The sequence below is a fragment of the Ailuropoda melanoleuca genome, chromosome 9, assembly GCF_002007445.2.
Source record: "Ailuropoda melanoleuca isolate Jingjing chromosome 9, ASM200744v2, whole genome shotgun sequence".
Classification (NCBI taxonomy): domain Eukaryota; kingdom Metazoa; phylum Chordata; class Mammalia; order Carnivora; family Ursidae; genus Ailuropoda; species Ailuropoda melanoleuca.
Window position 1 is genome coordinate 31,939,868 of NC_048226.1, and position 72,089 is coordinate 32,011,956.

Below are 72,089 nucleotides of genomic sequence, written 5' to 3' on the forward strand. Positions count from 1 at the left end.
ACCATGTGAATGGATACAATGGATCTTGGCCTTCAAGGAGAATATAGTCTCTTGGAGGGGACAGACAAGTGATCAGACAAAATTCATGGTTCCTGTCTTAAAATACGAAAATATATTGTTGGTAGCACAGAATACAGAGCAAGTTCTCTGAGGAGACTTAAGGAAGACTTCATAAACAGTGCTATTTAATCTGGCTTCTAGGTTAAAAAATAAGAAAAGTACTAGACATAACTGAAGTAAAAGGATATGTCTTTCGCCTTTGGATCCCCAATAACTAGGAGGTATTTGTTAAATTGAATGTTGAATGGAGAGAGTTTGGAGACTCGAATGGTAGGCTGGGGGTGGGGGTTCGGGGGTGGCTATTAAGTGGGAAATAAGCCTGGAATGGAATAGCCAGTGAAGAAGGGAGCTTTTCAAAAGGCAGGACTCAGCGCCACTCAAAATGCAGGCTGCAGACCATGCCCGTGGTGTGTGTGTGGCGAGGGGCAGCGGAAGCACAGGACCGTGGGCTCGGCTGCTCACCCACAGATCAGAATCTCTGCAGGTGGGGCTCTTGAATGGGGCTGTGCCCTAAGCTTCAGCATGTTTCAGTTCTACAGCCCCTGAACTAAGCTGAGAAGACAAGATTGAGAATGCAGAGTGAAATGAAAAGGAGGTTTAATTAGGCCTAATGGAAAGATACCTGAGGTGCTCATGTAAAAATTCCTTCAGCAAATATTTACTGAGCAAGCATTATGTCTTGGGCACTATTCCAGGTGAATAAAGAACAAAAAGGCTCTAATCTCAAAAAGAGTGCCTTCCAAGGGGGCATTGCATAAAACAGGCATGTAGAGAGTAAAATCAGCTTATGGGCAGGGGTTCTGTGAAGGACCATGGAGATGACAAAGCCAGCATGTGAAGTATGGGGGAGAAGAGTCACACAAGAAAGAGCAAGAACAGCAGCCTGAGGTCAAGAAGAGCTCAGTCTACTGAAGGGGCAACGTGGAAGTCAGTGTAGCTCAAACCTAGAAAGTACGCAGCAAAAAGAAGTGAGATACGCCTGGAGAAGTAGGGAGGAGATGAAGTCATCAGAGTTTTGGGTGACTGACCATCCTGGTCTGTGGGGTTAAGGGGTGTCCTGGGACACAGGATTTCCCTCAAACCAAGAGAGTTCCAGGCAAACCAGGACAGGGCCTAGGGACTTTCAGGAGAGGCTACTGTAAGATGTTTGCATTACAAGAGCAATGGGCTTAAATTAAAGGGTTCTAAGTAGGTCCAGCATAGGCTATGATTTACATTTCCAAGGACCTCTCAGAGTTTTGGGTAGATGGACTGGGGAGGGGGAAGCCAGAGAGGACAGTCTTCCTGGATTTGCACTCGATTGTTATGGGACTTGGTGGTAGTAACAGAGATGAAGAGAGGTGAACAGGTTCAACGTGCATGTTGAAAGTAGAAAGAAAAAGTTGCAGTTCACTTACAGGGGTGAATGAAGGACAAGGGAAGAATCCAGAACGTCTATGGTGCTGGAGTGGGGAGCCCTCAGGAAGCCACAGGGTTAAAGGGAAGATACACCATCCAGGGGGTGTCTCCGATAGGCAGCTGCGTTTATGGGTCTCAGCTCAGAAGCTGGTCTGGGCTGGTCTGATGAAATGTAACAGAGTTGAATTCACTGGAGTTACCTGCTGGCAATCCTCCAGCACCCTCTGGTTGCACATCACCTCTGACCCTTGTTGCTGTGAGAGCTCCGGTGAACTGTAGCCACGTGTTCACCCACATGACAGGCCGAGGCTGACACAGCACCTTGCCCAGCCCCACACACTTCAGGCAGGTCAGCTGGCAGGGTGACTCCGACCCTGAGTTAATGGACAAAGCACTGAGGAAGGACGCCATCACAGCCATTCAGCGACCAGCATGTGCTTTAAAAACCCTCCTTCGTGTTCCACCTTCCAGGCTGGAAGGAGAGGAAGGGGATGCAACAAGAATTCCTGCCTTCCTGCAAAATGTAGCCTTTTCAGCGTGACGTGAGGCCACAGCCGAATGACAGAACATGGACCCTGCATCCATGTGTGTTTTATGGACCCTCAATGCATCACTCTTCTGCCCGATTTTCCATCTAAGAACACAGAGGAGTAAGATTTGGTCAGTTTGCATAGACACAAAAGAGAAGTGTGTCCAAAACTGTATGCCTTCAAAGGCCAGCCTCGTGATACCCAATAAAAAAATAAAAATAAACCCTATCCTCTTCTGGAACAGCTGACATCGTTGATAGCAGTTCAAACAATCTAAATGTTTCCAAGATGATTCTTGCAGGTGAAGTGGTTTTTCTGTTTAAAGTCATTCTTTAAGATTGCCTTCTGCTTTTGCTCCTTAGACACGGCAGTCTTCCAAATCGGTCTTCTTTCCTCAAAGGCTTCTTGTCTCCTTTTCCACCACCTCCTGAATTGAGATATCCTGCTGAATTTTGCTAGAAGCATCCTGATATCCTGTGCTGGACTGAAATGAATCCGTGCCCCACTCCTGCAGCCCATCTCTGCCCTCCTAACCCCCCATCACAGGACAGGTAGGACCGGACACAGTCACAAAGAGACACCAGCTGCTCCCCCTAAACACAGAGTTTACCACAAACACGATTCTTCAAGTACTACTCCTCACATAGAAAGTTATACCTGGGGAGCTCAACCAGCCCAGAGGGTTATGACTAGTGAGATAATTTCTGTTGTTTTCAATTCTGACTTCAAGATTTTGAAATTCAGACCCAGACTGGAAACAGGGCTTTTTTTGCTCGTTGGTGTAGAAAGAGTGATACTTTGCTTCCCCTGTGTGGTAGAGCTTGATATTTCACTCTCTAGAAAGCAGTCTGAGTGCCAAGACAAAAGGAGGAAGCAGGCGCTGTCAGGAGCTTTATTTATTTTTATTTTAAATTACCCCTATCACGATTTCCTTTTTTGAACAAAAGAAGCCAAGAGCGATTTCATAATATCCTTAGAGGAATTTCCTTCTTGCTTTTCTTCTCGATTTTGAAAGTCAGCCAGTAGCCCTCTATAATTGTAAAGATGGAGAATGTTATTTAAGGTATCTTTTTAGCTCATGCGACAGTCGGGGGTGGGGGAAGCCAATAAGTTCATACAGCTCTCCAGATCCTCTACTTTGTAAAATAATAACAATAATAATATCTATATAAATAAAGCCAGGTTCATATTCATCAGAAAATGACATATATGGCATGCAGAAAATCGAAGTTGAGATGCCCTGGGAATTGGGACAGTACCACGCGCTTCGGGAATTTCTCTCTGGAGCCCCTGGAGCTGCGGGCCGGCAGCAAGGTCTCTTGGGTGATGTAACCTAAGATACAGGCTCTGTAGCAGGAGCAATACTTACTGTGGGGGATCCAGGGAGAACCACACAGAGATACACCATTTTCTTGAGCCTCACGTCTCTTGGGTGTGCTTCCTGTATGGATAGTACAGTGGTCCCCTGGGAGCATTTTGGAAATGCGGCCTCTCCACCCACCCCAGACCCCACGGATCCAGAGTCTGCACTTTCGAGAGATTCCCAGGTGATTCACATGGACTTTAATGGGTGAGAACCACTGGGCTAGAACAACTAGAACAACCAAGACCCACCAACTGGGAAAGAGGGTGGTGGGAGAAAACATCCATGGATAGAATGTGAGCCCCAGACTAAAAAGGGACCTTTGGGTAGGCATCAGTCTCCCAGGGCCATCAGTCTCCCAGGGCCAGTGTGGAAACTTCCAGGGGGACTAGAAGCAGGAATTTGTTTATTTAGTGGTGATGATGACTTCTGAACTATCCCACCCAACTCAATGCAGTAGAGGTCATCATTAAGAACAGGTGTGGTCCTGATAAGGATGATGGTGGAATTAACAGTGATAAATACCTAGTGAGCGTTCAGCATTGCAGAGCTCTGTGCTGACGGCTTAACGTGTATTGTTCAGTGGGAGACTTGCAACAACGTTTGAGGTAGTGAAACCGGGGTACATACTGGTACTGTGCCCAGATCAAGGAACTATGAAGTACACCAAGTAGGATTTGAACCCAAACTCTTAGTTTAACATGGAGTAAGCCAAATTTGTGCCAGAACATACATTAAGCTAAAGAAAGAAGCAACTCTTAAACTTCAGTGCATGTATGAAAAATCCTTGGTTGTGTGTTCAAATGCAGATTCCTAGGCCCCGAGGCTAAACCATGGAATCAGGAAGTGTACCGCAGGCCCATGAATCGACGACTTCAAGCATCTCTAGGTGATGCTGAGGCGAGTGATACAAAGACAAAATTCAACAAAACACTGCTCCGGTGACAATGGAGAATGTTGGCTGCAATCCCTTTTATAGACTAACTTTACATGTAAGATATTATTTTCACACAAAGGTATCTTCTACAAGATATTTGAAAATCTGTCTTAGCTAAGCATTCAAAGTCCTTCACAATCCACCTCCCAGACCCAGCTTCTGCCACGCTCAGTCTAAGCCGTGGCATTCTGCAGCCTGTCCCTTGTCTTTACTGAGAGGCTGGGGAAAGGGCAGACATTTGTGAGTTTCAGAATACCCCATGTGAGATTCTTTGCTGCAGCCTCCTACTAAAAGATTCCTGAGTATCTGCTCGACTCTCTTTCCTGGAGAGGAAAGCTCACTACTATTTTTCTAATATTCGATTTCTCATTTTAGATTAAATATTCATCTAATATGCTCATACTACTTACATAAAAAAAATACACCAAGGTCTACAAATTTAATAAATTGAGTATCTCAAACATTTAAACACTAATTGAAGCTTAAACTTTTCAAAAGCCAAATATGTCAGATGCTTTGAAATACTTTTAATTCCTTAAAAAACAAACAAAAACCTCATAAAGGATTAACATCATGGAAAACTTTTTCTGGCACTAGAAATGATACTCCCATGGTTTTAGACTCCTTCTACATAACCTCTATCTCATTTTTACCCTTATCCTAGTTCTTTCTAGGTTATTATTATGAGGTTCATTGCCTCCCCACCACAATTCCTAATATCTCATAATGTTGACCTTATTTGGAAATAAGGTCTTTGCAGATGTAATTAGTCATGATGACGTGATCTTAGAGCAGGGTGGCCCCTAATCCAACATGGCTGGTGTCCTTATAGAAGCAAGAAATTCGGGCACACACAAGGAGAACACCATGTGAAGAAGAAGGTGGAGATCAGAAGAGTGATGTTCTACAAGCTAAGGAAGGCCAAAGATGGCCGGCAAACACCAGACACTAGGGGAGAGCTAAGGAACAGACTTCCCTTCACACCTCTCAGGAGGGACCAACCCTGCGGACACATTGATTTTGGACTTCTGGCTTTCAGGACTGTGAGACAATGCACTTCTGTTGTTGAAGACACCCAGTCTGTGGAACTTTGTCATGGCAATCTAAAGCAAACTAATGCCGTTGTAATTTTATTCCCTGTAACCAGAAGAGTCAGGGCAAAGACTCCAACTATTCAGGGCTGTGCGTTCAGGTTGGCATAAAACAACTGAGTTCATGGAACTGAACAAAATATTTATTTCTAAGGATAAGGAATACCTCCCTGGAATTTTTACAATCTCAGAAATTCCTAACACAGGAGTCGAGAATATTAAATGAACAAATTTATAACCAAGTTTTTATTATTATTTTTTACTTTTTAAAAGATTTTATTTATTTATTTGACACACAGAGAGAAAGAAAGAGAGAGAACAAGCAGGGGGAGCGGCAGGCAGATGGAGAGGGAGAAGCAGGCTCCCCGCTGAGCAGGGAGCCCGATGTGGGACTTGATCCCAGGCCCCTGGGATCATGACCTGAGCTGAAGGCAGCCACTTAACTGACTGAGCCACCCAGGCACCCCATAACCAAGTTTTTAAAAAATGCCTTTTTATTTGCCCATTATAATAAAGAATTCTTAGGATGTAAGTCATTTTTAAAAAATCACTTCTCAATGTTAGTGCTTTGAAAGCACAGAATCTTTGAATGTCTTAACCCCTAAAGGAGGGTTTTCTGGTTCCCTCTTAACTCTTGTGGTTGGCTCTTATCAGAAATATCATCTCTATTTCTACAGTGCTTCACCATGGACTCAAGTTCTCCCAAAGGAGGGCTGATGTTGACTCCAGGGCATTCCTGTCCTCGTCTGTTACCCATTTCACAGGACTCTTTCATGCTTACTCTTTGCCTGTTAGATTAAGAATTATTAGATTTGACAAATCTGGAGTATTTCATTTTTTTTTACAACCTCCATATTTCCTAAGACTTCATCTGAATTCATCCACCATATTGAAAGCCCACAAGAGAACTTGGGACCTCACATTCTCCTTTTGCCAGAATGAGGCCAACCCTTCATGCCAACACTAGGGATAAGCACGAAAGACAGGGACTCTGGCCTCTGGGCACCCAGTACTCAGCACACTCAAACCTGCAGTGTTCACAGTTTCCCACTTGCATTCTGCCTTGTCCATTGATCTCTACCAGGTTTCTATATACCAGCAGGGGACACAACCACTCAGACCATGGTAGTAATGACTTTTTACCACAACTCCTGGAAATCTACAGAAGAAGAAGGATCAGAGATCTTGAAAGGGATGTAAATTCTGAGCATAAACACAGGGGTGCAGGCCAAACTGTGTATCTTTTGCCTCTCCCCAGGCCGATCCCTCACAGAAGAACAAGGTACTGAGGAATTGGCCTGTACAGCCTTAAGCAATGGAGGACACAGCCTGCTGTGGCAGAGCTGAGGTGTTGTTGAGACTTGGGCCTCCAATTAAGAAAGAACAAGTGAGAAATCTGAGGGGCCAACAGTTGTCAGCTGCTCTTCACAGATGGGCACTGGCTGATGAGTGAAGTTCCTTCACCTCATCCCCACAGATAAATCCTAGATTAGATTTTAGTAGCCACTTTTTCCTCTGTCCAACTTTCTTCCTTTTCTTTCTTTTTTTTTTAAAGATTTTATTTTATTTATGTGACAGAGACAGCCAGCGAGAGAGGGAACACAAGCAGGGGGAGTGGGAGAGGAAGAAGCAGGCTCCTAGCGGAGGAGCCTGATGCGGGGCTCGATCCCAGAACGCTGGGATCACGTCCTGAGCTGAAGGCAGATGCTTAATGACTGCGCCACCCAGGTGCCCCCAACTTTCTTCCTTTTCTTAACAGACCCTGGCTTGTCCCTTGGACAGATGGTTTAGGACGGGCAAGGGCATGTGTCCCAACCAAACCCACCACCATCCGTTCCAGGATTTTCCTATAAAGTTAGTATAGAAGACTGTTGTATGCATGTGGGGACTGCTGGAATAATGTGGATCTGGGCTCACTGACAGCCACGTTCCCCAATTTGTGGAGCAAGACACTCTATAGGAGTGGATGGGCACAACACACTAGCAGATAGAGAGATGAGGGAGAAAAATGACCATATCATCGAAACGGTCCATCTTATCATCCCTGACTTCGTCTTTCTCAGACTTGAGCCAATAATTCGTTTTCTGCTTAGGTTAATTTGAGTTAGTTTTTGTTTCTGGAGAGCAAGAGAGTCCTGCCAAATAAATACAGCATGGAGCAGAACCCTTCAAATCAGACAACCAGAAAAAAACTCAGGGGGCTGAGCTGGGAGAGTGTGCATCCTTTAGGGCTTGCATAACTATTCTCAGATTGTTCTGTATTTTGTCTCATTTCATCTCACAGCACCCCTGTGGGTGGTACTGCTGTTATGCTCCTTCACATCTGATTGCCTTGCTCAAGACCCTTAGAGCTAAGGAGAGACAGAAGGGCGTTCAAATGGAGGCGCCACTGCACCAGACAGAGTCCCAGCAGTGACCTTTCCTACTCAACCCTCTCGTCTCTGGAGGTTCCCAACTCCTTTTTTTTTTTTTTTTAAAGATTTTATTTATTTATTCGACAGAGATAGAGACAGCCAGCGAGAGGGAACACAGCAGGGGGAGTGGGAGAGGAAGAAGCAGGCTCATAGCAGAGAAGCCTGATGTTGGGGCTCGATCCCATAACGCTGGGATCACGCCCTGAGCCGAAGGCAGACGCTTAACCGCTGTGCCACCCAGGTGCCCCGGAGGTTCCCAACTCCTGTCTCTCACGCTGCTTGATAACTCAACTGTCATAGGAAACATGGGTCACAAGTTTAGCAGATCTACCCAGTCACTTTCCAGGGGTCCAGGGCTGAGGGTGACCTATCACTACTGGAAATTCAGCTCTTACTGTTAGTTGCAGTATCATTTTGTTGTCTGACATACTTTACAATTTTAAATGTTTCCTTTTGTTGAGATATTTAATTCGCTGAGGTTTCCAGGACCTTTGGCTTGCAGTCCAAAACAACCGCTTGACACACGGAGGAATGTTTTATCACTTCTCCAGAGAATAAAAAGTGTATTCGAGAAAGATCGTTTCCTCCCGCCCCATGACACTCTGCTGCTTACCTACTAACAGCTGCTTTAGGCAAATTACATCCACTTTTAAAAGTATTTTCCATGACAATGTTCTCTTTGAAAAATTAGGTCTGGTCTTCTGCCAACTGGAGATTTGATGTAACCAAAGATCTTAATCCAGCTAGAGAACTAAATTCACTGAAAACAGAAAGAAAAACTTTCACAAATGTGCTGTTTGCATTCCTACTGTGAAATAAGATCTGACCCAGTACTTATCTGGGAAGAACTCCCGCCAGAGCTGTGGAAATCTTGTTTCATGATCAGAAATCTTGTTTGGGAAAGAAACCACTCTGCTCTCTGTCCAACAAGATGGACTCCTTCGTTTCCTGATGTTCTCATGTTAATCCCCAAAGCACGATTGGCTGGTAAACAGCACTAGCTGGGAAGAAGGGATAGAAGTTCTAGAGAGTAAATGGAGACCATGTGAGGTGCTGGACTCCATCAGTGAATTCAATGTGAATCATGTTTTTTTGTTGTTTTTTTTTCCCCCTCCATGGTCTGAGCTCCAAACTGAGCAAGACAAGTTAAAATTCTCAGAAATTGCAAAAAATAAAAAACCATATATAATCTCTGAAATATCAGGTGGTACTTGGCACTCACAGGGTCACCCCTCTTCTGGGAAAAGTTGAATCTATGTTGAAGTACTTTGGGAACTCTGAAATGATATTCTTAATAAGAGCCTCACAAAGGGGCACCTGGGTGGCTCAGTTGGTTAAGTGTCTGCCTTCAACTCAGGTCATGATCTCAGGGTCCTGGGATCCAGCCCTGCTTCGGGCTTCTTGCTCAGTGGGGTGTCTGCTTCTCCCTCTCCCTCTACCCCTGCACCTGCTTGTGTGCTCTCTCTCTCTCAAATAAATAAAATCTAAAAAAAAAAAAAAAACCTGAAAGAGTTAAAAGGGAGAAAGAAAATAATCCTTGAAGTTATTAAAGAAAACATTTAAAAATGTTTCTGTGCTAATCTCAGATTTCAAGATACACTACAAAGCTATAATAATCAAAACAGTATGGTGCTGTCACAAAAACAGAAACAAAATCAATGGAACAGTATAGAGAGTCCAGAAAGAAACCCACACTATATGGTCAATTAATCTACGACAAAGGAGGCAAGAACATACAATGGGGAAAAAGCAGTCTCTTCAACAAAAGGTGCTGGGTAAACTATAGACAGCCACATGCAAAAGAATGAAACTGGACTACTTTCTTACACCACACATAAAAACAAACTCAGAATGGACAAAAGACCTAAATGTGAGACCTGAAATCGTACAACTCCTAGAAGAAAACATAGGCAGTAATATCTCAGACATTGGCTTTAATAACATTTTTCTATGTATGTCTCCTCAGGTAAGGGATACAAAAGCAAAAATGATCTATTGGGACTTCATCCAACTAAAAAGCTTTCGCACGAAGAAAGAAACCAACAAAACAAAAAGGCAACCTGCTGAATGGAAGAAGATATTTGCAAATGGCATATGCAATAAGGGGTTAATATCTAAAATATATAAAGAAATTATACAACTCAATGCTTAAAAAACAAATAATCTGATTAAAAATGGCCAGAAGACATGCACAGACATTTCTCCAAAGAGGACATCCACTTGGCCAACAGACACATGAAAAGATGCTCAACATCACTTCTCATGAGGGAAACGCAAATCAAAACTACAATGAGATATCACCTTACACATGTCAGAATGGAAAATTCAAAAACCCAAGAAATAAGTGTTGGTGAGGATGTGGAGAAAAAAGAATCCTCTTGAACTGTTAGTAGGAATGCAAATTGGGGTAGCCATTATGGAAAACAGTATGGAGCTTTCTCAAAAAGTTAAAAGTAGAACTACCCTATGATCCCGTAATTGCACTATGGGTATTTACCCCCAAAACTCAAAAACACTAATTCAAAGGGATACATGCACCCCTTTGTTTATAGCAGCATTATTTACAATGGCCAAATTACGCAAGCAGCCCAAGTGTCCACCGGCAGATGAATGAATAAAGAAGAGCTATATATTTACAATGGAATATTACTCAGCTATAAAAAAGAATGAAATCTTGCCATTTGCAATGACATGGATGGAGCTAAGGAGTATAATTCTAAGCGAAATAGGTCAGAGAAAGACAAATACCATGTGATTTCACTCATATGTGGAATTTAAGAAAAGACAAATGAACAAAGAAAAGACACAAACTAAGAAACAGACTTTTAACTATAGAGAACAAACAGATGGTTACCAGAGGGGAGGTGGGTGGGAGATGGGTGAAATAGGTGATGGCAATTAAGGAGGGCACTTGTGATGAGCACTGGGTGATGTATGGAAGTGTTGAATCACTACACTGCACACCTGAAACTGATATAATACTGTATGTTAACTCTACTGGAATTTAAAATTAAAAAAGGATCCTTCCAGCTCTAATGTTCAGTGTTTCTTAAAAAAAAAAATGGGCACAGAAACTGAAAAAACATTGTTACAAAGAAGACATACAGATGGCCAACAGACACATGAAAAGCTGCTCAACATCACTAATGATCAGGGAAATGCACATCAAAACAATGAGATATCACTTTATACCTGTCAGAATGGCTACTATCAAAAGGACAAGAAGTAACAAGCTGTTTGTGAAGCTATGGAGAAAAAGGAACCCTCATGCACTGTTGGTGGGAATGCAAATTGGTGCACCAATTGTGGAAAAAGCAAGAAGAGTCCTCAGAAATTTAAAAATAGAAATACCACGGGGGTGCCTGTGTGGCTCAGTTGGTTAAGCATCTGCCTTCAGTTCAGGTCATGATCTCAGGGTTCTGGGCTTGAGCCCTGCATGGGGCTCTCTGTTCAGTGGGGAATCTGCTTCTCCCTCTCCCTCTGCCTCTTCTTCCCTCTGCTTGTGCTCTTTCTCTCTCTCAAATAAATGAAAACTTAATTTTTTAAAAAAATTAGAAATACACATAAGCCAGTAATTTCACTACTGGGTATTTACCCAAAGAAAAAGAACACACTAATTCGAAAAGGTATATGAAGCCCTGTGTTACTGCAGGATTATTTACAATAGGCAAGATGGAAGTAATGCAAGTGTGCATTGATAGATGAAGGGATAAAGAAGATGTGGTGTATATATACCATGGAATATTACTCAGCCGTAAAAAAGAATGAGATCTTGCCATTTGTGACAACATGGATGGGTCTAGAGGGTATTATGCTAAGTCAGACAGTGAAAGACAAATACCATATGATTTTACTTATAGGTGATATAAAAAAAACAAATGAACAAACAAAAAGCAGAAACAGACCCATCCCAAAGGTAGAGCATAGAGAATGTAGTCACTGGTATGATAATAGCACATGGTGACAGTAGACTGTAGCTACCCTTGTGGAGAGCATAACACAATACATAGGGTTGTAGAATCAGGGTTGGACACCTGAAACTAATGTAATATTGTGTCAACTATACTTCAAAGTAAAGTTTCTGTGCTTTCAAAATACTCCGATTTTAGAAACAATTTTTTTTTTAAAGATTTATTTATGGGGCGCCTGGGTGGCATAGCGGTTGAGCGTCTGCCTTCGGCTCAGGGCGTGATCCCGGCATTGTGGGATCGAGCCCCGCATCAGGCTCCTCTGCTATGAGCCTGCTTCTTCCTCTCCCACTCCCCCTGCTTGTGTTCCCTCCCTCTCTCGCTGGCTGTCTCTATCTCTGTCAAATAAATAAATAAAATCTTTAAAAAAAAAGAAATAATATACATCTGCTGATGCAGCAGTCAAGGATATGAAATGATCAAATTCACAATGTGGGGCTGATGATGTCTTTTTATCATGTGTAAGACTTGAGGAAAAGCAAAGCCTTGAGCTCTTTCTCACCATATTACTAGCTTTCTATAAATTTGTCCTTGTCTTTGCTTCTTTTGCTCTTTTTCTATCCTCCCTCCATCTTAAACAAATCTAATAAAGAATGAAAGATGTAATTTTGTAATGACTGTTTGCCTTGTACACTCCTTCTCAGATGCCTTTTCTGTACATGGTGAGAGAATCTCAGAAAATTTGTTCAAAAGCAGATGCATTTTCAGAGAGAAAGCAGAATAGTTCCAGGCGCTGAGGTGAAGCGGGTATGGAGAGGGACTCAATGGGTAGAGTTTGTGTCTGGGTTCTTCAAAAGCATGGTGGTAACGGCTGTACAACATTGTGAATGTATTTAATGCCACTGAATTGTGCACTTACACATGGTTAAAATGGCGAATTCATGTATGTGTATGTTACCCTAGTTCAAAAAAGAAAGAAAAAGAGTGGGGGAAAAGCAGATGCAGCACACCATCTCTTTCCGACATGACCAATTTATTCAGAAAATTCAAATTTTAGTTTGGCAAAGTATATCCAGGGGCAGAGAGTTTGGGATAGTTATTTCATTGGAAGCAATCACATTTTCTAGAGCTAAATGTCCAGGGGTAGGATCTAAAGGAAAGAAAACAAAACTTTTAAAAATAATTTAGTGTGCATGGGGTGATAATTATAAATATTTGCAGAGTCAATAAAACAATCAGCTTACACAACCGAGGCATGAAAAACGCTTATGCTAATAGTACTCCTTTATTCAATTTAGTTCAACATACATTAAGCACCTAATTTATTCAAGACACTGGGCTAGCTGCTGGGGTTGAGGTGGAAATACAAAAATCACCAAGACACAATCCCTGTCCTTAAGAAGTTTACAACAGCACATATAAAAATGAGTGCTGGAGGTGAGGTACAAAATAACTGCTCTAAAAACATGGAGGAGAGTTTACTTCTCAGTGGAGGTTAAAGTCAGGACCCCCTTAAATTTGGTGCTATGAGTAAGGGAGGCAGGATATAGCATGCCCAGAGAGAAGTCTGGTGTCTAAACATGGCTTGGCAACAGGAAATGGACTATCTCCTCTACAGCTTTTAATGTGTGAATGGGGCAGGAGTATTCAAAGGTATTTATTTTTATTTGAATTCCTCTCATCAATGTTAGCCCATTACAAGAAAGAGATCAACAGGAAGTGAGGTCTATTAAAAAAACAAAGTTTGAAGAGGCAGGGACATGAACCGGAAACACCATTTCATAGTTTAGTGTAAACTCAACCCCGTGTCTATATACATCTAGTAGCTTAAGTAACATCATCAAGTGGGGGAAAATCCATCGGGAGCACCACAGTTCATCATGGCAGAACACGGTCTCTCTTGTTATGTTTAAGACTAGTTTTGGCTCCTGACAGTGGAGGATGTAATGCTACAGGGAAACTGGAAGTCGTATTTTTACACATGAATTAAAGTCCTTAAATGTTAACTCCTCAACCCAGCATAAATGATCAAGAGAGCTTAGAAGAGATAATTTGGGGAGAGAGATTAAGTCTTTCTAGGCTAACTGATCTAATGATGACTTGGCATGCTGTATTTCCTATTTAAAAAAATACAGGATGAGCAAGTCTTTCCTGAATAATAACTTACTATGTGTAGAACATTTCTCAAGAGGAATTTTAACGGAACAATACTACTAATTAAACATCACAGTTTCTGCTTTTGTAATTTACACAAATTACCTTAATTATAATACTTTAGGGAACACTTACAAACATGTAACGTTGCTTTAATATTATTCATCAGCCTTAACTTCTAAAAGTTTGGCTTATATTATTTTATCTAAAAAAAAAAAGCTACTTATAAATCTTGTTCTCCCACAGAATTAATTCACCATCCAACTTTAAAAATAACTTTTAAAAACAGAAACCAACAGTAAATTGGAATGCTAATACCTGCCAGGCTTTGATAAATAGAAATAAACAACTTACATAAACAGCACCTCATAAAACCAAAACCTTCTTTTGATATACAAAGTTCAATTCTTCTTGCCCTCTTAGTAGCTGCTAATCTGAACTCCCAATCCCCTCCCTCCCCTCTTCAATCCAGGAACTGCTCTGGTTTGTTAAATTACATTACACACAGTATTTTTTAGCATTAATAAATTATTGATATGGTACCATGAATAGCTATTTTTGGAAACCGAAGCAACTCAGAGGACTAGAACAGATACAACAGCACACTAAAATGATTTAAAAGAAAAAAATTTTTAAAATGTACCCTATCCTGTCTTGTATTAATTCAAATTAAAAACCAAAGGATGAAATATCATTTCAGACCTATATACATCAAGATGCCAGTTCTTATAAAAATGTACTTTAGTTGTAAATGCTAGGCTATGCAAAAATAAGTTTATATCAATTGTATTTAACTTTAATGAATTTCCCCAACTCTAATATTAAAAATGTTAAAAGAACTTAAATTTTAATGGCAAAAAGTTCCTATTTTCCCCATCTATTAAAAAAGATTTTATTTTCCCTTATTAACATACAATGCCCTATTGTTAAGGCACAACTTTTTTTTAGGATAAAAATGAAACCATAGATTAGGTTTATTTTATACAACAGTTACAAGACAAACTTTTTGTAGGCATATACCACAAATTCAACCGAGATCAAAAATGAAAAATCAGTTTCTATCCAGGACCAGTCAACACATAGCCAAGATAAACAGTTGCGGCTAGAATAACCCAAGTAGTTTCTATTTTTAACCTGCCAAAGATTGTCTCCATAAGGCCATTTTCAAGGTGTTATCAAGGAGAAGCAAGCTGGTATTTTCTCTTTTGAGAACAGGGGGTGGTGGCACCCCAGCTTTCTTTACTTATGCTTTGCTATCAGAGATGGTTGTCACCTTTGAAGCCCGAGATCCAATTTTTAAACATCTGGGAAAAGGGCAGAGTTCTGATCCTAGGGCTCAAGGCAGATGTTTGCTCTGCATCCTCCCTCTGCTACCCTTCCCTGGAGCTTTCCTCCTTCCCACCCTCTTAGCCAGTGCCCCTTCCCTACTTCCTCTCACCCATTTTACACAATATTCAAAGGGAGCACCCAGCAAACAGAATTTGCACAATTGTTACTTAAAACACATGAACCAAAACACTTGTTAGCTTCATCATACAGCCATAAACAATTCATTTGAATTTTGATTTAAAATAAAGAAAAAAACACCAAAATTAGAGGAAAGAGGACAATTGAGTACCAGACAAATATGATTCATCTTGTAGGCCCTTTGTAATCTCAACTGAAATAGGGACGTAAGTATGAAAGCTAACAGAAAAAGCAAGTTTTCTTGAGCAGGCTTATATACCTAATTCTTGTATTTTCTGCGTTTTCATTCTGTGAAGAAAGGATCTGAAGAAATGCTTTGTAAAGACAGAAGCACTGGATTAGACTTGACTGTATAAATCATTGTGGTTTTGAAGGTGATTTCCCTTTACCTTTTGAGAACGGTCTTTGAGAAACAATGGTCAACCAGAACTCTTGCCCGGCTTCACCTCCCTGACCAGGAACTTAACTCAGTTCTACCGTAAGATTTCAGCAGTCATTCTTGAGAGAAGTAGGTCTAGCAGAGAATTCAGGGATTAAGCTTTGGGGGAGAGTGCTGGTCCAGAAAGAGAGGCAGGTATAGAAGAACATCAGCGGGCTGGGGGGCCAGGGAATGAGGTAGAGATGAAGGGCAGAGCAAGGGGACAGCTAAACGGAAGTTACTGATGCCACTACTTTCACTAAATGTGATGTGTAAAACCCAAAAGTTTGAGGGAACATTGTGTTCTAAATAAGGGCAAAGAAAATGGAAAGGGAAGACCAGGAGTTGGGGAGGTGAGGCTCGCTAAAAGTTCAACTCTAGTTATTTTGCTACACTTTAGAAGTAATTTTATTTACGTAATTCTGGGAGATAGTACATGCCTTTATTTATTCATGGTGTTTTACTGGTATGTTCTGGCACAATGTCTCACATAAATAAATATAAATACTGTCCTTTGTACTTATATTAGTTCTGTAATGTATATTGACTTTTAGAAACAAAAAAATTAAAAATGAATTTTCTATAAAAGCACTTAAAAACCATTAGTAACTAGACAATATCCAACAAATTATAAAAATAATGCATTTAACTGTCAGCCAATATCTTAATTTTTGCACACAACACAAGCCCTTCACAGTCATTATCTACATGCAGATTAATGGAATTAAAAATAAAACCACAGCAATCATGCTTGCTAGTATGATCTAGTTTCATTTCCATTAAATTAGAAAGTTTCCGTGTAATACTGAAAAAAAACCTTCCAATTAAATGCCATTTCTTAATACACCAGTCTTCTTGCCCCATGTTTGACACATTACAATTAAAATAAATACTTATACCACGGACTCTGGAAACAGTATATGCCTCTGCCATCTCTCCTGAGGAAAAAAGTATTCTCGTTTCATTGAAAAGTAAAAAGATGAGGTCTCCTCCAATATCTTGTCCTGAATCCCTAAGTCCTGTTTAAATATCAAGTGTTCCAAATACCAAAACTTTGTATGAATTTTCACTGAACCAAATCCTACCTATTGAGGCCCACTACTCTATCAGGTTTGTGACCAGTTGCTAGAGACTGGGTGGAAACATGTGCTTTGTACTAGATTCAATTCCCTGAAGAGAAATGAAAGGCCCATGAAAAACGCAGACCTCAAGTCGTATGCACCTTCCACCAGGTGAGGATGTCCATTCTTTGGTCAATTTTACCTCCAAGATAAGAAAAGAAATGGAAAGTCGTTTTAAAGAAAGAAAAGAAGAAAACAATGAACAATCCCCTCCCCCTCTAACCAGTATGTAATAAAATACAAGGACATCAAAGTCACATGAAAGAACGGTATTGTTTACACGAAGTTTCCAGATAACACACTGAGAGAAATTCAACATCCCAATGAAAGTCACAAAGCAAGGTTCTAATTACAGTGACACGGTGAAAATGCCACCACCTTTCTTCCAATCAGATTCTGTCTACTGAATTAAAACAAAAATTAACCAAAAAGTAAGATTAACCTTTGTTGTTTCAGTCTGATGGAAACTTTAAAGTATCTTAAAAGTTACTACTTTGAGATTAGGTTAGATCCATTTATTAATGGTAAAAGTAACCATAAATCATTCTTGATAAGGAGAGAATCTCTACATACAAACCTGGCAAAGTTTTTAAAAAGTACTAAAACAAAACTTCTGAAAATAACAAAAGCTAGCTCCATTTGTGTAATATCAAATGACTCAATTAACAGAATAATTTATATTCTTATAGTGCATAATTTATCCCTAAGGAGAAAATGTACCAAAATCCTAGTGCTAACCCTGAAACCTTAAACCAAACCTTACGTGTTAAAGACTAAATGTTGGTCAGGAGGGAAAGGATGGGACCATGCATTGTCCACAGAGCAAATGAAAATCAACAGTAAGATGGCAGAAAGGTTGAACCCATGGGTACAAATACACTTTTCTGTACCAAAACAAAAGACAAACGAAAACACACACACAGAAACTACAATTACAACGCAATCATCATATAGCTATATTCTCAACTAGCTGGTGAATTTGTTATTAAAATTTCAAAGAAAAAAAAACAATTTAAGCTTTTTCTATTTTAATCCATAAGAAATATTCAGTAACACCAGATAAATAGAGCATTTGTTGCATATTAATGAATGTGTGGCTTCTTGTGCTTTCCATCTGCATTAGGGGTAAAAACCCCCAAGTACTTTATTTTCAATGAAATACAATTGTAAAGTCGTATTAAATCTACACAAAATCAATCCTTTCTTCAGCCCAATTCTGTATGAAAGTACTAACAAATAGTGAAGATTCATGATGTTGTGTGAAAATGGTGACTCAACAATGTAGACTCAGCTATAGATTTTAATTCACAAATATATACATATATACATATATATGTGTGTGTATATATATGTATATATGTATATATATATATATATATATATGAGCCTTGTGTAGGACAACCGTACGAAAATAGTCTCAAAAATAAAGACAATACTTGAGACACGAAGCAACCCACTTTCCCTGATCTTGCATCCTATTACAGGGAAAATAAGACTCTGATGCTTCATAAATACTTTAAAAAGTTCGGATGGCCGTAACCACACAGAGTCTCCACCGCTGCTTTGAAGCCCCCAGCGTTTCGGACTGACTGTTCTCAGGAAGAGCTGTGACCTGTGATCACCTCTGCTTATTTATGTCCTGTCTTCTCTAGATCTGGGAGTTTTCTGACCAGAGCTTGGTGGTTCATTCTGATGCTAGCAAGGAGCCCTCCTTCAATGCCGTCGGAACCAGTGTAACTGATTTCTTCACCATTCAGGGTAGTCATATGCCCCCCAAGGGCTTTTAAGATGGCATTGCCGGCACATATATCCCATTTTTTGATGTATGTCACATGGATATATAGATCAGCTTTTTCTTGACTCTTATCAGGCACATCCAAGAGTGCTAAAACTTTATAACCTAAAAGATAAACATAGAACTTAGGTTACTATTCAAAAGATTTAAAGAAAGTAGCTTACTTTTTAAGGCTACATTGTGAAAAATAACAGCACAGGATAGGCAGGAGTTCTCTATACTGTCTTTGCAACTGCGCAATCTAAAACTATTTAAAAATAGTTTTGTTGGGGCGCCTGGGTGGCACAGCGGTTAAGCGTCTGCCTTCGGCTCAGGGCGTGATCCCGGCGTTATGGGATCGAGCCACATCAGGCTCCTCTGCTATGAGCCTGCTTCTTCCTCTCCCACTCCCCCTGCTTGGTGTTCCCTCTCTCACTGGCTGTCTCTATCTCTGTCGAATAAATAAATAAAATCTTTAAAAAAAAAAATAGTTTTGTTCTTTTTTCAAGAATGTTAACAATGCAGACATTAAACCCAAATGAGCAAAAAAAATATACTGTAAAGGAAATTATGAGGAGATTCTCAAGTATAACCAAATATACTTCTATAATCTTTTAAATTTAAATCTACTTTGTGGTTGTTTTCTATGAAATGATACATTCACTGTGTCTCATTTCCTATGGAATACTATACTAAAGCTAAATACCTCCACGGGTTTCATGAATATCTAGGAACACTGGATTTGAAAGAAGACAAAATAACAAAAACTTAAGCCTTTTTTGTAATGAGGCAGACTTTTAAAAAAAATAATAAAATAAAACAAACGGAAGAAACCAGGTCTAGAATCTGGTTTATCCAGATTCATACTGGGTTTTCTGAACATTACCTTTCCTAACCAACACTAACAGAGGGCTTATAGGAAAATAATAAAGTCATATTAAGTAAGGTACATATATATAATCACTAAATTAAAACTCTTGGGCTTAAAAGTTAATAAGCATTACTTCTCCCTTTATTACTGTGGTGAAAAGGGCTTCAAACACACGTTTCTGACCATAATTTGTTATTTATTTGAATTAAAAAACACTCTGTCATATTAAATAGCACTCAAAACAAGAGTGGGCAAATGGCCTGTGAGCCAAATCCAGGCCATGCACTGTTTTTGTACAAGCCTCAAGCTATGAATGGTTTCCTGTATTTTTAAAGGGTGGTGACAAAACAAAAATCCAAGAATAGTGGGCAAGAGAGTCGACACGTGGCTCATAAAGCCAAAAATATTTACTATCTGGCCTTTCAGAAAAAGTAAGCTGACCCCTGATCATCAACATAGGTAATAAAATAGTGCAGAATATTCAGTAATCTGGGTGGCTACCAGACTCTGGCTCATCCAGACATGCAAGCTGAAGAGCTCAGAGGTGTTGAAAGTACCCAGGGATTAGCCATCCTAGTAACATTTATGAAGATTCATGGCATCTTTCTGAAGCATCATTAATGTGCTTGATTGATCTTCCCTTCTCTCCCTGATATTCCTCAGTTAAGCTAACAGCGCGATTACTTTGAAATTAGATCATATATAAAACCATTATTGATGGTACATCACTGACACGAAGATGCTTTTGTGGTGTTCAAGGAACAGCAGTCACTGTTTTGAGACTATTGTCCTTACTATGAGGTTGTTTTCTTTCCTTCCTTCCTTCCTTCCTCCCTCCCTCCCTCCCTTTCTTTCTTTCTTTTAAGATTTTATTTATCTATTTGACTGAGACAGAGAGCACAAGCAGGGGGTGTGGCAGGCAGAGGGAGAGGGAAAAGCAGGCTCCCCACAGGATGCGGGGGCTCGACCCCAGGACCCTGGGATCACGACCCCAGCAGAAGGCAGAAGCTCACCTGATGAGCCACCCGGGTGCCCCTGTGAGGCCATTTCTAACGAGAAGGCATGTGTGACTGAAATCCCACCCTAGAGATAACCAATTAGGAGACCACCTGTCTGCAAAGAACACTGTCTATTCTCACTTTTCTCCACAAGCACAGGACAACCAAACTTTCTCCTGACATAAGCCTTGACCATGCTGGGGACACTGTCCCCAGGCATTACAAGGAAGTAGGAACGTACCAGCACCACCAGCTGGGATAATTGTAGTCTGGTTTCCAAAAGTCTGAAGAGCAACCTGTTTGACCATTCCCGAATGGGAGCGTGACACAACTATCCTTGGAGTCTTCTCATTGTAGGAAGTTCGGGCTTTCACATTGGACCCACCGTCTACCATTGCCCAAGCTGAAAAGCAAATATGATATCCATTAACAGCACTGAAGGTTTCTGAAGCGGGAACTCAAAGTACCAAGTGCTGACTGACAAAATATCCTTTTCTGCAGAATTACTTGTATGTTTTTCCCCAAAATGCTTATTTTTTCCTGAGGAAGAAAAATATTTAACATTTTTTTTTACATTAAAATAAGCAAATATTAAGACAAAGCTAAAAAAGGCCACGTAATCCTGCCTAACCAGAGATAATGACTACTAAAAACTTGGCTTGAGAACTCCCAGGCTCCAGATCTCCCAGGGAGGTGCTGAGTTTTCACTGGGATTACACTGCAACTCAACATCTCTCTGTACCTAATATGGATGGCTTCTTTCCCTCTCTTACACAACTTGATCCCAAGGACACTCTTTCCTAAAGATCCTGCATGCTAATCTCCAACTCAAAAGTCTGGTTCCTAGGGAACTCAACCTGTGACAACCTAGGACATAAAATACAACTAGTTACCCTGGATAATTCAAAATTTAAAATTTTCTCTTCCCATATTCTCCTCCTTACTATTTCTCCTCCTCCTATTTTCTCCTCCTATTTCTGATATATTCATGGTTTCAACGATAAACATAAAATAGTTAGAGGTGAGTTAGATTTACACATCTGCTTTACCAGAGAATATAAAAAGAAAATGCTCTAGATTTCAAAATAGAACAGAAATTTATAAGAAGACAAGGAGACCCTAGAAATGGCTTGAAATGTTTTTCTTGGCTTGGAAGTTTTTTTCACTGCCTACCAAGCTGTACAAGAAAATACATTTACTCAGAATTATCCCAATTAGACTGTTGTTCTAGCAGTCACTCACTATGGAGTAAAACACAGTCCACTATGAGGTAAAATGAAAGCAGCTGCAGTACCACTTATTGCTGGCTGCAGGAAAAAATTTTTAAAAAATGAACAGTGTCTGGGTTTCTGAGCTGCCCAAGGATGATGGCAGTCTCTTGGACTCCTCTCACGCTTCTTTCTAAAAACCACACATTACAACAAGGAGAGAAAATAGCTAAAGAATAAGAAAGAGATGAAGAATAGTCACGAACACAAATTTATGAGAAACAAGGGAAGTAAATACTGAATATCAGCAGAATAAGTGCCACAGTGACCTCAGAGTAGGGAATATGGCAGGAGCTTCACAGGAGTGCAAAGAGGCTGGAGGCCTCTTGTGGTGGTAGAACTCAGAGAACAACAGCCAGGATTTCTCCCCAGAAGGAAAGAGTACCATCTAAAATGAGAACTACTGAAAGTAGGCCTGAGATGTGGTGACAGAGCAGTGACAAGAGGAGGCCTAGAGAAGACACAGAGCCAAAGTGAAGTCCTGACAACAGACTAGATGACATACAACATCTTTTAGAAAGTCTCCCTATGACAGACAATTGGAAGACAGCAAACAGAAGTGAAGAAAAAGAAGGGGTTGAAGATAAGGGCCTTACTGAAACAAGACAGGATCCAACAAGACAGAATAAAAGTGAAAACAAAAAAAGATGCCTGATAATAAAGATAATGCCCTCCTCGCTCTAACAGTAAAGAAAGTTCCTGAACTGAGAACCAAACTTCTTTTCTGCCACCACCTTCCCACCAAATGCATGGTGACCGGCCCAAATGTGAATAAGAAATATATACAACTGCAATGTCCACTGAAAAGTGTAAGAAGAAAACACAATGGGGGCGCCTGGGTGGCACAGTGGTTAAGCGTCTGCCTTCGGCTCAGGGCGTGATCCTGGCGTTGTGGGATCGAGCCCCATCAGGCTCCTCTGCTGTGAGCCTGCTTCTTCCTCTCCCACTCCCCCTGCTTGTGTTCCCTCTCTCGCTGGCTGTCTCTATCTCTGTNTTTAAAAAAAAAAAAAAAAAAACTTTAAAAAAAAAAAAAAAAAAAAAAAAAAAAAAGAAGAAGAAAACACAATGAATGAAGGTTAAAACATTTCAGGCTACTTGAAAATTTCTATAGTGGAATAAATTTAACTGTGGATTTAAGAGGAAACCAAAGGTAAGAATACAGGTGGAAGACTAAAGTGTGTAAATGTTATCTCACAGTTGACTGGTGAGAGTCAAAGGATACCATTTAAATCTGAAGAGGTGAAGAGCAGAAAGACATATCAAAAAAGGTATGATTGACTAAAATGGGATGGTAGTCAAGGAGGCTAAAATAAGCTGATTTCATTGTTGCTCATAGGGGAGAACCAACAGACGAGACCTAAAGCAAAGGACCATGTAATGGTATTTAAAAAGGCATATATAAAGGTGTTAGTAAAAGTGGGCAATGAAGAGAACAGATTTAACTTAAAGAATACTACCTGTAGTTTGAATAGCACTGAATATACAAAAATCCATGAGACCTTAAGGATATTTAAAAAAAAAAAAAAAAAAAAAAGCAAAAGCCTGCTCTTCCTGGAAAAAATAACATTTGTTCCCCCTGGAGGTAGTTTTTACCCAAAGTCATTACTTATAAATTGGTGAAGAAAAAAAGTTAAACATATTTTGTCTTTATAATAGGAACTCCCTTTCAGGATAAATAAGTAACTCCAGTTGATGAAGAAATTTTTCAGCAGAATTCTAGCTAATATATGTAGCAAATACAACAGAATTAGAAAATCCCATTTCACAACTTTAATAGATCTTGAAACTATTATGTGAAATGTTTAATAGAATCCTGATCTCAAATGGTGCCAAAATATTTCTGCAGACTACTTGCTGGTAGCAAGAGAATTAAACTAATTGATAAAGGAGATCTTTATGACCACTTTAACCATCTTATAGCATCACCAATGAGACTAGATATTTCTATGTCACATAAAATGATGCAGCAGGAAGTACATGAAGAATATCTACAACGTATTTTTGACAAAAATCCTTAACCTTAATCCAATCAAGGCTTCAGATCTCATTTCCACTTTATAAGAAAAAGATGAAAAATAAACAAGTTAAATGACACTCTGAGGAAATAATCAGAAGAGTCCAAAAAGTAGGACATTATGTAACAACTAATTTGATCTCAACAAGTCAATGTCATGGGGAAGAAGAGGACTGGAAGTTGTTCTAGATTAAGAGAATTTAACAGAACCACCAAAAAAATGCATGTCACTTAACCAGATCTTGGTTTGAAGTAACCAGTTGCAAAATTGACTTTAGAAACAACTGGGGGTTGGGCGCCTGGGTGGATCAGTCGTTAAGCTTCTGTCTTCAGTTCAGGGTGTGATCCCAGAGTCCTGGGATTGAGCCCCACGTGAGGCTCCTCCGCTGCGAGCCTGCTTCTTCCTCTCCCACTCCCCCTGCCTGTGTTCCCTCTCTCGCTGGCTGTCTCTCTCTCTCTCTCTCTGTCAAATAAATAAATAAAATCTTAAAAAAAAAGAAAAAAGAAAAGAAACTAAATGAAACAACTGGGGGAAATGTGAAAATGGGACCAATTAAGGAATAAATGGTACAAAATAATGGTAATAATAGCATATTAAGAGACGCATAGTGAAGTATATATAGGGGTAAATAGTACAAAATAATAATAATAATAGTAGTACAAAAATAATAGTACAAAATAATGGTAATAATAGTACAAAATAATGGTAATAATAGCATATTAAGAGACGCATAGTGAAGTATATATAGGGGTAAAATGTCATGATCCTTGTAATTTTCTTTGAAGTACATGAGAAAAAAGGAAGCAAATATATAGAAATGTTCAACTGTTAAATCTTGATGAAAGAGAACATGAAAATTCTGTACAATTTTATGTTTGAAATTATTCACAAAAGTTAAAAAATGAGAAAATGAAGAAAAAAAACCCTCAATTCTTTTTAGAAATGATCAGAAAAAAACATGGTTTTACTAAGAAGTGAACTTACAGGGCTACATCTCTAGAGGTCAGTATTGTGTAAGAGAATAAAGACAGCATAGCTCAATAGTACCAGAGTAATTTTAGATAAAAATTAGTAACTTAATATTTTAAAAATATATCTCACGTTACAGAATTTCAATAAATTCTGTCCTAAAATGTACATGGACAAATTATTTCAAGCACTTTAAAAAAAATTCAGTAGGTGCTTAAATAAATGATTAACGATGATGAGGTAATTATGAAAAGGTAAAATAGCAGCTAACAGAATGTGTTCTTTCTATCTGAGGATATACTAAAAAAAAGTCCAGTGGGAAATAAAAACCTGAACTTTGCTACACACTTCAGACTATAACTTCGCTACAAATTTCTACTGCATGAATATATTACACTTGCACATTTATACATTACTTTGTTAAAAATACTATGTGAGTAACCTGTTGCTTCTTAGAATGTCAAACTCAGTGAATTACTTCTAATTAAGTCTGAAAAGGATTTTGATCAGTTTTTCTCTATCTGCTGCCAACAACAATACTATCTAGTCCCATTATAGTTAAATGTAGCTAAATTCTGGTAAGCATATAATACTTGATAGTTGGTACTCTGCCAACATCAATATACAGTCTGGATCTAAATAAACAGTCCATAAAGAGGACACAAGCCAAACAAATCTTTGATCCAGGAATAGAAGGTCAACTCACACCTAATTAAGGACTTATTGATTCTTTTGGAATGTTTGCTGACTAGCAAGCACCTTCATTCCAGCATACTGGGCAACTCAGCTGCATCACAGAAAGAACAGGGCATTTTATTACAACTTAGAGAAACCATTTTGGAACACAACCTGTTCCTAAGTTAGAAACTTTTGGCTTTTTTATTTTAGAGGAGGTAAGACTCTAGGGGGAGAGGATACATAGTCTTATGGATAAAGTTGGGTTTTTTTTTAAATGGGCATTTTATGATCCTTATTTTCCCACCCCTAAAATGAACAGATGTGGAAATTAGGGCCCAAAGAATGTGAATCTCTTTGCCTATCCAGTATCAACTTCCTCCTCATTTCCTTTATTAGAATTCTAATTGTCTCTGGAGTAGCAGGCTATTTATAGCTGAGGGGGCCATGTGACATTTGGCCAAAGAGATGGAGCAGAGGGCTTCAAGTTACTCTTTCCTAATACAAAGACTATCTGGGATAAATCTTTTGTCCCTCTTCTTTCCCCTTTCTTCCAGCCTGGAAGAGAGCCATGGAAACTGGAAGCATCCATCTTTGGAAATATGTAAGCAAAAAGCTACCTTCTAAGAGAAAAAGCAAAAAAAGAGGAGTCAGGTGCTTAACAGTATCACAAACTGAACTCCCCTGCCCTTTGCCCATCTTACTAAAACCTACACTTGTCTAACTACTGTAATCAGATTTATTTTATATACAGATAAATGCAACCCTAACTGATATAGACAGGCAATGAGGAACGCTGTCAAAGAATGAGTCAACTATACTTCAATTAAAAAAAAAGAGAAAAAAGAGAGAGGGTACTTCAAAGACTTCAGCCCTATACTTAACCTTTATATGCCTGTTTTCTGTTTCTTTAATTGAAAGTCACTATAATTCCTCCTTTATATTCCTCCCAGAGTTATTTTGAGGATGAAATGAATTTATGACAATACATTTCATAAACTGTGAAAATACTAAACAAATGTGAGATATTAATAAGGAGTGGTTAGTTCCTGCTGTAACATTTTGAACTATGTGGCTTTCATAAGAACTTTGCTAAGTCTCTTTTCTCATCTGTAAAAAACAAAAATAACAACATTTATCTTTGTCTCACAGAGTTATCACAAGGTTCAAATGAGATACCTTAGTTTACTACAAATAGTTAACCACCATACAAATGTTAGGAATTGTTATTATGAAAGTGGTGTGAATACTGATTTGCATAAAATTCCTGAGGTTGCTTCCTCCTCTAATTTAGCTGGATGACCCTGAGGAACCTATCAAACTTCTGAGTCTCATTTTCTCTTCTGTAAGTGGAGTATTAGTAAGTGTACCCCTCCCTCATGTGTTATACTAAGTGTAGCAATACTGCTAAGTTAAGTTATACTCCAATATCCGCTCGCCCTATTTTCCCTAAATGACAGAATCCCTGAACTGGATGCTTGGATGGCTACTGAAAAATAAAGATCACATTTCTTAGCCTCCCCTCCGGCTGGGTCCAAGCTACGTTTTGGTCAATGGGATGTGAGCTGAGGTGATGTGTGCAACTTATAGGTCAAAACCCTCAGTGGAAAATGTCCTCCATGTGTCCCCTTTGATCCTCTTCACTGGTGAAATGTGGATGAAGCAGAGAGCCATCCTCAGTCATGCAGAAGGGGGTACCAAATTTAGCACAGCGAAGCAACAACAGAGAACAGCCTGCATGTCTGGTCTGTTTGCACACAGGCTGTTAGAGAAGAGAGAAATCAACTATTTTGTTCAACCTCTGGTATTCTGATGCAATGTATTACAGCAGCCTAAATTAGTAGCCTAACCTATACCCTCACTTATTCAGTAAGGATGAAAGGAAACATGTGAAAGCAATCCCCAAACCATAAAGCAATTATATAATGAATTTTAAGACACACTGTCGCAATAATGACATAAATCTTCTATAGCTCATCAAACTGTCAACTGTAAAAACTATCTGAATTATGAAAAGAAGATATAGGGTCAGATGAACACAAAACAGATCTGGTCTTGACATGCAGAGCCAACACTCAAGTATATGTTCGGCCCATCTCAGAGGAGCTGGAATTTGGGACACAAAGTATTCTAGAAAGCAAATAAGTTTTAAGAATAATAAAAAATTAACATTGTCTCCATTTCTGTCCAGTTGTTCACACACTAGAATGAATGTCTTTTTATGCAGTGTCAGCCACACCACTGAGACACAGTGAGAAGGGTGGGGTAGAAGGCAGAGCTGTATGGATGCTGGGTGTATTAATTTCCTAGGGCTGTCATGACAAATTACCATAAACACGATGACTTAATAGGAGAGAAATTTATTTTCTCAGTCTTAAAGGCTCACACATTTCACAGTTTATGAAATGTATTGGCAGTCCAAAATCCAGATACTGGTATTGGTAGGATTTCCTTCTGGAAACCATTGGTATTGGTATTCCTTCTGGAAACTCTAAGGGAGAATTTATTCCATGCCTCTCTTCTAGCTTTCAGCAGCTGCCAGCAATCTTTGTTGTTCCCTGGCTTATATGCATCACTCTAATCTGTGCCTCTACCATCCCATCCTCTTATCCCCTGTGGGTCTCTGTAATCCCAGTTTCTTATAAGGACACTCTGATTGACTTAAGGACCTACCCTAATCCAGGATGATCTCATTGTGATACTTACCTTAATTATATCTGTAAAGACCTGACTTTCAAACAAGGTCACATTCTGAAGTTCTGATTGTTATGGGTTTATAGTCCCTCAAAAGATATGTTAAACACCTAATCCCCAGCATAGCAGAATCTGACCTTATTTGAAAATGGGATTACTGGGGCGCCTGGGTGGCACAGCGGTTAAGCGTCTGCCTTCGGCTCAGGGCGTGATCCCGGCGTTATGGGATCGAGCCCCACATCAGGCTCCTCCACTATGAGCCTGCTTCTTCCTCTCCCACTCCCCCTGCTTGTGTTCCCCCTCTCACTGGCTGTCTCTATCTCTGTCAAATAAATAAATAAATAAATCTTTAAAAAAAAAAGAAAGAAAGAAAATGGGATTACTGTAGATGTAATTAGCTAAATGAGGCCATGGTGGAGCAGGGTGGGCTCTCAATCCAGTATGACTGGTGTCTTTATAAGAGAAGTGACACAGAGACACAGATACATAGGCAGAATGCCATGAGGTGCTGAAGGCAGAGAGTGGAGAGATGTGTTCACAAGACAAGGAACAGAACAGACTGCTTTCAAACTATTAGAAACTAAAAGAAAAACATGGAAAAATTCTCCCGTATAGGTTTCAGAGAGATCATATCTCTGTCAACACTTTGATTTTGGACTTCTAGCCTCCAAAACTGTATTAAGACTACATATCTGTTGTTTAAAGACACATAGTTTGTAGGGGTTTTTTTTCTGTTTTTATGGCAACCCTAAGAAATGAATACAGGGGTGAACACAAATTTGAGGGGGGCATTATTCAACCCACAACACCTTGTCTTTAGGGCTGCTTTCAACACTGGCACTGGCAAAATGGATACTGTCAACATCAAGAACCTCAGAGAACAGTGGAGCCAAAAGGCCATAATCCTCGCCCCGTGTTCTTGATGGGAATGACTAATTAAAAGTATGATGAGTCACTTCAGACTGTCAGTGATACTGCTTAAACCACTAACTCTTTCCCTCAACTTCTCCACCCTGACAAATCATGGCATCATTCTGGACCTGTAACCACAGGCCACAATATCACTGCTATTCAGAAGACCTTGGCTAGCCTCTCTGGCAAACTACAGCATAATGGCTGTGGTGATACCAAAATGTCCTGCCAGTATCCACTAGTACTGGCAAGGCTCTGGGCGAAGTCATCCTGAGCTGCATGGGAAGCTCTCTGACATGGTCTTCAACACTCCCAACTCCCAACGTGACAATCAAAGATCTGACCTGCCATTTGCACGATGCTAATAAACATGACTACATCAAGAAGGTGGGCAAGGGTCAAATGGATCTCTGAAGAGTGTCCAGGGCTACACTAGGATTAGCCTGATTAGTAAGACTTTCAATGTAACACCATCCAATTTTGATGCTGAGGTTGCCAAGTTGCCATTGCCCCTAACCACCACAATATCGAGCTTATTTCCTGATATGACAACAGATTTGGCTAAGGCCCCTTAATGGTGGATCTCAAACCCACATGGAATCCAACGTGTAAGTAAGAGCCCTGGACCTTATCCCCAGCAACAGCACAAGAGAGACAGAGAGGAACTCAGCTGCTGTAAGTCTGTGCCCAACTGTGTTCCTCAATACCATCTCTCATTGTCAGTCAGTTTCTATCCTCTAAAGAAAGTTTAGAAAGCTCTGCTTCATCATATATTATCATTACCAATGACAAAATCCTCACTGTATCCAATGAAAGGGTGAGGTATGGGAGGGGATTGACTTTAATAATTACTGAGCTACAGCTGAGACTCTGATAGGATGGTTAAGTACTACTAACAAATGATTTAACATCATTAACTCTCAAAAGCTCTAGTGCATTTCTTACCTGTATATTCAGAAAATGGCTTATGTATCACTCCTAGCACAGGTTTACCATTCACAGCCACACATACCATAGTAGTGACATACTTTCGAAGATCCTCTATAAAGAAAAAGAATACAAAAAACCAATAACAAATATTATTCAAATAAATAATTTAAAATTTTAGTTTTAAGGGGCGCCTGGGTGGCACAGCGGTTAAGCGTCTGCCTTCGGCTCAGGGCGTGATCCCGGCGTTATGGGATCGAGCCCCACATCAGGCTCCTCCACTATGAGCCTGCTTCTTCCTCTCCCACTCCCCCTGCTTGTGCTCCCTCTCTCGCTGGCCTGTCTCTATCTCTGTCGAATAAATAAATAAAATCTTTAAAAAAAAAAAAATAAAAAAAAAAAATAATAAAATTTTAGTTTTAAATTAAAAAATCAAGTCAAATACTTAGAATAGTCCCTGCACAAGGGATACACTCACTAAATATTATCACTATTACATGATCAGGCCAATTCTGGTTTAGGAAAAATTTTTATTAAAAAAAATCCTCAATATTCCCTATTTCTATTACCTACTTCTGCAAAATATTTTCTAATTTCAGTCACTATTTGACACCTTGTATCCTCCTCCTGTTCTCCAAATAGTTACCTACTAAGTGTCTATTATGGTCAAGTTCAGTGCTTAAGGACTAGAATACAAAGGTGAAAAAGCAGAAGGCCCACATTCCGAGAACTTACCAACTAGAAGGAGGGCACACAGATAAGCACTTAACTTTACCATATACACCAACAGGACAGAGAAGAAGAAAGAACTGAATACGTCTAAGTAAGACACAATGCATGAGAAAGGAGCTACAGAAATGAAATCTGAGCTAGGGCTAGGTAAAAATAAAACAAAAGAAAATGGAGATGACGGCAGTAATTCTGTTTTGTTACTTAACTACTCCTGGGTGCCTAGGATTTACTATTCTGAATTCCAAAGATAGATGTATACGCAATAAAACCTAAATTCCCCATATCACAAGTAAATATTGTATTCTGGCTATATAAATAAATACCCGAACTCACACCTCAATATGTAACTCAATATATAAACAAACACTTCAATAAATAGGTCTCCAAAAGGAACCATTTTGTTGTTGTGACTGCTAAAAATACCCCTTCACTGAAGATTCAGTGATACAGTGAATCCCTATCACCAATAGGAGTATGCTACGATGTACCTGGTTTTGGGGTTAGGGGGAAGGGTTGAGAATAACTGATCCAGTCCAAAGGTTTCTTATCGCACTGTGTTAATCCAGTCGTCTATCTTAAAATCTAATTGGAAAAGTTGTGTAAGATCAGTAAAGTATTTACCACCAAGTATATACTACCTGCCTTTCTTCTGGTTATTTGATATATAATGGCAATCTAAAGTTTGAGATCAGTTTTAATGTAAAGTTACCTGTATATTCCTGTGTAGCATCAAGTGGATCGATCCAGACAGTAACACTTTCTGCCGGTACCTCTTTAGGGGTGGCTATTTCCTTCAGGATGTCCTCAGGAATCTTATGATCCCATAAGATAACCTCTTGATCAGCTGCATCCACATGTTCCTCAGTATTTATCTGCACCAAAAATAGATGACAATTAAAAAATTTAGGAAGAAAAAAACACCACCTGAGAAAACACAAAAGAGAAAAACATTTCAGACTAAATCGCACAAACTGAAAGTAGGTAAATCAGTATTTTTATTTTGAAGCATTTCACTGTAAAATGGAAACATATTATTTAAAGAAATTCCAGCAACATCTTATCTTCAAGTACCTTCCAATCTAATATTCAAGCGGTTTGTTGCCTAAGACAGAGAATCCAAATATAGAGAAATATAAAGAAACTAAGAAACAAAATATTTAGAGCTTAATGATATTTATAAAAAATAGTAGATCTACAGTGTGAAAATAAACTGACACCATTGTGGAACACTGAATTGAACACAATCAACTATAAGAAGAGAAAAGTGACAATGGACTTAAATATGCCTTGAAAGAGAGAACTGATGAACGCTAAGAGACACGATGTCCTAGAAAAATCATCATCTAAAATATACCTTTGATCAATAATAAAAAAGAAACCTGGAAATAATGATAGATCATAAGCTAGTAATTATAAAATGTAAACAATGCTGAGATGAGTAATCCAAAAGGACAAAAAAAGATCCCTCTTCTCTTCATTATAAACCAAAGGTATGTCACAGGATAAAATGCTAAGGTCAAATTTTCTATTTTTACTTACTAGGAAACAAAATTAAAATATAAAATAAATCTGATTTACCATACAGATATGTAAAGGTGAGGGTGAGTAGAAAATCACTGCTTTCAACAGTGAGCTTCTTAATGAATACTTAAAACATATTCTGGTTTATAAAACAATGATTTAAATTAATGTGTTAGAATTGCATTTACTTCTGTAAATAAAGGACATTCCAAAATCTAAGAACTGACTGCATTTTAAGAATGACATTAATAGGGGCGCCTGGGTGGTGCAGTCCTTAAGCGTCTGCCTTCGGCTCAGGGCGTGATCCCAGCGTTCTGGGATCGGGCCCCACATCAGGATCCTCCGCTGGGAGCCTGCTTCTTCCTCTCCCATTCCCCCTGCTTGTGTTCCCTCTCTTGCTGGCTGTCTCTGTCAAATAAATAAATAAAATCTTTAAAAAAAAAAAAAAGAGTAACATTAATAACAGACTGTCAACCTTATTCAAATACTACCTCATCAAAAGACTCCCTTTATCAAATCATAACATACACATGCAGGAAAAATGTCCCCAAGATGTGAATTTCCAGTAGGAACAGACTTAAGCAGGACAGACTTTGGGTACTGTGCTTTCTGACAAGCTCCCTTTCCACAGCAGATCACTGTGTTTATACTGCACGTGACTCCATACCCAGACCCCATACTACAGTGTCAGAGGGATTCTAACACTGACACCTATGTAAGTAAAAAGTCATACATGGTGAAAACCCTACAAATACCAGCCATCTCTGGAAAAGTGCCTTGACATATCCCAAACTGTCACGGAGAAAGTTAAAAATAGTAATATTCTAGAAACATCAAGCCACTTAAATAAAAAAAATATTTTTAAAACAGTGTACAGTAAACATCCAATCCATCCATTCACTTATTCCTTTATTGATTCCACAAATGTTTACTGATTGCCTACTAAGTGCCAGTTCCAGGGCCTGATGTATAACAGTGATCAATTTGAGACAAAAATCTCTGCCCTTGTGGAGCTTAGTAGAAATTCTAGAGGAGGAGATAAACAATAAACAAGATACATAAATAAAATGTGATATCCTGAATAGTGACAAGGTGACATAAAATGTAGCAGGGAAGAAGTGTGCTGTAGAACAGCAGAAGAAGGATTGTTCTTTAAGATAGGGTGCCTGGGATTAGTCATACTAGCCAAAAATTAGAAACTACCAAATGTCCATCACCTGATGAATGGATAGACAAAATGTGGTATATCCATACAATGAAATGTTATTCAGCCAAAAAAGAAATGAAGTACTATTCGTACTATAGCACTGATGAACCCCCAAAACATTATGCTAAGTGAAATAAGCAATAAACAAGAAATCACATACTGGATGATTCCATTTATGGTGAAATGTCTTAACAGGCAAATCTATGGAATCAGTGTATCAGTGGTTGCCTGGGGTAAGGGTGGGAACAGAGATTAGCAGTAAATAGGCACAGGTATATTATTAGGGTGATGAAAATGTTCTAAAACTGATTAATGACAAAGGTTGCACACTTTGGCAAATCTAAAAACTACTAAACTGTATATGTGCAATGGGCAAATTATATAATATGCAAAATATGCTGCAATAAAGTTACTGTGTGTTTTCAAAGATAGGGTAGCTAAGGAAAAAGTGGTATTAGATTGACAATTTAAATGAAGTGAGCTTAGCAGGCATCTAAAGGAAGCACCTTCCAGCCCATGCAGTAAAAATGCAAAGGCCCTGAGGTAGGAGTGTGCCTAGTATATTCAGAGCAAGCAAGGAGGCAAGTATGGCTAGAGCAGAGTAAGCCAAGAAGAAAGGAGCTGGATGGAGAGGAGGAGGTTTGGTTTGACAATAATGGAAACCCCATGGTGAAGGACTCTGCAGGCATGACATGGAGGAGGCTGTCCTCCATCGTAATCTCTGTTAACAATGTGCAAAGCATCCTAGCCAGTGCAGAAAGTTAAAGGAGGGTAGCCTATGTAGGGAGGTACAGAGATAGAAAGGAAGAAGTGAAATCGTAACATGCAACCTGGACTTATTACTGAGAAAATCCAAAAGAACTTGTAGATAAACCACAGAATAACAGAATGCAACAAAATCTCTAGATATAAGATCAATATTTAACAACCAACTGTATTTTTTATATACCAGCGACAAATATTAAAAGTCCTTAATATAAAAATGGAAGCCATTTAAACTAACAAAAGAAGTAAATTATCCAGACATAAAAGTACCCAAGACGCACAAAAGCATTATGGAGAAAAATTAAGCTGCATAAAAAAACATTAATGAGTTAAAAATGATAAAGATGTCAATTCTCCCATCAGTAAATCTATAGATTTAATGAAAACTCCAATCAAAATCCCTACAGGTTTTTGTTTTTGTTTTTTTAACCCCTTCTTGGAAAAAGAACAAGCCATTCTGGTGAAAGAAAGAGAAAAAAAAAAAAAAAAAAATTATCACAGGGGGATGACTTTCCTGACCAGATTATCAAGATTTACTTTAATGTTAGAATAATTAAGACTGTGGCACTAGTGACATATTTGGCTTTTCCCCCAGCTTCACTGAGAAAGCTATACATATATACACACATATAGACATATATGCAATGTGTACAGAGTGAGGATTATTGATATAAGTATATACTGTAAAATAATTACCACAATCAAGTTAATTAATACATCTATCACTTATTTACTTTTTTCCTTTGTGGTAAGAACATTTAAGATCTACTCTTGAAGCAAATTTTAAGTATACAATACAGTATTACTAACCATAACAATCTGACTATATATTTGACGCTCAGAACTTACTCATCTTAGTTATAACTACAAATTTATACCCTTAGACCAACATCTCCTCTATTCCCTCACTCCCTAGACTCTGGCAATCACCATTCTAATCACTGTTTCAATGAGCTCAATTTTTTTTTTTTTTAAGATTCCACTATTAGTAATACCATGCAATACTTTCTCTGTGTGGCTTATTTCACCTAGTATAATGCCTACCAGTTTCATCCATGTTGTCCCAAATGGCAGGATTTCCTTCTTTTTAATAGCAGAATAACATTCCTCTGTGTGTGTGTGTGTGTGTGTGTGTGTGTGTACATACATATATACCCTTTTTTCTTTATCCATTAACCCACTGACAGACATTTAACTATCATTTCCACATTTTGGCTATTGTGACTATTGTTACAATGAACATAGGAGTGCAAATATCTCCAGATACTAATTTAATTTAGAGATATATCCTGAAGTGGGATTGCTGGATCACATGATAGTTCTATTTATAATTTTTTGAGAAACCTCCATTCTGCTTTCCATAATGGCTATACCCATTTACATTCCCACCAATGGTGTAAAAGTTCTCTTTTCTCCATATGCTTGCCAACATTTACCTCTTGTTTAATAATAGCCACCCTAACAGGTGAGGTGGTATCTCAACAGTAGTTTTGATTTATATTTCCCTGATGATTAGTGATGTTGAACACCTTTTCATATAACTGACAGTCATTTGTAGGTCTTCTTTAGAAAAATGTATATTCAGGTCCTTTGCCCATTTTTAATTGGATTACTTACTTATTCTTTTGCTATTGAATTGAATGAATTCTTTATATAATTTAGATATTAGCCCCTCATCAGATATATGCTTTACAAATATCTTCTGTCATTCCATAGTTGCCTTTTCCTTTAGTGGTTTCCTTTGTTGGGCAGAAGCTTAACTTGATGTTGTTTTGTTTACTTTTGCTTTTTTTTTTTTTTTAAAGAGGGTGGGGAAACAGAGAAGGAGAGAGAAAATGTTAAGCAGGTACCACACTAGGTGAGGCTCAATCTCACAACCCTGAGATCATGACCTGAGCTGAAATAAGAGTCGAAGGGTTTGACGGACTGAGTCACCTAGGTGGCTGTATTTTTGCTTTTGATTTCTGTACTTTTAGTGTCTTTTCCAAAAAATAATCGTTAAGACCAGTATTAAAGAGCTTTATGGTTTCAGGTGATATATTTAAATCTTTCGTGCATTTTGAGTTAAGTTTCTGTTGAGTGGTGTAAGATGGGGATCCAGTTTTATTCTTTTGCATATAAATAACCAGTTTTCCCAGCACCTTTATTGAGGAAACTATCTTTTCCCTGTGGTATGTTCTTGATGCCTTGTCAAAGATTAGCTAAATGTGTATGTGTGACTTTATTTCTATATTCTACTCCTTTGGTCTATGTGTATGCTTTATGCCACTACCATACTGTTGTGATTACTATAGCTTTGTAATATAATTTTAAATCAGAAAATGTGATGCCTCCAGCTTTGTCCTTCTTGTTTAAAATTGCTTCAGCTACTTGGGTCTTTTGTGATTCCCTGTGAATTTTGGATTATTAATTCTATTTCACTGAAAACTGCCATTGGAATTTTGATAGCGATTGCCCTTTAAATGTGTAGACTGCTTTGAGCAGCATGGACAATTTAACAATACTAATTCTTCTAATCCAAGAAATGCAACACCTTTCCATTTATTTGTGTCTTCTTCAATTAGTTTTATCAATGACTTAAAGTTTTTAGTATACAGATCTTTCACCTGCTTGGTTAAATCTATTCCTAAGTATTTTATTATTTTTGATCCTATTGTAAATGGAATTGTTTTCTTAATTCCTCTTTCAAATAGTTCATTGTTGCTAATACATAGAAATAATGATTTTTGTTTGATTTTGTATCCTCCAACTTTACAGAATTATTATTATTAGTTCCAACAGTATTTTGCTAAAAATTTTAATTTTCTATATGTAAAATCACATCATCTGCACACAATTTTACTTCTTCCTTTCTGATTTGGATGCATTTTATTTCTTTTACTTACCTAACTGCTCCAACTAGGACTTCCAATACTATACTGAATGTAAGTGCCAAGAGTGGGCATCCTTGTCTTCCTGATGTTAGGAGAGAAGCTTTTAGATTTTCATGAATGGGTATCATGTTAGCTGTGGGCTTGTCATATATGGCCTTTATTATGTTGAGGTATATTTCTTCTATACCTAATTTCTTGAGTTTTTATCATGAAAAAATGTTGAATTTTGTCAAATGCTTTTCATATTTACATTTTATTTTTATATTGAGATGATCATATGATTTTTAGCTTTCATTCTGTTAATGTGGTATATCACATTGATCGTTTTGCATATATGGAAACCATCCTTCAGCGCAGGGATAAATCCCACTTGATCATGGTATTTGATCCTTTTAATGTCTGTTGAATTCAATTTGTTATATTTTGTTGAGGATTTTTGCATGTTATGTTCATGAGGAATAGTGGTCCATGATTTTCTTTTCTTGTAGTGTCCCTGCATAGCTTTGGTATCAGGGTAATGCTGGCTTCATAAAGTGAGTTTGGAAGTGTTCCATCCTCTTCAATTTGGGGGAAGAATTTGAAAAGGACTAGTATTATTTTTCCTGTAAATGTTTGGTAGGCCAGTGAAGAAGACATCTAGTTCTGGGATTTTCTTTACTGGAAGTTTGATTAATGATTCAATCTCCTTACAGGTCAGTTCAGGTATTCCATTTCCTCATGATTCAGTCTTAGTAGGTTGTATGTTTCTAGGAATTGATCCATTTCTTCTAGGTTATCCAATTTGTTTACCTGTAATTGTTCACAGTCTCTCATGATCATTTGTACTTTGCAGTATCAGATGTAATGTTTATATTTTCATTTCTGAATTTATATATTTGAATCCTTTTATCTTTCACTAGCTAAAGGTTTTCAACCTAATCTTTTCAAAAGAACCAGCTCTAGTTGGTATTTTCTATTGCTTTTCTAGTCTCTATTTCTGCTCTAACCTTTGTTATTTCCTTCCCTCTGCTAACTTTGAACTTAGTTTGTTCTTTTTCTAGTTCCTTAAGGTACAAATGAGGTTGTTTATCTGAGATCTTTCATTTTCTTTTTTAATGTAAGCATTTATCATTATAAATTTCCCTTTTAGAACTGCTTTTGCTGCATCCCATAAGTTTTGGTATGTTGTACTTCCATTTTTATTAATTAATTAATTAATTAATTTTTAGAGAGGGAGAAAGAGAAAGGGTGCAGCAGAGGGAGAGAATCTTAAGCTGGCTCTGAACTGAGTGCAGGACTCGATATCACAACTCTGAGATCATGACATAAGCCAAAATCAAGAGGTGGACACTTAACCAACCAAGCCACCCAGGCACCCATTTTTGTTAATTTCAAGATTTTTTTTCATTTCTCTTTTTACTTCTTCTTGAACCCATTGGTTGGTTCAAGGGTACACTGTTTAATTTTCATAGATCTCTGCATCTTCCAGCTTTTGTCCTGTCACTGACTTCTAGTTTTACATCACTGTGGTCAAAAAACACCTATGATTATGATTTTAATCTTCAATTTGCTAGGACTTGTTTTCTGGCCTTACATTGCTATCTACCCTGGAGAGTATTCTATATGAGCTTGAGAAGAATGTATATTCTGCTACTGTTGGATGAAATGGTCTGTATATATCTGACAGTGCCTGTATCAGTTTGAAGTATAGTGCAAGTTCATTATTTCCTTACTGATGATTTGTCTAGATGATCTATCCATTGGTGAAAGTGAGATATTGAAGACTTTACTATTATTGCACTGCTGTCTGTTTCTGTCCTCAGATCTATAATATTTGCTCAATATATTTAGTGCCCTGATGTTGGGTGCATATGTATTTACAACTGTTTTACCTTCTGGATAAACTGACCCTTCTATCATTCCATAATTTGTTCTTTGTCCCTTGTTAGAGTGTTTTACTTAAAGTCTATTTTGTCTGATAGCAGTATAGCTATCCTGTTCCCTTAGGGTTTCCATTTGCATGGGATATTTTTTTCCCATCCCTTCACTCTGATCCTATGTGTGTCTTTAAAGCTGACATGTTTCTCTTGTAGGTAGCAGAGAGTTGGGTCTTTTTTTTTTTTTAATCCATTCACCTGCTCTGTTTTTTGATTGGCGAATTTAGTTTATCTACATTTCGAATAATTATTAGTAAGTAGGGACTTACTAATGCCATGTTGTTAACTGCTTCCTGGTTTTTTGTAGCTTCTTTGTTCCTTTCTTTGTTCCTTTTCTCTAGCTGTCTTCCTTCGTGATTTGATTATTTTTCATAGTGGTATCCTTTGTTTGTCTATCAGAGGTTTTGTCTTGTGGTTATCATGAGACCTACATAAAATATCTTGTAGTTATAACAGTCTATTTTAAGTTGATAACTTAACTTTGATTGCATATGAACTCTTTCCTCTTTCACTCCCTCTGCAACATGTTTTTCATGTTACATCTTTTTATAATCTATATCCATTAACAAATTTTTGTAACTATAGTTTTAAAAAATACTCATCTTTAAACTTTTACATTAGAGTTAAATGATTTACACACCACTATTACATTAGAATATTCTGAATTTCACTATATACTTACCAGTGAATTTTATACTTCATTTTCATATTACTATTTAACATCCTTTCATTTCAGCTTGAAGAATTCCCTTTAACATTTCTTGTAAGGCAGGTCAAGTGGTGATGCATTTATTTGTCTGAGAATCTTTATCTAATCTGTATTTCTAAAGGAGAACGCTACAAGGTAAAGTATTCTTGGTTGGCAGGGTTTTTTTTCTTTCAGCACTCTGAATATATCATCCTCCTCTCTCCTGGCCTGTAGGGTTTCGGATGAAATATTTGCTGACAGCTTAATGGGGGTTCCCTTGTATCAGATGAGTTTCTTTTCTACTGCTTTCAAAATTCTTTGATTTTTTTTAACAGTTTCATTATAACGTATCTCAGTAAAGTCCTCTTTACTGTTTTGTCTCAATCCCACAAAGTCAGGCCAGTGCTGAGAGCCTCCCATTTGTTTTCTCTAGGGTGGTACCCTGAAATACTGAAGTTTGTGAGCCTTTTCCCAATTCCACAATTATGCTGGCTTTCTGCACTTGTTTGCTAGCCATTTGCAAAGGCTCAGTCTCACCGTCTATAGGAGCACACGCTAAAATCAGGCCAATGTGGGTGAGTGTGTTGGGTTTGGGCAAGGCATATAGAGTGTTGAGGGTGACTGTGAGCCAGTTGACGGGATCTGAGGGTGAGCAGTCCCCAGTGGCTTGTGGGAAGCCTTCCTGATGGGTATCTATAAAGAGATTCATAGCATGCCTTTGGAGTTCTGAGCCCTGGCTTAAGTGTTCCCACAGCGTCTCCCAACCCCTCAGGCTTACAGATCACTTTAGTAATGTAGGTGACAAGAGACAGAAGTGAATTTCTTGGGCAGTGTCCTGCTTGGCTGGAAAAGCCAGCTACTCACTCACACACTCCTGTGGGTGGAATTGCAGGCTGCAAGGGTCTCTCCTGGCACCAACCTTGATGGAGGGGTGACGCAAGCAAAGTGAAAATGTTCCTCTTACTCTCATCAATGCATCTATTCTTAAGACTTTTTTTTTTTTCGCCCCAATGGTGTGCTGGAACTTCTCTGCTGGACTCCCAGGCTCCTACAAAGGAACTCTTGTCTGTGAATGACTACCAAAATCAATGTCCTGAGAGGGAATGACAGTAGAGAACTCCTATTCTACCATCTTGCAGACATCAATTTAAAGTATTTTGGATTTAGAGCCCAGATACTTAATAATAATACAATGCTAGGCTATGTCAGATGAATGAATGTAAGAGTAACACCATGCAAACACCACAGAATACACTTAAACGAACAACAAATGTGACTCCCAGAAACTACAAAGTAGTTCACAAACTACAAACCCTTCTAGTTTACAAAAATAGCAATGCTAAGTCTAGGGAAGCAACTATGGTGCCTTATGATTAAGATTTTTGCCTAAAGTTCAGGTCAGCTTCTCCATATCGCTTCAATGTAGTATGACCTAACAAATTATAGAACTGTATATGAAAACATATTTCCTGAGAGTCAGGTCAGGAAGAAACAAATGGAACAAGAGAACAAAAACACCAGCACAGTGTCCTCATCTGCTTTTGCACAACTGCTATTTGTAACCTGCCACCATCATTACACACCTACAAATTGAATAAATCCACTTTCCACCAATGTAAACAGCTTACAAACAGCTGGTAAGATCAAGATCAGTAAGTCTATCTCAATTCTTTCCCACATTTCACCAGCCAGTAAGTCCTGGAAATTCTACCTCCCAATTCTAAATATATGAAATTATGTATACCAACCAAATCTTTTTTTTTTTTTTAAGATTTTTTATTTATTTGACAGAGATAGAGACAGTCAGCGAGAGAGGGAACACAAGCAGGGGGAGTGGGAGAGGAAGAAAGGCTCATAGCAGAAGAGCCTGATGTGGGGCTCGATCCCATAACGCCGGGATCACGCCCTGAGCCGAAGGCAGATGCTTAACCGCTGTGCCACCCAGGCGCCCCATACCAACCAAATCTTGATTTAAACCACCATCTATCTCTCACTTGGATTTCTAAAATAGCCTTCGATTGCTCTGGTCTCCTATAATGCATTCACTGATTCATTCATTCATTCATTCAACAACTATTAATGACCATATATTCTAAACTTTTTTGGACACTACGATAAAATAATGAACAAAATGGAAAAAACCATTGCCTTTATGGAGCTTCCCTTTGCAACCCAGCAACCGGCCATCTTCCTAAATCAAAGTATTGTCACTCCCTGCTTAAAACCTGCCAATGATTTCTCATTACACAAAATAAAATTCAGACTCCTTATCTTCATCTACAAAGTAAGGACTGGATGATTTGGCTCCAGTAACCTTTCTCTATTTGCACCCTTATTTATACACTCCAAACTTGTCTTTTCTGGTCCCTTGGCCTTAGGGCCTTTGTACCTTTGTACCTGTACTCTTCTGCTCACACACTCCTCCCAAATCTCTTCATGATGGTCTGCTACTTATTCAGATCTCCATTCAAGTGACAGAGCTTTACAGTGGCCTGCTCTGACTACCATGGCCAAAGCAGAAGCCCCCACTCACTCTTCTGACATGATCTTATTTCTCTTCTTCAAAACCCTTATCAGTATCTGAAATCAGTTTATTTGTTCACATGTGTATCATCTATGCTGACCCCCCAGAACTTAAGTTTCATGAGTTCTAGGACACAATTTCCTTCATACTATAGCCACATCCCACTTAAGCCAATGTCTGGCACAGTAGGTGTTCAATAAATACTTCTGCATCGACAACATTATTCTTTGCCAATGTACTTTCATTTCTTCCCCATAACCATTTCCATTCAATCTACTCTCCTTCCCTCATTGCTACTGCCTATCTGTCTCAGTCCTCAACAGGGAACTGAAGAATAGGAAACCAAGACTTCAAAACACAATTAATGCTATTCATATGAAAGTTCAGTTTCTTTGGGGTTGAAGAGGCTTTTGGTTAATTCCTTAGGAAGGTACCAACTACTGCATTTCTCCATAAATCACAGTGCTTTGCACTGTGCCTGTCACATAGCAGCCATTTGATAACCATTTTCTTTTTTTTTTTTTTTTAAGATTTTATTTTTTTATTTATTTGACAGAGATAGACAGCCAGCAAGAGAGGGAACACAAGCAGGGGGAGTGGGAAAGGAAGAAGCAGGCTCATAGCAGAGGAGCCTGATGTTGGGGCTCGATCCCATAACGCCGGGATCATGCCCTAAGCCGAAGGCAGACGCTTAACCGCTGTGCCACCCAGGCGCCCCTGATAACCATTTTCTAAATGGATGTCCTCTTCCATCTTTTTAGAAGATTTTTACTATCAATACCATCTTTCACATATGTACCTATAAATAATTAATCATGTTCTAGAGTCTCACATCTTCAAAACACCAAAACAAACAAACTAAAAAACCATTGAAACTTCTTAGTCCCATTATAAGACCCCAGCCAAGCTCCTTAGAAGTCCAATTTCTTAAAAGCTTTGTCTTTACTATCTCCATCTTTCCTGTCCCATCTTTTTCAATTTTGCTTCCTTTCCATCAACCCACCAAGCAAGCTCTCACAAAGTTCACCAATGACCATTCACCATACAGAACAAGAGTATGTTCTGGGCGCCTGAGTGGCTCAGTTGTTCAGTGTCTGCCTTCGGCTCAGGTCATGATCCCAGGGTCCTGGGATCAAGCCCCACATCGGGCTCCCTGCTCAGCGGGATGCCTGCTTCTCCCTCTCCCACTCCCCCTGCTTGTGTTCCCTCTCTCGCTGGCTGTCTGTCAAATAAATAAATAAAATCTCAAAAAAAAAAAAAAAAAAAGATTATGTTCTATCATTGCCAGCTCCTCAATTTATTGGGAATGTGACTTACTAGGCTAGTCACCTAATCTTTCTGAGCTGCTAAAAGTGGCTGATAAATATAGCTTCCTACTGGGTTCTCTGGATGAACTAATGAAATAGAATAGGTATAACAAACAAGCTTAGCATAATGCTTAACACAGAGTAAGCATTTAATAAAAGCTGGCTAGTATTATTATTAAATGATTATTTTCAATCTTTGTTACCCTTGGCGTTAGGCCCTTGATCTTCCGCTTTCACTCTATATTCTTTCCATAAGCAATCCTGTCCACAATGGGTTTCAATTAATATCACAACAAAGATGTCACAAATTCATATTTCAAATTCAGATGTCTCTTCAGAGCTTCAGACCCATATATTCAAATATCTCCTTAGCATGCCCCCTTGGCCATATCAAAGACAACTTTAACTTCTTAAGTCTAAGATGACACTCATAATCTGCCCCCTTAGACATGTCATGCTTCACTCTTCATCTCCAGCAAAACACCAATTGTGAAAGCCAGACATAGAAGGGTATTCTCCGTATCATCCTTAGAAATTATCTCATCTCTTTCCAATTCTACCTTCTCCACAGGCATACCCCCACTTTAAAATGTATCATCTTTCTCTTGAAAAAACCTCCTAACTGGTTTACTCCCTCCAAACTATTCTCCAAGCATCAACCCTGAGGCCTTCTAATCATTCAAAATACTATAGGTTAGTTAAAAGTACACTGTAGTTATACCTCCTATACTGCCTTATATACAGAATTAAACAGACTGAGATGATTCTCAGACCATTAAGTGAATCTCTAGCAGGGCTAAATTATTTTCTAGTAAATTATTTAGCCTCTGCAAGCCTCAATTTCTGTATCTGCAGAATGGAAGCAATAGTACTTTACTTCCTATATTGTCATCCAGAGTACATTAATAATGGGAACAAAAAGCTTAAAAGCTTAATTCAGTGCTTGCTACTTACTGAGAACTAAATGTTAGCTAGTAAACCAAGCTGAGTATAACTTTCCCATTGCCTAAGTTCTGGATCTCATCTCTTGCACAGCCTATTTTAACACACCCCTAAACTGGTCTCACCCACCTCCAAACGCCCACAGCCCAAACAAAGCATATTGCAGGCTTCAAGAAAGTCAGGTAAATCTTGTCTTCTTTAGTACTTTAGGATTAAGTTAAAGATCAAGTTCAAACCTCTTTGAGCTTGGCGTACGATCCAGCCCATCTACCTTCCTAATTTCTTCCAATGTCATTTCCCCCGATGTGCATTGGATTCATACCCATCAGGATGCTTGAATTTACTATACTACCACCTCTACTGGGCCAGCTCCTTTCAACTTGTTTTTTTTCTGTCTGCAATGCATATGTCTGCACTAATTATCAAATTACTAGTTATCTAGATTTTACAGAAATGACTGGACAAGATGTCAAGGCAAGTGTTCCTTTTTTTAGATTTTACTGACTTGAGAGAGAGAGAGAGAGAGAGAGAGAGGGAGAGCACGAGCACGCACAAGCAGGGTGAAAGGCAGGCAGAGGGAGAGAAGCAGACTCCCCGCTGAGCAGAGAGCCCTATGCAGGGCTGGATGTGGGGCTCAATCCCAGGACCCTGGGATCATGACCTGAGCCGAAGGAAGATGTTTAACTGACTGAGCCACCCTGGCGCCCCTCAAGGCAAGTGTTCTTAGCACTATATTAGCACTTCTCAGACTTTTCCAATGAGCAGTCTGGTTGAGAGAAGAGTTTAACTCCCATCCTAGAGGTCAAGCAAGGCATACACCCAAGACTCCGACCAGCTTGGAGTACCATGCTTTAACTTCAAGTAAAATGAATCATTTTCAAAATCAAAAACTTTGAACAAGTAAAGTGGAAGACATAAAGCCTCTCACATTGAAAGCTCCCTGTGTGTTAAACTGAAACTATAAATCCAAGTGTGTGTGTTTTGCGGCTATAAATCCACTACAAAAACCTATCTTCAGCTTTCATTTTCATCACTATTCAGAAGTATATCATTAAAGACAATATCATGCAAATGGCTGCAGTTACTATTACTTTCTCACAATAAAATCAAGCATAGCTAGAGCGTTTAGGAAGAGAAGGACTGCCCTGAGGACTCTCCCAAGATCCCTAAAATAAAGAAAGGCTGAAGACAAAAGGAAATCCACTGATCCTAGGCCAAACTTGAGTCTTCTTCGGATAACAGTCATTTCTGCAGAGTAAGTCTTCTCAACCAGGGCACCAACTGAAAACTTAGGCTATATCATTCTTTGTTATGGAGACCTGTCCTGTGCGTTGTGGGCCATTTACGGTCTACCTAGCAGATGCCAATAGCATTCCACCCCCAGTTGTGACAAGCAAGTATCTCCAGACTTTGCCAAATGTCCCTCGAGGGCAAAACCACTCCCACTTGAGTATTCTAGAGTGTCTTGAGATATACACCTGGTCTATCCCTGAACCGACAAGTGAACATCAGGAGAGCTCAAGCCTCTAATTCTAGACAGGAAAATCGTGGGAGAAAATAAGAGACCTCTCCCTATTTGCACAGGGCACTAGGATAAAAGAAGAAAGTATTTGTGGCTTCTCAATGCTAATTTTCCATAAGGAAGTAAACTGAGTGGGATTTGACTTAAATTCCATAACAAAAAATTCCAAGTGAGGCTTCAAAAACAGTCAGACATTTAAGACTGCATTCTGGGTGCTACAGGACGAGAGGGAAGAAAAGAATCCAGGACTGAGTTTCTACTTAGATGACAGTATTTGGCCTCTAGTCTAACAACACAGTGATAAAAGGAGGCAGCTCAACATGACACCACTTGGACATCGTATAAATGAACGCAATCTCCTCTACTCCAGCAAAAGCCCAACACATAAAGATATACGTGTGAACATTCAGACAGTCACAAGAAAACAATAAGTTATTTTACATAGAACCTTCAACATCTGCAATTCTGAAAGCCTAGCTTTTATGTTTAATAAAATGCAGCTCACCACCCTTGGCAGCTACTCCCTTAGCATTTGCTAATAAGCGAGAAAACAAATGCAGAATCCTGTGGAAGTTACCCAAAGCAAAAGGTTTGGTAGGGATAGGGTGTAGTTCACATGTGAACACACATGCACACACTTCCATGTTTTTGGTATTTAGGAATACTTTTGTCTTTACCCTTAAAAAAGAAATTCAACTCTGCTTGATATATTTTATTATTATTGCTTTTAATCTTCCACAATTTTATGTTTTCCCCAGGAATTTATACTACAAATTTTAAGTAGCCTCCTAAAGATCTAGCTAAAATGAAGAATTAGATCATAAAAACTACCGAGTGACTTGAGCCTCAGATTTCCCGTCTGTAAACTGGCATAAATAAAATTTACTTCTTAAAGTTGCTGTGGCAATCATATGAAGTCTTGCGTGGCCATTATCTGGGTGCCTAAAATACACTCAAGAAATGGTTACCATTTCTACTGTTGTAACTATTCTACAACAACTTCTCTGAAACTCCAGTTTCTTTCACAAACTCCGAAAAGAAAAAGTGTTTTGGAGAAAGAAAATATTTTAGAAGCACATCTTACATCTATGCAAACACAAGGTAAGTATCATTTGTGATGATAAAGTAGGGTAAGGGCAAAAGAAAAATAAATGTTTGGTGCTTTGTTTGGGAATTCTCCTGTCAATTACATCTGCTTGCCAGCAGCTCATGATATGAAAACACTGTTCCTTCCTCTGCAAAAAAAAAAAGAAAAAATTTAAGGAAAGGAAGAAAAAAGTAAGAAAAAATGACAGAAAGAAGACAGAAGAGAAACAAAGCAATAATATGACAGACTGGAGGGAGGGTTACACAAGATAAGTAAATTCTACAATGACAATATTCTCCTAACTCTTCCAAGAACAGCATAAGGTCAGATACTTTCCAAAGAAGCTGGGGTTTAGATTTCACTGTTCATCTAATTAATATAATTCCACTGGAAACAATTTTTCTTCCCAGTAGCCAAAATCTACTCTTAGGTGTGTTAACAAATACTTATAAAGTATTGCTACGCTATGCTAAGCTCTTCCTCTGGAATTATGTCTTTTAAAATTTATTCATTGAACAGCAGCTCCATTAAAATGAATTTTGAAAGTATTAATAACAAATTCAAAATTCTGGATTTATCTAAGAAAATGTCAATTCTTTCCCCCAGAAACCTACCCAAATAAAAGGCAAAGGTTCTTCAATTCTTATGCTCTGGAGAAAATACCCGGTAGATGGCTGAAATGAAGTTGCTGGGAAATATACTTCCAAACACTTCTTTAAAAAGCCCCCAAAATACATGCCATCAAGAGATCACTCTACAGCTAAAGGGAATCATGAGCATATCCCCCACAAATGCCCTGCATATTAACAGCTCCCTAACATGGCTTCTACAGTTCTTGGCCCTCAATTAGCTCCTGGTAGGTCCGGCAGAAAACGTGTTTTCTATAGTCACAACCCTTCCAGCAATTACATCAAGGAGGGCTAGAGGTCCATGGGGGTTCTAATCCAACCCCTTCATTTTACAGAAGGGCCTGCAGTAAGGAATGAAGTTAACTTTCACAGCCTTTTGATATCAAGGCCCACCCAGAAGGGAGAGCTCCAGTTCCCAGGTACAAAGCACGTTCACATAGCCTGGGAGGGGCCAGAAGGGCAAGGACTCTGAGTCAGACTACCTGCAACCTCACCCATCTCATCCAACAACTGTCTGTACGACCTTGAGCACCTAAACTTCGCGTCTCAATTTCCACATCTGCAAAATGGGAGTCAGGACCCCACGACCTGGGGTTGTCGAAGGAGTCAAGGCGCTGGGACTGGCTCCGAGGCTTCCCCCGCTCCCGGACCTGGGCTGGCGCCGCCGCCCATCCGCTCCCAGGGCGCCCGGCGATCGTGGCACCCACCTGCACGTTAGGGAAGCTGGTCTTGAGCAGGTAGAACATCTTGCGGTTGGACAGCACGTCCCCGCTGGTCATCTTGTCCTCGGCTCCCTCGCGCGTCTTCCCCTTGGACTTCTCGTGGAGGACGTTGCTCTCGCGGACGCGCCTCACTTCGTCGCCGCCGCGAACGGCGGCCAGCACCGACACGGCCAGCATCTCGCGGAGGTCCACGGTGCCTCCATCGGCCGCGGGCCCCGCCGCCCCGCCGCCGCCCGGCTCGCCGCCCAGGCCGAAGAGGCTGAACCGGCCGGCCAGAAAGCCCGAGTACAGGTGGTAGAGCACGCCGAGCCCCAGCAGGCAGAACACGGCCACCCCCAGCGGGGACAGGCGGATGCCCATAGGGGCCATGGCGCGGGAGGCCGGGGCTCGGGGCTGCGGCCCTCACAGGCCTCCCCGCGCCCGCCCGCGCTCCCGGGCCGGGCGCCGCGCGTCCTACACCGGCGTCCGCTCGCCCGGCGCCCGCGCGCCCCATCGCTCCCTCCCGGGAAAGGCCGATCCAAGCCAAGAAGCCCACCGTCGCCGTGCCGCGCGCCCAAGCGCCCCGGGCAGCGCGGTCCCGGCTCCTCAGCTGGCCAGTGGGTCTCACTTCCACGTTACCCAACGGCTGCGAGGTGAAAGGGGAGCGTGGGTGTGTATCCGGGTTACGCGAGGGGCGGGACGGGGTGGAGTGGAGCGATGTAGGCTCCGCCCCCGGGGCGGGGTGACCCTGGGGGCGGGGCTATGGGCTAGGAGCTCGGGGAGCCGCCGGATTGCTCCTCCTCCTTTAGTCAGGATGGAGCAGTGTTTGGGTTTTCGAATCTTGTGAGTGACGGGGCAATTTTCCATACTGGGAAGGCGCTGAGTGCCGTGTGCAAATTTAAATTCAATCTCTCTTCGAACGAAGATGTATGGCTGATAAAAGGTCTAGCCTTTATTTTACAGTCTAGACTTGCCATCGCTCAGATTATTGATAAACGGAGGAAATTACAAGCCATTTTCAGAGAGATCGGTATGCTTTTTTCTCAGGCGCTTGTGTAGACAGAGCCTGTAGCTTTAAATCGCTTCTCTGACCTGGGAGAGGTGGGCAGTGACTGGTACTGGAGAATTTTACTTGCTCTTTAATGTATTGGTCTCTCTGTGGTTATCAAATGTGTATGCATTTACATCTGTATGCTTATATAGATTTTTCCCTATACTTACATCTGCCAGAAAAAAACCATCCTTTATGCGGCTGAAAAACATGGCTTGATTCTGGACTTTCATAATGAAAGAAAACGCTCCGGGCTTCTCTCATTTCCAAAGATACTTTACACGTACCTTTCTCCCAGAGGTTGAGAGGGAAGAGGAAAGGGCTGAGAAAGCCCACTTGATATAAAGATTATCACAGGATGGTCAGTCAATTTAGAATATGTAATCTTTGAGTCAATATAGGCCCCCCAAATGTACTTGCAGAAGTCTTTAGCAGATATAACTGCCTTGTATGCCACTTACCTTAGCAGTCATGGTTAATACTAAATTGTAATAAGTATTATAATAACCATGAATAAGTTTATCTTCCATCTCACAAGTGAATATTAAGATGTGCAGTATCATTCTCAGGTATAAGAATATTTATATAAAATCAACTTAAAATGCAGCCTATTTTACAGTTGTTAACCAAAAGTCATTGGTTTTAAATGGGCTTTAATAAACATTAATGACCTTAAAAACTGCAAGTATACAGAATGGATTCTGAACATCCTTTGCTAAGCAAGTCCTTAGAGACAGGCTGACCTTCATCACTTCCTTAGAGTTCAGAACATCTGTATAATTTGCATATGGCTATATAGATACAATAAACAAAGGCTATTGATTGCTTGGTTTCCCTGGCAGCAATCTGTAACTAGCTTAAAAATAATCACAGCACAAAATCAAGTACAAATACAAATCAATGAAAGAACAGTATCTGGAGTGTTGATAGCACCACATCTAAAGGAACTGGCACTGTTCTTGTCAGCTTTTGGGAACAAATTCACAATTAAGCAAAGCTGCTTTCAACAGAAATCTGAAAGTGAGGGTCACAGGGTAATTATGGCTCCCAAATCCAGAGGTAAACATAAAGATCAGGGTTGAAGTAGAAAGGCTTAAGTTCAGCAGAACCACCTCAAACTATACCATGAGATCAGCGAAAGATATGGGGTGGGGAGTAGTTGTGAATATAGTAAAGCATTGTTAGAAAGTATGGATGAGGTCTACAAAAATAAACTGAATAAAATTTTCCAAGGATATTGGAAAGGACTATCAGGCCCCATTCACTGTGGCATTATAAAAGCACCAGTGGGACACCCAGAGAGATACTGAAAACTCCTGCCATTTATACTGCAGGGAAGGGATTAAAGAATTGAAGGAGAAGATGCCCTGAAACAAATGAGTGAGTTTAAAGACCATAGTTCCGATGATAGATAGATAGATAGATAGATAGATAGATAGATAGATAGATAATCATAGCTCCAAAAGGGGCTCTAGGACCCAGGTGACCACAGGGAATAGGTAATAGATATTGATAAAATATAACATGTAATCATTAAGAGAAACTGTGTGATGAAGAGAAAATGTAATTAATTACCCGTGGGACAGTGATATCTTAGAAACTTCACAGGAATTTGATTGCAAGAAACTTGCTTTTTCAGTAACAAGTGGTCAGAGGCTCCAAAGAATGCATACATACTCAGGGGCCTGGGTGGTGCCATTGGTTAAGCATCTGACTCTGGGTTTCAGCTCAGGTCATGATCTCAGAGTAATGAGATCAAGCCCAGCACCGTGTTGGACTCCTCCGCTCAGTACAGAGTCGGCTTGAGATTCTCTGTCCCTCTGCCCCTCCTGCTCACCTCTCTTTCTCTCCCTCTCTCTCAAAAGAAAAAAAGAAAAAAAAAAAAAGAATGTTACATACCAATGAAAATTTTATGAAAGTAAATGTAAACTAATAAGTTTGTGAACTGAGGCAAACTGGACTTTAAAAAGTAATCTTTTTCGGGGCGCCTGAGTGGCGCAGTCGTTAAGCATCTGCCTTGGCTCAGGGCGTGATCCTGGCGTTCCGGTATCCAACCCCACATCAGGCGCCTCTGCTGGGAGCCTGCTTCTTCTTCTCCCAGTCCGCCTGCTGTGTTCCCTCTCTCGCTGGCTGTCTCTCTCTGTCAAATAAATAAATAAAATCTTTTTAAAAAAATAAGAAGTAACCTTTTTTTATAGGTAGTGAAGAAGATGAGGACCGCCTATATTCTGTATAAATACTAATAGCAGCAAGAATTGATACACAGTAGAAACTTCTTTAACTACTTTCCACTTCACTGGCTTGGCAGACTCTGCTTGCCACCGTCTGTGTGTTTACACCTGGTACATGCCACCTTTTAGAGCACTGCCCCCTTTCACTCCCACTACTAGAACTTTAAGTACTTCTTAAGAGTTCTGTTTATTTCAACCCCATTTTGCCATTGTGGTTATTATTATAAATACATATAAGTTAAATGTTATGTAAAACAGTCAAATATAAGTATAAATATAAAGCTGAAAGCTTTGAATGACTTGATATGTATGTTGTTAAAACAAAAAATTACTACCATGGGGCGCCTGGGTGGCACAGCGGTTAAGCGTCTGCCTTCGGCTCAGGGCGTGATCCTGGCGTTATGGGATCGGGCCCCACATCAGGCTCTTCCGCTATGAGCCTGCTTCTTCCTCTCCCATCCCCCTGCTTCTGTTCCCTCTCTCGCTGGCTGTCTCTATCTCTGTTGAATAAATAAATAAAATCTTTAAAAAAAAAAAATTACTGGGGCGCCTGGGTGGCGGAGCGGTTAAGCGTCTGCCTTTGGCTCAGGGCGTGATCCCGGCGTTATGGGATCGAGCCCCATGTCAGGCTCCTCTGCTGTGAGCCTGCTTCTTCCTCTCCCACTCCCCCTGCTTGTGTTCCCTCTCTCGCTGGCTGTCTCTATCTCTGTCTTATAAATAAATAAAAAATCTTTAAAAAAAAAAAAAAAATTACTACCAAATTAAGCATTGGAGCAAAAACTGTATTCAATTGTGAAGAAAAAGGATCATAAAAGCTCAAAAAATACTGAAATCAGATTGCTTGACCCTAAAGAAACCAAGTTGGTCATCTTAGATAATGCATTACTCATGTGGTTGAAAGTGCAACTTAATGAATATTCTCATAGAAACCCCTTTGCCTTATATTAAAAGATAGACAAATGATTATATATTTACATTTTACATCTACAACCCACTCCTATCTTGATTATATCAGACAAAGGACCTCCCCTTCAAGTCTGGATGTTGCTACCTTCCTACCACCTTTCTTTATGCTCTCCATTATGTGTGAAATAAATAATATCCATTTATAGAACATTGTTAAGATCTTAAGTGATGAGGATATTTTGATTTGTCTGAATGACTCCTGACCCCAGAGTTTATCTTGGAGAAACGATGTGTGTGTGTGCACGCGCATGTGTGTGTGTGAAATCTTAAGTGTTCAGGCTAGTTGATCCTTAGGGAAAGGTAGTTTTGAGAAAGCAAGAAAAAAACAGTGAATTGATGGCATTTCTTCATGTTTAAAATATTCCAAGAAGAATATTATTTGTATATTCTTCCTTTAAATGTTTGAGCCTATAAAAACAATAGTTCTATTTTGTAATAGACCCAGTGATATGGTGCTTGGTTCTGCCATTAAAGTTCTCTCTTTAGCAGATCATACAATTCTTGGGACGATGGCTTTCATATGTTAAGATTCCATGTGCCTGTTTCTAAAACATGATCTACATCCATTCTTAAAATTGATTTTCCCAAAGATTTAGAAATACTCAATTTAAATGGGTAACTTTTTCAATTAATATAAAATAATGTGTTAACACTGTAACCTTGTACTATGGATCTGATCTTAACAATAATAACAGTGAATACTTATTTTAAATAGAGGCAACACGGTATGTATATGAAATAGAAAATTGAGTATGATTTCTACCCTTCGAAATTGTAATCACTCTAAGCCATATGATCCACATAGGCATTTTACATATCTTTCTATCCCCTGATCTTTTGCGTATATGAACTGAGTAGATATTTATGAAAGTGGACTTTTAAAACCTAGTTTCAATGAAATTTTATCTATCGTGTAAAGTGTTTTTAAAAATTTTAAATTTAACAAATACATTAAGGACCCAACATTCATTTTGTCTGTCCAGAACTTTCGTTTCATAGACATACAAGTCAGATGAAGTAAATATTTGCTTTGGAGCTGTTAAGATATCAAATATTTGTTAATTTTTGTGTGTGCTCCTTATTAAATCCAATGCTTGGCAAAGCATCAATTCAGTTAGTAATGTAAATTTTCCCACCTATATTTTATTCTCTGAGTGGTCCGAGCTCATACTACACGTTTTGCCCTCTATCTACCTGCAACTGGAGGTAAAATTTATCTTCTTAAAACTCCATTTAGTTAAAAAAAAAAAAGCCCACAATATAGTATCTAAAATTTCCTAGTCCCCGAAAATATCAATTGAGTGTGTTTATCAATCATGATTAGAATATGTAGTTTATGGCATTGTGTTTATTATTGGTATTACAGAAGCACCCCAACGTAATACATGTTGCTATTGCACATGCAATAGCAAGCCAAGTCATGTCACTCAGAATGTAAGAACTTAGTGTATTTAATAATATCTTAGCCAATGTGTCTCAAACTTACTGTCAATGAGAAAAGGTGAAAAAAATATTTTTAAAGGAAAGTTTCCCTTAACAATGCTTACCCTACTACATGAAATATTCTTCTGTGTGTTTAAACCCTCTACATTGATTTCATGATTCTATTAATGAGTCACTGTTTGGAGGCAATTGTCTGTGAGTCTCTATTTCTCTTTGTCTTTCCAGCAGAAGTGCTGACTCTTTTTTCAAGAATGCTATCCTTTCAAGGCTGTTTGTACAGCAAACAGCCTTGAAAGACAGAGATGGTGTCTTCCTTCAGAGAAAAAGACAAGTTTTTTTCCTGCACATTAAAATAAAGATAATCGCAGGCAGGGTTAGTGCCAGTTATAAAAGTTTCAAGGTCCCTAAGCTCAAAGTTCTGCTCCTCTGGACCCTCTTAGTGTCACTCTGTGGGACGTGAGGTCTGAGAAACAGGGACCAGTGCTGACTCTGAAAGGCACAATTGCCTTGTCTCTGAGCCAGGAGTCTCGTGTCTTCTGCCAGCATCCATGAAACCAGTAGGCTAACTGATTAGCTGCAGGTAGGGTGAAATCTCAAGACAATGTTCCGTTATCAATTTAGCCATAAAGTCAGTTTTGCCAATTTATTTCTTCACCTTAGTCCCAAAGCAAATAGAAAATGTATTTTTCTATGTGGAGAAAATGTATTTTTCTATGTGGAGAAAGGGGATCCTTCCTACATTGTTGGTGGGAATGCAAGTTGGTACAGCCACTATGGAAAACAGTGTGGAGGTCCCTTAAAAAGTTAAAAATTGAACTACCCTATGACCCAGCCATTGCACTACTGGGTGTTTACCCCAAAGATACAGACGTAGTAAAGAGAAGGGCCATATGCACCCCAGTGTTCATAGCTGCATTGTCCACAATAGCCAAATCATGGAAGGAGCCGAGATGCCCTTCAACAGATGACTGGATTAAGAAGCTGTGGTCCATATATACAATGGAATATTACTCAGCTATCAGAAAGAACGAATTCTCAACATTTGCTGCAACATGGACGGCACTGGAGGAGATAATGCTAAGTGAAATAAGTCAAGCAGAGAAAGACAATTATCATATGATTTCTCTCATCTATGGAACATAAGAACTAGGATCATTGGTAGGGGAAGAAAGGGATAAAGAAAAGGGGGGTAATCAGAAGGGGGAATGAAACATGAGAGACTGTGGACTATGAGAAACGGACTGAGGACTTCAGAGGGGAGGGGGTGGGGGAATGGGATAGACTGGTGATGGGTAGTAAGGAGGGCACGTATTGCATGGTGCACTGGGTATTATACGCAACTAATGAAGCATCAAATTTTACATCGGAATCTGGGGATGTACTGTATGGTGATTAACATAATATAATAAAATAAAATAAAATAAAATAAAATGTATTTTTCTGCAGCATCAACTTATTAATACCGCATTATGCTAAAAAGTGTCTTCCAGAAGCACCTCTTCTTTTAGCAGAATGAAATCTCTTACTCATCTGTCTTCAACCAGGAACCTCACTTGGAGCTTCCTGCCTGTCCTTGGGATTGTCATAGTTAGCGAGATGAGACACACCCAGATTGCTCTAGATGGGAAGGGTTTCTGTAAGAATATCTGCAGTAATGGTAAACCCCAGGAACATTCTTAGCAACTTAGATTCATTCTTTGTCTCAGTGCTTCTACAACTATGATATTCCGCAGATCCTGAAGTGCTTCAAGATTGACTCATAGTCACGAAGAATGCAAAAGCAGCTCCAGTAACCTGTATTTCTTCCATGCATCATGTTTACACCAGCAACAAAAGCTTAGATCAGGTCACTCATACTGGCAGGGTTTCATGCCAAGTTACTTGTTGTGTGGTACTACTCACATACATCTTGCTGGGTGCCTTTGGCTCTGGTCCAGTCATTCCAGCCAGGAAAAGCAGGGTTACTTCCTTTGGACATCCACACACATGGCAAAAGCCATAGCCACTTGAAGAATCACCTGATGTTGCTTTCCTTTGCAGAAGGCCATGGGCAGATATAGTCATCATTGCCCATCTATTAGTGCCTCAAGTAACATCTTAACGTCCTTATGCCTCACTACAAAGTTATGAACACCTGCCAGGTAAACATCAAATCAGAAAAGTCTAGAGGTTAACACACTAGAGAGACCATTTTGTTCCATCTCTTGATTTTGTAGGTGAGTAAGTTGAGTTCCCTGACAGCTGGGCCAGATCAGAACCCCGGTCTTCCACTCTTATTCAGCAGGATTTCCACACAACGTCCACATGTGGGTGACCTATCTCTTCTTCAGAAGACAGCAAGAGTATTAGCCCCTCAAATGCAGAGCCCTCATTTTCAGGTCCTGCCAGAGTGAGTGCCCCATGGAGTGTCATGTTCTCTCTGTCTCTCTGTCTCTCTCTGTCTCTATTTTTCTCTCTCTCTTTTCCCCTCCATCCCTCTGTCCCTTTCTCTCTTTTCAAATTCAATTGAATCACCTTAGATTTGCATACAATCTGATTTGGATTACATTTTTTTTTCTCACTTCTTGCATGCTTCTTTCTGCATGATACCACTTAATTTTAAATAGTCTCCAGTTTCTACTTTATGAATTGGTTATTACCATGAACAACCCAGAGAAACAAATTCTCAAGTTTTGTACTCTTCATGATTTTCAAGCCTGGATTCTACAGTCTCCAGGAGGCTTCCCTGATGGCAGAATGGACCCCATGCTCTTTATATGTGCTCCAGTAGCCAAGACCATTGCCTGTCATTGCCTGATCCCATCATCTCATCACTGCCTGATCACCTGGCTGCCTTCCCTACTGAACTGTGAGCTTCTGGTGGGCAAGACCCATACCTCATTCTGGGTCAGTATCCCAGCACTTGGAATTCTCGATGCATGCCCAACAAGTGATTTATAATGCATTTTGTTCACCCCACCACATTTACATCACCATCATCCCTTCCAGTATTCCTCGCTTAGCTTTGTTCATTACTTCTTATTTCTTTCTATTCCCATAGGGCAATAGAATAAGGGTAACAATCTCTCAGACACAAAATCTTACTAAAATCTAACCAAAAGGTAATAGGAAGAGCGTTAGGAGGGAGAGTTTACTACATTTAATTTTAACTGTGCATCTCTTTCTTTAAGCTCAGATGGCTCTCTTTCAGCCACAGACAGATGTCAATTACAGTGCCACCTCTTTGGAAACATGCACCAAATTTATCTATGATATTCGTGGAGCAATTCAACACAATGAGTCCAGCTCCTAATAAGTGACAAAAAATGGACAGATTTTAACGATTCCTGATTCTTTGGGATGCCGATTAGGAAATGACCAGCAAAATGCAATTTCTGTAGATTAAGAACAAGAAGCTTCTGTCTGGGGATATTTATGCGACCACGCTCTTTTTAGGCTGCTCGCATCCCTCTTCATATAAGAAGGGACCAAGTGTGCCAGGGGCAGGGCTAGGAGGAGGGGGTTGATGACAAAAAGCCCTGAAGGAACATCTGGGATGAGAGAAATACTCTATATTATTACTGTAGGGATGGTTCCCTGACTCTATACATTTGTCAAAATTCAGCAAATCGACAAATACTTAAAATTGGCAAATGTTATTGTATATAAATTATACCTCAAAAAATTGATTTTTTTAGAAGGAAGGAAGGACAAACAAATCAAGTCAAGAAACAGATCCTGTATGTGATAGTAGTATACCTCTTTGGTGATAAAATAGGGGAGGGGTGGGGCTGACATCTGCATTTCTACCCGATCATACTATAACTGCATGTTCCAATAAAATTGTCTTGATGTAATGTCTTAAGAGAATAAGAAATCGCTTTCATTCCTGTCTAGCATGATCTGCAAGCTCATTCTCCCCACTGACTTGTGCAGGTAGAAATAAACACAGAGTAATCAAGGGAGGAAAGCTAGCCCTTTGGCTAGTCAAACTAGAATGCAGATGACTGGGGAGGGGGAAAACTGATATTTCTCTCCAAGGGGCATGCAGCACATGAATGTAAATCATGAGGGCGAATAAAGTTCCCTGTCTGGCTGGATTTGTGACCTAAGGTCCTTCAAAGATTGACCTGGATAAGAAAAACTAGGGCAACATTTGAAAGTGAAGTCACGCGTCTACATCAATCACAGCAAGGCTCCACCCAGATAAAAGGAGGAGACAAATGAATGCTGAAGAATCTGGAAGGGCACTCTGCTTGCATCCTAACTAGAGCACTCAGGGCAGACTTCAGCCAAAGCTTCGATGTCCAGGACAGGGCTCCTGAGGCTGAGACTACAGAAGGAACAAAGATGCAAAGCCCTTTGCTGTCCCTTAATGACCGTGTGCGCTTTATAACAACGGGTGTTTCTGTCTGTCTTGGAAGCTGTTACCCCTTCTTCTGTGCACTCTCTTGCCCTTCTGGGCCTTGCCAGATCTCTGCCACCTGTGAGCCCCATGCAGTCATCACTCCTCCCTCCCCAGTGTCCTCCCAGCAGCTCAGTTTCTGAATTTCTTCCATGCTCCTAACCTCTCCTGTTCAGCTTAGCACTGCACAGCCTTCCTCATTATTTCTGCATAATGTTCCTCAACGCTCTACCAACATGGTCTAGTCTCTTATGCTTGAAGAAACAACCCAGCAACCAAAGGAACATTTCCCTCAAATTCTCATTCTTGACTTGCACTTCTCATACACTGCAAAGGCCATGCTTTGCTTGCTTTCCTCAGATGCTGGGCACACATTGGCTCTCCTAGGCTACCTCTGGCTGGGGCAGGCCCTTCCCTGAGGACAAGGAACTCTGTTGGTTGTAGGACCCTGGAGTGGCTGAGACAAGGAGGCATCCTGTATTTGCACACGTCAGGTTATCCTGTAGGGTGGGACAGGCTAGCCCCTGCTTCCCCTCCTTGTGCCCTCTCCCTTCCCAAGACTCTTGCCTCTGGCCTCTGGGCCACTGTTCTGTGGTTGTTGAGGAAATCTCAATGACCACAGAGGGCATCACTTTCCTCCATCACTCCTCCAGACGCTGTGGCCTCAGAGGTATGTCCCCCATCCCTGGTCTGACCAGCCTAACTCGGCTATGCCAGCTGGCACAGATCTGCTGTTGACTCAATGGGTTGTGTTTTAAATGGACACTATTTGTTTTATTTATTGGGATGATTAATTCTCAAAGGCTTGTAATCTAGTTTTTTTTTATAACTTCCTTTGTACCTGGCAGAGACCTGGACAGGTATGGTAGTTGATAGATTACATGATGCCTTGTGCCTGGGGGAAAAAAGAGGGGGAGGGGTGGTACCCAATTGCATCAACCCTATGCAACGGGAGGCTAGATGTAAGTTTTCTCATTGTCTTGCAGTTTTCACTGAGATTGAAACACTGAGAACAGTGAAACTATACATTCTCAAGAGAGGCACTTGCCAGCTCATCTCCCCAGAACTGCTGTCAGGATCCCCAAGGAACAGGACTAATCCCTCCCTTCCACCACCACATAGACCAGGAGCATGATCAGAGAGGAAAGATGAGTGAGGATTCATCTAATGCTAGTTGCTGAAGGCTGTTCTTCCCTTGACTGTGCCCCGTCTCTGCTTCAGACAGAATGAGAGGGATTTGGGTGGAACTGTTTAGCAAAAAACCCAGTGTGCCCCAGATTGTGAAGGCATGGGGGTAGAAAAGTCGAAAGGTAAGAGGTTTTCCTGAATGGAGTGGCTTGGGCTCAGAATCGGGCAAGACAAAGAGCTGGGTTTTCTGTCCTCGCCAAAGTAGTTGTCCAGCAAGCAGCCAGGGTGGGCTCTCTTGAGGTGATACTGTCCATGAGGACTGCCTACTGGCCACTGTGGCAGAAGGCCTCTGGCAGATGAAGTTTCCAAGGCAGGCTGGAGAGTGTGTCACTCACCCCAGGGAATCCCCAGGAAACAGCTTGAAGGTACCTAGCAGGGGATTGGTGATAGAAGGCTTCAGAGAAACCACAAAAGAGCCCCCAGAGAGAAAAATCCCCCCAAAAGTACCCCTGGAGAGAAAAAGCCAAAATTTGGACTTCCACCATCCAGAGGGCAGCAGTACCAGATCACGACAGCACCATATAAAGTCTTCTGTGTGCCACGGCTTTTCCTCCCTGAGCCTCAAGAGAGTGGTCAGAGAATGAAAACCACCTGAGACCCCCCCCTTCTCCCTGTAGGTGTCTGGGTCTGAGGCTAGCCTGAAAGATCTGGGGGCAGCAAAGTTAACCTAAGGGTGCCTGGGTGCCTCAGTCAGTTAAACTCAGGTCATGACCCCAGGTCCTGGGATCGAGCCCCACAACCGGCTCCCTGCTCAGCGGGGAGTCTGCTTCTCCCTCTCCCTCTATTCCTCCCCTGCTTGTGTGCACTCTCTGACTGTCTCTTCCTCTCAAATAAATGAATAAAATCTTAAAAAAAAAAAGTTAACTTAAATCCTAGAAGTGCTTCCTTCAACATGCATTTTGTTTGTCCACATACCAAGTCAACAGCAGGGATGTGTTTCAAACATATAAATTTACATGCATATTATATTTTATTTATATTTATATACACTATATGGAGAAAAGAACGAAAAGCAAAACTGAGCGAGAGAGAGAAAGAATGGGAAATTGAAAAGGGCAAGAAGGTAAGAGTTTGTCTCATGGTTGTGGGTTCAGCTAATGGCTTAGTCTCACTATATATTACAGTGATACAGGGTATCCCCCACCTTTGAAAGTTCATGTGAGGCCACTTCCCTTTTATGAAAGACTTACTCCGTTAGTACCTGTTTCTGCTAACCAAGGAAATCCGAAGAGGACTTTTGCTTTTACGAGAAAAGGTGAAAAGCAAAATTAGCCTCCGGCATTTGTTTTGCAGCCACTTGAGCCTTTCTGGATACCACGTGCAGCTGGAGCAGTGAGACTGGCTCCCCCAGGCTCCTGCCCCGGGAACCCCACTCATCATCTCAGCATCCAGCCGCCATAGCTCTGAACTGTATCTGTGAGCATCTGTGCTTCACCTTGATTTATTTCGTTCATCTGTTAGCAAGATGTGTCCTAAGGTATCAGCAAAGCCTAAGAGAGGTTAAGTTTCTGAGTCTGGGAGCGCTCAAAAGAATTTTCCATATACATGAATGGCAGTTTGGCTTATGAAAGGTTTCATAGGAATGTTTGACTTTTGGATAGTGGGGGGTGGGGTGGGGGCCATCTGTACTTCCCAGCAAGCTGATTTAACATGGTTAGCACTGAAGTGGGCAGGATCTAATTGAATCTTTACCAAAGTCAGTGATGACTTTGTGCACGTGGTTTTGCAAGTTTTAAACATAACCACTTTTTGTTAGGCAGGAAGCTAGGTATGAGCGACAGGAGGATGGACATCCTGCTGCTGGAGAGCTCCGATCAATGCAGGACTGCAGAGGGACCACCCCATTCCCCCATCTAGCAGTCAGTTTGCAATTACAACATTCCAGCAGAGGAAGAGTTAAGTGTGCTGTGTTTGTTGCACTTGGGCAGAAAGCAGCTGCTTGTTCTTATAATGTGACCTGTGTCCCTAGAATGGAAATAATGTTTCAATTTCCAACCCCATGCACGTATTTAAATACATCTTAGGAAAAGACACGCAGAGTTGGATAATTATTATATAATCCAGGCATGTCATTCTAATGTTGGGACCCTAGGACCCACGCAAAAGAAAAAATAAGCCCACACCCCAGAGTTTCCGGGACCTTGTCTCTCTTGATTGGCCCGTTCCTTCCTTGGAGTGTACTTTATTTTTTTTAAGATTTTATTTGTTTGAGAGAGAGTGAGCAAGAGAGCATGAGCAGGGGCAGAGGGAGAAGGAGAAGCAGACTTCCCACTTGAGCAGGGAGCCTGAGGTGGGGCTCGATCCCGGGACTCTGGGATCATGACCTGAGCCAAAGGCGCCCCTTTGGAGTGGACTTTAATAAAACTTTCCTCTGCCTCACTTTCGTTTCCCCTTCCCGTAATTCTTTACTGTGGCAGCGAAAAGAACTGAGGCTTCTGTCCTTTCCCATCTCACTCTCTGTAACACTTTGATAAATCTAAATATTTCATTCACCTCAATACTGGAAGATATTTTGAGAGGCATACTAAGTCTTAATCTACAAAGCCAGAACTCCATGAAAGAAATATGATATCCCACAGCTGTGAGATGCAGGGGCAAAGCAGGAAAAAGGCTGGGTGAGCATGATAGGTCCAGGTCATCAGGGAAAAGTAAAAATATTTTGAATTTTTAAATAATGCAAAATGTTCAGGGCCTTTATCTTTTTCTTCTGGATGGTCCAGTATTAATCATAAGATTAGTAAACATGAAAGAGAAATGGTGAGAAGATAATAATGCATAAATTAAAACACCCTTTTTTTACTTATTAACCTTTAAAATAAAAGAGCCAGTTATTTTACCAGCAAAATGGGTTTATTCAGAACTAGCAGAGGATTGCAATTCAGGACATGGAAGTTACAGTAAAACCACATGCAAGTCCAACAAACAAAGGAGAAAAATGTTAGTGTATGGAGAAGAAGGAGGAAGTTGGGAGGTGTTGTTTTGAATAAAAGTCAACTGAAGAAAAGTGAAGGTTCAGGGTGAAGACTATTCCCCATTGACTAAATTGCAGGGGTAGTCCATTTCTTGTAAAAGATGCAATGTACATCTTTTCCTGTTGAGGATTCTTCTGTTGGAGTCTGTAACTGACAATTCTTCCAGTAATTAACATTGAGCCAGCCTCCTGGCTCTACCTTACTGAGGTTTTCCTTTATTAACTCACATACTTATTGGGGTATTTACAGATTTCTCATAAATAAACTTTTAAAATTTTCAGGAAACTATTTTTAAAACGCATTTATTCCTAATATAGGGACATTGTCTTTTTGTTCTTTTTAAAGAGAAAGAGAGAGAGCACAAGCAGGAGGAGTGGCAGGCAGAGGGAGAAACAGGCTTCCAGCAGAGTGGGCAGCCTGACATGGGGCTGGATCCCAGGACTCTGAGATCATGACCTGTGCTGAAGGCAGATGCTTAACCGACTAAGCCACGGTGGCACCCCGGGACATTGTCTTGATGCCGTGTTTGTTCTGGCATATTGGCTTCTGGTAATGTTAGTAGCTGTCTGGCTTTATGTGAGAAGGACAGTCCTTAGAGGATGACACTAATGAAAGGGAGCCCAGAGATCAGGAGCTCCTGAAGCCAAAGAATTACAGGTGACCCTTGAACGATGAGGGGATCAGGGGCACCAACCCCCTGCATAGTCAAAAACCTTAGTGTAAATTTCGACTCCCCCAAAACTTAACTAAGAGCCTACTGCGGGCCAGAAGCCTTACCAATAACATAAACAATTAATACATATTTTTTATATTATATATTAAACTTTTAAAGTAAGCTAAAGAAAAGAAAATATTATTAAGAACATCATAAGGGAGAGAAAATACATTTACAATACTGTACTGTAAAAAGTCTGGGCATATGTGGACACACGGAGTTCCAACTTGTTTTGTTTAAGGGTCAACAGCATTTCTTTACAGTCACTGATGCAGAAAGCGAAGCTGGTTTAAGTCCAGATAGTGTTCTTTAAACAGAACACGTTGTCTGACAGCATGTGACTGTTAGTTTAGGTGACCAAAGTTGGTTCATGCGGATGCCTTCATGTTATCTGTGGGGGAAGCTACTCCTATGTTATCTTCTTGGCTACTACAATAGCCGGCCTTGGAAAGGTCTGTGGTCTTATACTTGGGACTCTCAGATTGTAACATGCCCTGTAGACTTCATGGCCTTCATCTTGGTCACTGTCCTGGAGATAGTTTAACTTCACCTCTGTGCCAACAGTAGGTTTTTCACTTGAAATACAACTTCTTGACTTTTGCTTAAGAACATTGTAATCTATGGGGCGCCTGGGTGGCACAGCGGTTAAGCGTCTGCCTTCGGCTCAGGGCGTGATCCCGGCGTTATGGGATCGAGCCACATCAGGCTCCTCCGCTATGAGCCTGCTTCTTCCTCTCCCACTCCCCCTGCTTGTGTTCCCTCTCTCGCTGGCTGTCTCTATCTCTGTCGAATAAATAAATAAAATCTTAAAAAAAAAAAAAAAACATTGTAATCTAGACCACCAATTCTGGGATTCAGAATTCTTTTTCGTGTTGTTGTATAAATTAATTTATTACAGGCTAGCAGTGTTTCAAATGGCAGAGCTTCCACTGGTCTTTCAACTCCTCTGGTGTTCTGATGGCAGACTTCACTGACAACAGAAGTGGTGTTACAGGTCCAGACACCACCGACTACTGTTTTCATGCGGGAACCATGATGCCAGATCCCCACAGCTCGTTTTCATCTTGGTTTTGCCATAGAAAGAGCAAGTGTACTTGGCGTGATGGCTTATTTCAATCGTCTTCAGCATTTTCCTGGGGGATGCACCATGACCAGTCCCATATTCACCAACGATTTCAACCTTCTTGGTGCATGTAGCCATGTCGCCAAAAACTAGGTCTGAACCTGGAGAGTAGGATTCAGAACTCTTTTTTTTTTTTTTAAAGATTTTATTTATTAATTTGACAGAGATAGAGACAGCCAGCGAGAGAGGGAACACAAGCAGGGGGAGTGGGAGAGGAAGAAGCAGGCTCATAGCGGAGGAGCCTGATGTGGGGCTCGGATCCCATAACGCCGGGATCACGCCCTGAGCCGAAGGCAGACGCTTAACCGCTGTGCCACCCAGGCGCCCCAGGATTCAGAACTCTTAACTCTCAATATTCGCTCATATTTTTTTCAGAAAGTGTCCTCTAATTTGCATATTATCTCCTAAAGGAAATTTATATTCTAAAATATTTTATTAAATTCTTCGTCCACTTAATAAGACCTCAAGAGCCCCACAATCACACAATGTAAATTTAAGAACTGAAAGGGATGTCTCAGAAATAAAAAGCTTTTTAAAAAAAAACATCTATCCAGGAAGAAACAGTTTTCCCAAGGCAGGCAAGAGGACAGACACTGGAGGCAGAGAGAATTAGGCACCTATTCCAGCTCTGCCACTTAGTAAAGCTAAGAACTTGGACAAATTACTCAGGCTATTGGAATCTCAGCGTTCCCGTCCAGAATCACAAGGTAATAGTTGAGTTTTCTCTAGGATCAAGAGAGATCATCTATATAATGCACTTAGCACAGTGCTTGCCTGATAGATGTTAGCTGCCCTTGCAAAATGAACCCCAGGTATTATGGCCTTATCTTAGATTCAGTAAAACCAGTCTCTAGAGGAGTACTTAAGAGCCTGGCTCTGTTGCTGCTGTGTTGAGTGGGAATCCAGATTCTTCCACATACCTGTATGCTCTTAGGCAAGACACTTGACCTCTCTTGTCAGCTGGCCGCATATGCACACACACAGACACATGCACACACATGCACACACACATGCACATACAGAGGTCACTCAAGAATCTTCAGAGAATGCTTCAGAGAGATGAAAATCCAACTCGTAAGAGTGGTAGGGATTAGAAGTCAAATCTGTCATTCGGTTAACTTGCCCCATGAATGTTCTACAAGTGTATTTTTCCCCTTCTGGTGCCCCCCAGAAAGCATTCATCTGAGGTCTTCCCCTCCCCCTTACCTTCTATGGCCAGTGCTTTACATTATTTCTCTCCAGTACATTCTCTCCTTCTTCCTTGCTAAACAGACACTACTTTTTGTGGGAGAGAACAGATAAATGCCTAGCCCCAAGGAATGGTTCATGATTCATCTAAATAATTGTGGTAATGTCGCTCTTTATTGCCTCCAGCTTCCTTAAAGCTAGAGTGTGATCATATAACCCAATTCTAGCCAAGGATACTGAAGAGATGGCTACTGGAAAAAATAAAAGCACGCTGACTGCTTAATCCTGACAGAAAGAAAGAGCCGGGTGCTTTATTACTACTAACACTGGGAATAATGAACACAGTTTCAGATTTCTTTGCACTTTTTTATGTGTTGTTGTTGCTCTTAGAATATTTCCCGCTAGGACTGTGTTTGTCAAATACTGTGCTTGGAAGTAAAATTATATAATTTTTCCCTGTGTCATTAGACCACCAATTTGATATATAGTTAGGGTCATTTGTTTATTTTTGTTTTCAATTTTTAGGGATTCCCCCCCCATTTTGATTTCTATTTACATTTACATTGTTCCAAAGTCAAAAGCATAAAACGAGGGGCAGTGTAAGCAGCCTAAGTTCCACCTTTGATTCAATCACTCTGTTCTATCCCTCCAAACAAGGAACAATTTTTATTAGCTTTTAAGAATTGCTTTCTAAAAAAACACAAGCCAGAATGTATTCCATTTCTTAGATATAAAGAAACATACTATCCATACTGTGGTGTGACTTGCCTTTTCATTTAGCAGTGCGTATTGGAGATGACTCCACGGCACAGTCTTCCTCACTCCTTTGAGGAATAATACTTCATTTTGTGACTATTAGATAGTGCTCTATCGTGTGGGCCATAATGTCTTCACTCAGTTCTCTGAGGATGGATATTAGGATTGTTTCCAGTGTTTTACACCTTCTACAAGAACAACAAAAAGCCACGCAGTACATACATCTTTTCATATTTTTGTTTAAGTATCTCTTATTTGTTTGTTTCAAGTTTTTATTTAAATTCCATTTAGTTAAAATATAGTGTAATAGTTTTGGGAGTAGAATTTGGTGATTTCTCACTTATCTGTAACACCCAGGGCTCATCACAACAAGTGCCTTCCTTAATACCCATCACCCATTTAATCCCACCTCCCCTCCAGAACCCTCAGTTTGTTCTCTATAGTTAAGAGTCTATTTTATGGTTTGCCTCTCTTTTTCTCCCCCTTTGTTCATCTGTTTTGTTTTTGAAATTCCACATATAAGTGAAATCATACGGTATTTGTCTTTGTCTGGCTGGCATATTTTGCTTAGCATAATACACTATATGTACACATAGTGACATTACATCCATGTCATTGCAAATGGCAATATTTCATTCTTTTTGATGGCTGAGTAATATTCCATTGTATATATAAATATCACATCTTCTTTATCCATTCATCTAATGGTGGGCATTTGGGCTGTTTTCATGGTTTGCCTATTGTTGACAATGCTGCTTATAAACATCGGGGTGCATGTACCCCTTTAAATCTGCATTTTTGTATCCTTTGGGTAAATACTTAGTAGTGCAATTACTAGGTTGTCAAGTAGTTCTATTTTTAACTTTCTGAGGAACGTCCATACTGTTTTCCAGAGTGGCTGCACCAGTTTTCATTCCCATCAAGTGTAAGAGGATTCCCTTTTCTCCACATCCTTGCCAACTTTTGTTGTTTCCTGATGGTAATTTTAGCCATTCTGACTGGTGTGAGTTGGTATCTCACTGTGGTTTTGATTTGTATTTCCCTGATGATGACTGATGTTGAGCATTTTTTCATGCATCTGTTAGCCACCTGGATGTCTTCTTTGGAAAAGTGTCTATTTATGTCTTCTGCCCATTTCTTGACCAGATTCTTTATTTTGGGGGTGTTGAGTTTGACAAGTTCTTTATAGATTTTGGATACTAACCCTTAATCAGGTATGTCATTTGCAAATATCTTCCTCATTCCATAAATTGCCTTTTAGTTTTGTTGATTCTTTCCTTCCCTGTGCAGAAGCTTTTTATCTTGATGAAGTCCCAATATTTATTTTTGCTTTTATTCCCCTCACCTCCGGAGATGTATCTAAGAAGAAGTTGTTATGGCTGATGTCAAAGAGGTTACTGCCTGTGCTCTCTTCTAGGATTTTGATGGTTTCCGGTCTCACATTTAAGTCTTTCATCCATTTTGAATTTATTTTTGTGTATGGTGTAAGAAAGTGGCCCAGTTCCATTCTTTTGCATGTTGCTGTCTGTTTTTCCCAAAACTATTTGTTAAATTTTTTTTTTTAAGATTTTTTAATTTATTTATTTGACAGAGATAGAGACAGCCAGCGAGAGAGGGAACACAAGCAGAGGGAGTGGGAGAGGAAGAAGCAGGCTCATAGAGGAAGAGCCTGATGTGGGGCTCGATCCCATAACGCCAGGATCACGCCCTGAGCCGAAGGCAGACGCTTAACCGCTGTGCCACCCAGGCGCCCCCCAAAACTATTTGTTGATGAGACTATCTTTTTTCCATTGATAGTCTTTCCTGCTTTTTTGAAGATTAGTTGACCATAGAGTTGTGGGTCCATTTTTGGGTTTTCTATTCTGTCCCGTTCATCTATGTGCTTGTTTCTGTGACAGCAGGATACTATTCTGATCACTACAGCTTTGTAATAGAACTTGAAGTCCAGAATTGTGATGCCTTCAACTTTGGTTTTCTTTTTCAAGGTTGCTTTGGCTATTCAGGGTCTTTTGTGGTTCCACACAAGTTTTAGGATTGTTTGTTCTAGCTCTGTGAAAAATGCTGGTAGTATCTTGATAGAGATTGCATTAAATGTGTAGATTGCTTTGGGTGGTATAGACATTTTAACAATCTTTATTCTTCCAATCCATGAGCATGGAATGTTTTTCCATTTCTTTGTGTCTTCCTCAATTTCTTTCATGAGTGTTCTATAATTTTCTGAGTACAGATCCTTTGCCTCTTTGGTTTGGTTTATTCCTCTTAAAGTTTTTGGTGCAGTTGTAAATGTGATCAACTCCTTAATTTCTTTTTCTTCTGTCTCATTGGTAGTGTATAGAAATGCAACTGATTTCTGTGCTTAGATTTTATATCCTGCCATGTTGCTGAATTGCCGTATGAATTCTAGCAATTTTGGGGTGGAGTTTTTGGGTTTTCAACATAGAGTATCATGTCATCAGTGAACAATGAAAAGTTTGACTTCTGTGCTGGTTCAGATACCTTTTATTTCTTTTTGTTGTCTGATTGCTGAGGCTGGGACTTCTAACACTATGTTGAACAACAGTGGTGAGAGTGGATATCCCTGCTGCGTTCCTGAATTAGGGGAAAAGCTCTCCATTTTTCTCCATTGAGAATTATCACATGCTTTAATGTAGTATGTTTTAGTACTAGATTGTCTCTTTCATGAAATGGAGTGATTTCTAGACATATGGCTAAATTCCTGATCACCTCTCATTCTCTTCAAGATTCTTTTTTGGTTTTTATTGCTTGTTATAATCAACTTATCCTGCTTTAGAAAATATAAGGATATTTTTGTACTGAATGCATTATATTTATAGATTAATTTAGAAAGAATTGACATATTTGTAATGTTGAGCTTTCCTATCTCAAACAAGGTATGTATCATTTCATTTGCTCAAGCCTATTTTTGTGTATTTCAGGATTTTTTAAGAGTTTTCCTCATATAGGTATTAGACATGTCCTGTTAAGTTATGCCTAGGTATTCTGTTATTATTACTATTATTATTTTTACTACTGTAAATGAAGTCTTTGCTTTCATTTTATTGTTAAAAAAATTATTGTATGTGTGCATAAAGACTCATATTTTTTCTATGTTCATTGAATTCTATTATTCTATTATTTTGTAGTTCTTTCCCATGATTTTTTTTTTTAGGCTGTAAATACAGATAGTGGTATTTCTTCCTTTCCAATTCTTATGCCTATCACTACTTCATATTGACTAATTATGTTGATAAGTACCTTCAAAACAATTGTAGAGAATAGTGGAGATCTTTGCTTGTTTTTTGCTTCAGAGGGAAATCTTTTTAGAGTTCCCCATTAAGAAAGGTGGAACATAGCTATTGTTATTCTTAACCACACTAAAAGAGCACCCACCCTGCCCAGCCTGAAATTATTAACAAGCCGCTTTTCTTATCTTAGCCCTGAGGGTGGTTCATCTCCAGGCTTTAGGAAGATGGGTGTGGAGAGAATTGTCCACCCCACTGTCTATACTGCTAGGGGTTGTAACTGAGAGCTGCAAACCTGGCTCTCTGCCAACACCATCCACTAGGGAGAAATAGCACTGCCCCCTTCATTCTTTAGTGGAGGCACATTCACTTAACTGTCCCTTTATTTTTCTAAAATTGAATTAGGCCTGGTCACACAAAAGATTGATGTCTTAAATTCTTAACATTACTCTCTCAGTGCATTCTGTCCTATCCTTTCAACCTGACCAGAAAGCAAGGGACACAGGAAACACACAACTTAAAACAAAGAAAATAAGCCTCTGACCTCAGTTTTCCCAGGAAGAGAAATACCTCAGTGGGAAGAAACCCCAAGTTTCAATGATGAGTAATACATAATTGGATTTCAATAGTAGCATGAAATCTAAAAGTAAATAAATATGCTTTAGATGACTTGTTATTGCAGCTTATTGCAGAGTTTTTAATTATGCAGCAGAAAGTTATTTTCTTTTTTGTTAAAAAGAGATTAGATTAGGAAAATAGTTCAGTAACCTAAATCAGAATAAATACCTAACACTTATCTCAGGGATAAATGACTGACACTCTACAGATATTTGTTGATTGACCAAATGCATGAGTGCACATATGTAAGTATTTCTAAGTGAGGGGTTTAAATTCAATGACAGTATTTCAAATAGAATTTTCATTTGTATGCCAGTTTTCAAACAATCCCCATAAGGTCTCTCAGCTATTAACTCCCTGATTTCCAGTACAGGGTCTTTTCTACCATGTTGGTTTCTGCCAAGGTATGTTTTGTGGTTTGATTTATTTGCTCTACTTGTGAACTAATCTGAGCTCCTTTGGTGGGTATGTTTTATTCTGTTATTGTTACTGTGATTATTATTTTTAATGAAGTACAATTTAAGTTGTTGCTATTATATAATTTATCCAGATAAGATTTTTTTAATTGCATAAAATAAAGCATTAATAGGTTTGTCGGAAATGAAAAAGAAATGTTTAGGATCTATGTGTAGAAGTTTGGATCCAAGAGAGAAATTAGTCAATTAGGTTGGAGGAATCTCTTTTTACATGAAGTAGCAACTTCCATCAAAGAAATTCTTTTAGATTGAAGTTCAAAGAAAAGGATTCAGGGTGTTCCTGGGCCAGTTCACCACCAGCCTGGTTTCTTAGTGGTGGGGAAGTCGTTAAACTGGTCCATATTCCTTATGTGACCTTAAATTCCAAAAAATAGGACATTTTTCTTGACTTTGCAGAATCTTTGTTCATAAGCTGCTCGGGCATGAGGGGAGATTTTAGAAGCACTTGTGAGGAGCATATTGAGATTTAATTACAGAAGTGTTTGCCCTGCCATTAGCATTAGTTGGACCTGCTTGTGCATTATGGAAGCTCAGGCGTGACATGTCTGTGGCCATTACATTTCACCCACAGCAGTTGCTGCACAAAGTATAGGAGCTGGTGACCTAGCAGGTTAGAGGCTGAGCTCAGATGGACATCAGATGTGGATAATGTAGTTTGAGGACATGTCCGAGGCAGTTATGAAGGAGGTAAAGGAGCTTGGGTGCTCAAAGAGTCAACGCATTCGGATTCCATGGACTTTCATTTCTACTTTGGACTTTACTGGCCTTGAATGTATAGTTTCAATCTGCCTGATGAGTGCTCCTAACTCCAAGAAAGGTGGTGAGGACTATGACTGCAGCCTTGAACTCAAGAATGAAGTACAAGGAGTCTGCAATTCCATGGAAATAAAGGTAATGAAAACATAATGATTTGAAATAGTCCATCTGTGTGGCTAGGAATTTAAGACAGAATCATTTAAACTCCTCATGCCAAATAATTGTACTATTAGCCTATTGCACAAGAGCACCTTGTATTTATCTACACAATTATATGGTAACATACCATTTGAGAGGCATGGAGACTTGGCAAAGTACTTAACCTCCCTATGTTAACATTTTTGGTAAGAGTACTATCCACATAGCACTTCTTGTGGGAATTAAATGACGAAATGCACTTTAAAAGAGCCAGCACTACACCAGAGTGATGATTTGTGTGTGTGTGTGTGTGTGTGTGTGTGTGTGAGAGAGAGAGAGAGAGAGAGAGAGAGTCCAGGGGGTATGCAGCATGTGTTTGAGAGTGAGTGGGAGAGGCACTAAGTAGCAGAATGAGAAGGTGGAGATCAAAAGTCAGGGACACTTTTATTTTTATTATTAATAAG

At 39.8% G+C, this 72,089-nt stretch overlaps 1 protein-coding gene, 1 long non-coding RNA gene and 1 pseudogene across 2 annotated transcripts; all 3 read right to left on the reverse strand.

Annotated features, from left to right (window-relative positions):
* Positions 1-2,880: 2,880 nt before the first annotated feature.
* LOC117803743 lies at positions 2,881-9,157 on the reverse strand. Its single transcript, XR_004627785.1, has 3 exons — positions 8,407-9,157; positions 3,358-3,429; positions 2,881-3,018 (listed from the first exon to the last, which is right to left on the reverse strand). It is a non-coding gene; the product is annotated as an uncharacterized LOC117803743 (long non-coding RNA).
* Positions 9,158-12,717: 3,560 nt separating this feature from the next.
* On the reverse strand, positions 12,718-49,048 carry BPNT2 (3'(2'), 5'-bisphosphate nucleotidase 2). The gene is made up of 5 exons (XM_019798679.2): positions 48,385-49,048; positions 31,406-31,568; positions 29,983-30,078; positions 20,746-20,907; positions 12,718-18,761 (listed from the first exon to the last, which is right to left on the reverse strand). The coding sequence occupies exons 1-5, from the start codon at positions 48,766-48,768 to the stop codon at positions 18,490-18,492; spliced, it is 1,077 nt and encodes a 358-aa protein (XP_019654238.2). The 5' UTR covers positions 48,769-49,048; the 3' UTR covers positions 12,718-18,489.
* A 15,179-nt stretch (positions 49,049-64,227) lies between these two features.
* Positions 64,228-64,529, reverse strand: LOC109489488 (annotated as a pseudogene).
* Between the last annotated feature and the right edge of the window lie 7,560 nt (positions 64,530-72,089).

Coding starts and splice junctions, on each gene's coding strand:
- BPNT2 (XM_019798679.2), bottom strand. CDS start 48,768: ATGGCCCCTATGGGCATCCGCCTGTCCCCGCTGGGGGTGGCCGTGTTC. Junction 30,079..31,405: donor TGCTACACAGGAATATACAG/GTAACTTTACAT, acceptor TTTTCTTTATAG/AGGATCTTCGAAAGTATGTC. Junction 18,762..20,745: donor TATCCCAGCTGGTGGTGCTG/GTACGTTCCTAC, acceptor TTTATCTTTTAG/GTTATAAAGTTTTAGCACTC.